Genomic DNA, 72,089 nt, shown 5'->3' with positions numbered 1-72,089 from the left:
CATGACGTCACTTATTGAACGCGCAATCACATTGCATGTTTACATTATAACCGTTGCATTACAAGCACTTCAACCTAACTTATACACACATGTACAGTAATTAATCATTGTGACACCTTGTAAACTCATTCTATAGCAACTATCCTCATTACAGAAATGCATGCATATGCACACGACTATTCATTGTTGTCAACATGTGACAATAACATGGCTAATTACACATGTTACAGCAAACTTTTCCCACGTCAATCTCAGCCTTTTTGTCTAATTACATGACTGACTGTTGCGTTCAGAAGTTTTACATGCATTGCACATTACACTATTTATTTTCAAGCAATGTTTGTACAAAGCTTCACGTCACATCATTGGCAAATATCATCATTCCCTGCAGAATACACACAACAAATACTTCTAAGAACAACTGCACACAGCTTGGCACAGAAGTACTTTATTATGTTAATGTAACACCTTGCATTTTACTATGTCACCTGACATCATCACATACCTATTTAAAGGACGCCCATTACCTGCTCATTCACAGCTACTCATTTCAAAATGTTGCGATTGTTTAGGAGACGGAGGAACATTCTTTTCTATGACATGCTTGCTGATCAAGAGAATGATATAGGGCAAGGGAGGGACAGACCGAGGGACAGTGACAGGGACAGGCACGCTGATACGACAGGGACAGGGAGAGGGACAGGCCGAGGGACAGGTAGAGGGACAGGAGATCAGAGGAGAAGACAGAGGAGACAAGTTGTGCCTCGTCCGCGTGTGTACAGGGAGAGAACCCTGTTAGATGGGATGAGTGAGGAGGTGATAGTAAGTCGCTATCGTTTGAGTTCAGCAGCAATCTTATCTCTTTATGAGGAGATAAGGGGAGATTTAGATTTTTTCACAGCCCGAGGTCGTGCAGTCCCTGGGCTTGTTAAAATGCTGTGCTCATTACATTATCTTGCTTCCGCGTCATTCCAGACAACTGTGGGCATAGTGGGCGGGGTCTCGCAATCTACATTCTCGCGGGCCTTTACCCAGTTTCTCTATGCACTCAATAGACGCGCTAGGAATTATATTAATTTTCCTACAGAGGCGACAGAGTGGCTGGAAGTCAGGAATGGCTTTTATAATATAGCAGGGATACCATGTGTGCTGGGTGCAATCGATTGCACACATGTTGCTTTGATTGCACCTAGTCAGAGTGAGCATGTGTACCGCAATCGTAAGCACTACCTTTCACTCAATGTACAGGTGGTATGTGATGCCACGATGAGGATAATGCATGTGGTACCCAAATTCCCTGGTTCCAGTCACGATTCCTCTATCCTGAGGAACTCTTCAGTCTTCCATGCGTTCGAAGAGGGACATTTTGAACATGGTTGGCTGCTGCGTGAGTACAGATTTAGATGTTCTAACACAAAACACATTTTTCTTTAGGAATGTTGGCATTGTAGAATTTGATCACTAATGTCAGCTTATGTGTGCTCCATTCATTATAGGTGACTCAGGATACGGAATTAGGCCGTGGCTCTTGACTCCGGTGCTAAACCCTCAAACTGAAGCAGAGGAGAGGTACAATGCAGCCCATATATCTACAAGATCTGTTATAGAGAGGACATTTGGCCTACTCAAGACCAGATTTAGGTGTCTGGACAGAACTGGTGGGGCTCTTCTATACAAGCCTCAAAAAGTGTCTGATATTATCCTTGCCTGTTGCATTTTGCACAATGTTGCACTCAGGCACAATGTACAATCAGACCTAGCTGAGCCTTTGGTAGACGAGCATCCCACCCATGTAGCTGCTGAAAATGAACAAACAGCCAGTGGTGGCCAGACACGCCAGAATCTCATCAATTCATTTTTTTCTTGTAAGTAAAAACATATATGTTCCTAGTACTACTTTTATAGTTTAATTATGTTATATTAACAATAATCTTTTTTTATATAACCTTCTGTTAGGACACAGATGAATATGGGTTGCACACCTTTCTTTTCTCTGCTGTGTGCACAACGGGATGTGGCACCGGTATGTTATTGTTGCACAGGTTATATAATCCCTCTTCCATTGTACATTAGTTGTGTGTATGTGAATACAACTGGGGTAACAAAGCAGTAATATTTTAGCATTGTGTTGTTCCTTATGCAAACACAAAACACATATTATGCCCATACTCATTCATGCTTCTAGTATGCTTACATACAATGTTATTGGTGCAGTGTAACATGTACATCCATATGATGTGTACACCAGGCTGCTTTACATTTTTAATGTCATTAAATATACATGGTGTTGCACATTGAACAGCAAATACACACTTTGCTGTGTTGCTTACGGTACTGAAGATGGCATGTCAATGTTTGCAATTTATATATTGTTCCATTGCATTATAGGTATATCTCCAGTATGACTGATCATGGTATGTATATTTGCTGACATCTGGCATAAGATGTGCCTACCTCAATATTCGTATAAGTATTTGAAGTGAAAACCCAACATATTGGTTTAAAGAAAATGTAACATACATGTACTTTCTGTATCATGTACATGCATTTAGCTACTATTGAGGTTTCATGTGCATTGTATTAGAAAATGATTACTCCCATTTCATCACATTTTATGTATGTTCCCTTATAAATTCCATTAATGTAATATAGAGGTGTTTGGAGAAAAGGGGATAACTGTACTTATTTGTTTACTTACGGGAGATCATTCATCACGGATGCAATTGACTGATCATAACACTCCATGCATGAATGCCTGTAATCACAACAATGCGTAGTACATCTTATATTTAGCAATGTAGGTGTATATTAATGCTAGGAATTAATAGTCAACATTAATTAAAATTTGTGACATGTGTATGTATAAGTCACACGTGTGTGGATGTGACCTACATGTAACAAGTGGCAAAGTGTAAACAAAACCACAATTTTGTCCCAAATGTTACTGTAATGTAGCATTTATAATTTCCCACAATTAGAATGTTGGTAATATTTTTGGAATGTAATTCACGTCACTTCATCATTATCATGATGATAATTATCAAGTATTCTCTAAATATAAACGTCAATCACGTGCACATTAGCATAGGCACACTTTTTAAGACAACTGTTTGTGTCTGTATCAATTTGTGTAGGATCCATGTATAACATCGACAAATGAGAACAGCAGGTTTATTATGGTAGCTTATATCATCATATTCACTGTACTATTTATTTATATAACGTTTAATAAACACAGTAAACTATAGTTAGTTATGTAAATGAAATATACACAGAAACGTACTTCATTACATGATGTTGATGTAATATTCAGAACATCATGCATTGTAGGGGACCACAACATCTAGCCAATAACATTATTTGCTACAGTCCCAAACCATTTTATCAACATACCCATGTAGCAAGAGATTTTTAACAAGAAATGGCTAGTTGGTTGTAAGTGTCCTTTACATTGGGAGAAGGAGTGGCTCAGTGAGTAAAGACACACACTGGCACTGAGAGTTTGAAGCAGGGGAGTCTGGTTCAATTCCCGGTGTCGGCTCCTTGTGACCTTGGGCAAGTCACTTTATCTCCCTGTGCCTCAGGCGGCAAAAAATAAATTGTAAGCTCCACGGGCCAGGGACCTCAGCCTGAAAAATGTGTCTGTAAAGCGCTGTGTACAACTAGCAGCGCTATACATGAACATGCTCATATTATTATTATTATTATTATTGTTACATAGTTTCGACAGACATACGTTCCATTACACAATAGAATACACAAATGTGTTAGCAGAGTGGGAATGGTTGTTATATATAAAACACACCATGCCATAAAATGTTAGTAGTAATTAAAGAACACTCAAGAAATTTTCATGAGGCACTGTTTTGCAACATCATTATGTTAATTAAGTGCTTATGCAATATAGGCATAAGGGTATCACATTTTTAATTGTTTGTTAATAAGCACTGCAAGCAATATAAAATTAGTTCCATATGTAGTATAGTAGTCGGTGGCTCCTCCTCACAATCATCTCATATAAAGGTAGACTCTTCTGAAATCATACATTGATCCGATTGTATCTTCCCCGACATCTCTGAAATACAGCAAACACATGATGGTCAAAGATGGCACCTTACTATATATGTATCCGTGACAACGCGTTACGCAGCTCTATATGATTGTGTACATACACACGTCAGTCACTTATATGTTAGAAGTACAAGTGTACATCAGTATGTAATTTTTCATTAAATTAGTAGCAGGCATAACTATGTATATGAAGTGAACGTTGCCTGTATACTGACAAATGTGCGCGCACATCTTAGTGTGCGCACGCACTTCACGCTTGGGTCGACTAACTGTTAGCGCATGCGCAAAACAATGCGTACGTTGTGCGTTCAATACATGTTGAAAATACCATTAAACATAAAATCTTTATTTCAAATACAATGAAGACGAAACTACATTCGTTCTAAACGAGTACATCTGTATTCTTTTTAAACAGACGTGTTTGGACAGAAAGCACGGCCGATAACACAATGCGCAAATGCAATACGTGTGACGTCATGTTAAGCCAGCGTGAAACGCACGCTAACACTCCTCCCACTCAATTAACATTCGGCTAACGCCCAGTGTACGCCCACAGTGTATGACACAGTGCAGTTACCGTAACTATAACAAAACAACACAGCCAATAGGCTTTGACGCGCGCACGTCGCTTGGGGGCGGGACTTACATCCGTAATCCTTTTTAAGGACGCCTTGGCCCATGACAAGGGTCCCACGTCATACGTGGTGGACCCGGTTTTTTATTTTGTAGATGTTGCATTATAACAAAACAGGTATGTGTTAGAGTTATGGTAAAATGTTGCTAATATGTTTAAAGGGATAGGAAAGTACGTATATTTATTCCGTCAGCAATGTGTACTACTCTTTCAGGTTCTACTATATTGTAATAGGAAACAATTTGTTTGTGATCGCTACATGTTATGCAGTCTGCAATGTTACGCTGTATCCACGCATTGAAAGTGAAAATGGTGGTTACAAAAAAAAAAAAAAATTTTAAACGCAGAGTCAACGCATAACGATTGTTATATTTACCATTCTTGTAGAATTAACACTTCGTCTGCCTGCAACTGGTCGCTCCAGAAAAGCAAGGCATTTGCATCCACGCTTGACCCAAACGCTGAATCCAGTATGACACACATCTCCTCCATGAAGCGCTCATAGGAATCGCCACTGCTTTCTTCAAACAATTGGTCCGGAGGTAGGTTCATTTCTTCGGGTACCCATTCCAATGCATTTTCAGCTGAAAGGCTTGGTACATAATCATAGTAGTTATGTTCTTGTACAATGTGGGTTTCAGGAATGGAGGGTGCAGATATTGCAGCAGGTATCGATTCACACGGAACAGTAGTAGCGAATCCATTGCTATTGGCATTAGGAATAAATATGCCATTAAGCACAATATGTGTGCCCTCTTTCACGGTGAAATGTTTTTCCTTGGCAATCTTCCAGAAACCATACCTGTCTTCTAGCTTATCCTGCACACGTTCAAAACAGTCATTAGTTGATAAATTGAATCTTACTGAGGATTTAAAATTGCGCGCATGCCCAGGTTCTTGGTAATAAGGATACTTGGCTCTAATCAAATCATAGATTTGACCCGTGTTCGCTTTGTGTCCGGAAGTGGACAAAATCGCTTCTGCTATCATGAATTTATACCCTCTGTGCGGATTCATATTCTTTAAGAATTCATCAGCCATTGCAGATTAACAGAAAAGATGTCTGCAGGTCTCTGTTCTTTGCTCATAAGAATGAAACTGGTCAATGGCTAACAATTTGCTGTGTTTCCTTTTCAAGGTCATAAAAAGTATCAACTTGTACTCCTTGTTTGAAGCACCAATTGGATATGTAGAAATAATTGGTTTAACGTTTGTGGTTTGTGATAGCCGTTTGTCTGACAAACATGTATCATTTTTTATCTCCTTTCTCACAACATTGCTAGACTTTTAATTAAGTAACATTGTGGGTTCAGGAAAAATAAAATAGAGCACTGTCTGAAAATAGTGCTTACACAGCCATATAATGAAATACACACACACCTGCAAAAGGAAATGTTTTTTTTCCTCATAAATTTCTGTGTGTATTTGAAAGTCTGGTTAACTCCCTGTCTGCATCAGTTTAAGTACGTGTGTATATATATATATATATATATATATATATATATATATCTCATAAATATATATATATATATATAAAGTGTATATTGTACTATATGTATATTGTAGTATATATATATAGTTATATATATATAGTTATATATATTACAATATGTCTGTAAAACCAAACTTTACATGTCTGTGTGTGTATATTACAACTTTTAAGGGCTTATATGTAAAGAGGGATTTTTATATTGGTGTGATTTATTTAAAGGTTAACATAATGAGGCTTAAACTTTTATGGCCTATTGCATTAACCTGTCTGGTAAATGTGATTTACCATCAAAAAATGTTTGTTTTAAATTTAGAAGGGCTGTAGTGTTAAAACCAATAATATATATATATATATATATATATATATATATATATATATATAGTTATTTTTTTTATATTGCAGGAGTACACACAACATATTGATGGCAGTAAGTAGGCCTTGTATGAAACCTATTTAAATGGTGATAAACATGAGTGAATTAAGTAATAAACATTTGTTTGAGCCCAATACTGTTAGAGGCTCACAGTTAGTATAGTTCTCAAACATTAGGCCTGTATTATTAAAATAGTGTGTTTTCACAAGGAAGCATGAAGTGTATGTTTTTTGTAAATACATCTATACCAGTTTAGATAGTACTATATATACATACATACATACACACACTGTGTGTGTGTACATATATCCATACATACTACATATTTATTAGTATACATTCAGAGATGTTCTTGAAACAAGAACACATAAATGATTAAAGGACAACATTACAATGGCCAAGCAAGGCGAAGGTAAGTAATATTTTACACATAATCCTGCTGTACACGGACAAGAAAGATGTTTGCAGTTAAATAGATGTGTGTTTTTAATTGCATGTGAATAATATGCACATGCAATGATTACATCAAGTAACACACCCAAATACAATGTTTTGCAGGTAAGTCAATGGCAGCTTCTCTAAACATAGCAACTGGCTCCTGCTGGACCATTACTGAACAGACGATTAATACATCAATATTTATAACACTATTCATTAATTAGGACTGTTAACATTTCCAAAACTTCACGTGTACAAGAACATACTTGAAAGTTTGGAAACAACACAGTCTTGAGCATACATACAATATTAATTAGATAATCTGAAGTCAACAAAACAAGGCCAAAGACATATTTAGTGAATTATAACATTTATTTTTTTTGTTCCTTTTGAGAGCGAGTAACAGGCCTGCTTGTTGTCTCTTGGATTTTCCTTTTTCGTTTTGCAACAACTTTAGCCACAACAGAGCCACTTTGAGTGGCCTCTGGCACTTCACGGGCAGGGCTTGTGGCCAGTGACTCAACTACAGGGCTTTTGGGCAGTGACTCACCTACAGGGCTTTTGGGCAGTGACTGTTCACCGACAGGGCTTTTGGCCAGTGATTCACCTACAGGGCTTTTGGGCAGTGACTCACCTATAGGGCTTTTGGGCAGTGACTGTTCACCGACAGGGCTTTTGGCCAGTGACTCACCTACAGGGCTTTTGGCCAGTGTCTCACCTACAGGGCTTTTGGGCAGTGACTGTTCACCGACAGGGCTTTTGGCCAGTGACTGTTCACGGACAGGGCTTGTGCCCACTGACACATGTGAGCAAGTTGGTAGACACTGCACAAGTGATGGTTGGTCTGTTTCATGTGTGTCTTTTTTTGTTTGTGTCCAAAAACTGGTCAGTAGTAACTGCTTGTGCTGTTTTGTTTTTGTCGCCTCCTTTGTAGGTGTCAGCTGCTGATTTTGTACAGATGGCAGCGGTAGGATGTCGTCAGGAACCTGCACAGCAATGTCTGCTACTTGACCGGTAACATTCGGACCTGGGGAATGAAGATCAGATGCATGTGGTGAAAACTGACCAGCATGTACAGATCCTGCCTGTGAGGTGTTCAAGTTGAATTGTGGTACATTAGTCATTCTCAAGTAATTTGCTTGGGTTTGCTGAACAACTAATGCTTCGAATGAGGTGTTGATTTTTTGCAACTGTTTAGGCACTTCAATGAAGACTCTGTGGAGATGTGCCAATTGTGATACTGTTTCTTCCTGCAGTGCAATCATCCTTTCCAGCACTGTCATCAGGTCAGAATGGCGACGATTTTCTGCTTCCACAATTTTTCCCTCAGAAGCTACAATTGCATCGTATGTGGTAGTTGCTGGACGATTTGGCGGTAAAACAGTTTCAATTGGAACCTCTTCATGGTCACTTGCTGGTATTTCTGTCTCTATGGCGGCATCATCATCATCATCATCATCATAATCCTCATCATCATGTTCTACAAATAAATGTACACATTATTAAATGGCATGTTAATCTCTGCTGTGTTACTATGTAATTCTACTGTGTCATAAGTAACACCTAACATGTTTCCATACGTTTTATAACCTCACATTAAAAACTACCTTGACTTACGAATAATGTTTGGACTCAGTATGAAATATGAATGAATGAAAACTTGCTCTAAACTCACAACTCCTACATGATAGTTAACATCACTAACACAATACATGTTGCCTTACACTTCATTTTCACTGACACTAAGTAATCCTATTTAAAGAACATGTGCAAAACAAATAATGAACATGACAACATAACATATAGAAGTGCACATATTATATGGCCACCAACTGATACACTCACCTTCTAGGTGTGTTGAGCTGCATGACCCAGGTGAAGACACTTTTTCCGTCTCAGGTGACACATGTCCTCCAGGGGCAACTATATATAACAATAACATTAGTTTTACATTTACATGTGTAAATATTGAACAAACACTTATTGTATGTTCTGTATTTATGAGTACCTAACAGCATCAGTTCCTTAACAGAAAATGTGTGTGTGAAAGTGAACATAAATAGTTGTAATAACAATGTACATGCCTGTGTACTTAGAACTTTTGAGTTCCCTAACATACAACATACTATGTTTCTGCAGTAATGCGTGAGGATAAATAGATTACATTTGTACATAAAAATCATATGTTGTGTAGTCATATCAGTATCATAATGTACATAACTATCATGAGATGAACATTCACAATGGTTATCATGAAGGTGGTCATATTGCAAAAAGTTTTGTTTTTGGTACAGGATATGTGTGGTACATTAATAGAAGATGTGGCACACCTGAATGTGGCTGTCACTCAACAAGACAACACATGCAGTGTGTGATAATGTGTCGTTGATAGTAGTTCAACTATAGATATGAGTGAACTAATGTGTGACGACGGTTTGATAACTAATGACTTGTTGGGGCATTTAGTAGCTAGAGTTACGCTTTCAAATGAGTGTGATTAACTTCAGTTGTGCTAGTCAGGTTGTAAGAACGGTATTCCCTTCCCCAAAAAGCCTAATCAGCCAGACCTTTCAATTACTTCAAACAGGTGAAAATGGTGTGAACTAAGTTGACCCTAAGATGAGCCTGTAATTTGTGTGTGTGCTGAACCCCACCCCCTCTGTTGACGTGTATGCTGTGATGAGATATTCATTGCAGCTGCTTTAACACAATGGTAGAGGAGCTAAATAGTCGTCTGCAGTGTTTAAGTTATGAACACAATGACATAACATATGCTACGTGTGCCTCATTATGCTGTCTGTATATGACATAAAGCAAAAATGGACCTTTTCATAAACAACTATAGATGTGTTAGTGCAAGTGATGTTTGTAGGCCGTTGCATGCAATATATTTGATGCATGTTTAAAATAGGCAGTAATGTCGTGTTTGTAGGAGTAAAATAAATAAAATACACAATAATATTATACATATTTATGTTCTGTACCTGTAGCTAGTAATAATTTCTCATTAGCATGTGTTACACATGTGTACTACCCTGTTGTTCCCCATCTTCGCCCACCATCAATTGCTTCCACTGCAGCAATGCATTTTGGGAATTCACATGTAAATGACCACGCAATGGCACGTGCTATAGTAGTTACTGCTTTTAGTAGGACTACAACATATATGTCTATTTTGAGATATATATATATATACAGAATCAGATATATACATATATAGATGCAGGCATGCTTATATTGTGAAGACAGTATAAAAAGCAGCGGAAATATGCAAAATAACTGTAAGCAACGACACGCCTAGTACAGTAATATTTCTCACCTGGTGGAAATTGTGAGGGATAAATTCCAATATCACGGTCACCGGCCAAGCCCTCAACGACGACGGGAAGTAATTTTGCCCGAAGCAGCTCCTCCAATGGAGTTAATATCAGACGTTGTGGTGTCGGCCCACCTCCAGTGCCAGTAGCATGCACGCGTTGGTCTTGTATTTTCCTTTTTAATTTTGACCTAATATCGTCAAATCTCTTGTGACAATTCCGCTTGTCCCTGACATGATTCCCACATGCATTGACACCAATGACTATTGTGTCCCACATTTCTTTTCTGCTTGATAAACTTGTCCGCCCTTGAAAAACATAGAAAATATATGAGGTAAATTAATAATAATACAAGCACCAGTTTCCTACACTGCTAGCTGTTCCAAGAGATAGCAAACATGCTGTTTTAGGTGTAATATGTGAAGCACATGAGCATTCACTACTAAACCTAGACATGTAAGCAAGGTTGCATTCATATTGTATGCAGTTATGGCAAATTGAACGCCTGTGTTTAGTTGTCCTTGTAACGCATGATAAAAAGCTGTGTTTCCACACTAATTAACATAGAAAGATATTCTGTACCCATATTTGCATATGAACAAAACTCAGATGACCTAGGATCACATGTATTTGAAGAATAAATGGAAAGGTACACTTACCTACTAAATGTCCATAGATACTGTCATAGTGCTCCAGAATCCCAGTGACAAGAGCTCTATTTTCCTGGTCATTGAAGCGAGGATTACGTGGCTTCTCCACACGTTTCTTCCGAGCAGGTTTAGGCTCAGAGCTTGGCTGGTGCTGACTGGACTCTCCTTCTTCCAATGGAAGAGACTCCAAAAGCTGGCCACCAGCAAGCACGCCACCACCAGACACCCCATCAGCAACTGCGCCACCAGCAGCACTCCCAGCACCAGCACTCCCACTCCCAGCAACAGCACTCGCACTCCTAGCACCAGCACTCCCACTCCCAGCAACAGCACTCCCACTCCCAGCAACAGCACTCACACTCCCAGCAACAGCACTCACACTCCCAGCAACACCACTCGCAGCAACAGCACTCCCACTCCCAGCAACAGCACTCGCACTCCCAGCAACATCACTCCCCTGAACAGAACGTTCACTCCGACGCGTACTCGCACGAGTAGCACTCCCACTCCCACCAGCATCACTCTTCCCACGCTTTGCGGGCATACTTATAGCACTCACAAAAAACAGACAACAAATGTACAGCCAATCACACGAAACACTTCCACATATAAAACAAGACAAAGATGTAAACAAAACAACAAAGGACAAAGCTCTCACAATACACAACAAGTCTCTCAGTCAATATGCAAATCTTAAATCACCCAGCTCTGTGCGTCTCTCTCTCTCTCACTCCCAACAACACAGAGAATGATTAACAGTACACGTTGCCTTTAAATATGGCGCGCTATCCAATACATGCTTGGTTCGCCTGATTCAGCAAGATTTTTGATTGGCGAACGTAACAGCACCCCGCCACGCACGCCGATACACCTGTGTGTGATCGGCAAATCATCGTGAGAGTGGGCGGATTTGTTTTCGGCTTGATTTTGAATGTATTCGGCACTTACTGCATACGGAGAGGAAAAATCGCCAATAACATGACTAATCGGTAAGCTTGCCGATTTCACATATTCGTCGCTTACTGCATGAGGCCCAATATGATGTTAAGTTCTAACAAATCTAAAGTGCGCTCATTCAATAATATACAATGTATTACAATGCATATACCCAAAATAAAGAATAAAAAATAAAAATAATGAATAATAATATAAAAAACACAATAAATGTTTAAAAATGTTTAAAAATCAAGTGAATGAAATATGTCCATGTAAAATAATCAGATACCAAACCAGTAATGTGATCTGGAAAGGTCTGACAATGATTTGTCCAGATGCTGGCAGCCTTCTTCTTGGGCACAACAACCTCCCTTAACAGACCTAACAGAAAAAAAGAAGAAGAAAAAGCGCCCGATCTTCGTGTATTAACGTAAATAAAATTTAATAAAACATGGACATCACGATTCAAAACTCACAAGATTCCAAATAATAAAAGCATTGTATGAGTGATATTCATGCTCCGACCCGTCGTGTGTAGCCGCCGCGGCTCCTCTGCTCCACTGGAGGTGCTCCGGATTGACGTCACGCCTCTCTAACTGGTGTTACACCTAAGAGGTTCCTCCGGCAACTCCCGTCTCTTGGGCATACGTTCCCTTCGTAGTAAAGAGCCCCAATACACCGGAACAGGGTCTGGCTTCACTCTCCCAACTGGCACTGATTGCGTGCACTCATAGAATGACAGTAGTAACACGTCCCTGCGCATTTCTTCAGGCTAAGCTGATTTCTTCAGGGAATCTTGTGAGTTTTGAATCGTGATGTCCATGTTTTATTAAATTTTATTTACGTTAATACACGAAGATCGGACGCGTTTTCTTCTTTTTTTATATATATATAAAACACACTGAAAAGCCTGCAACAGACCTGTATGAATAAACTGTGCTAAAACCAGTTAAACAAGGTGTAAATAATAATACTACTGGTGGTGCTGGGGATGGGAATAATATGAAGACCAACACAGAAAAAAGAATCCCCCAATAGCACTCTAGCATACAAAAGAGTATCAACATTTATTAATCACACATAGACATACATAAATTAAAAAATCAACGGTGGTGTCCTACCTGCTGTAAAATGGTGCTTAAACCCCTTAAAGAGAGAAATAACATGCTGACATAGGCTGTTAATAACAATCAACAGTGTTGATTGCTGTTTGGATTTTGTCAATCCAATGGGTGCCGGTGCCCGCAGAAAGTATGTGACCGTGTTTACTGTCAATCATCTCGATTTCTTCCTTGACCCTGGTGTACACCTTGATAAAGCACTTTTATAGTGTGAAACGCGTAGGTGGTGCACATTTTATCTTGTTGTCCATGAGACTTCAATAAACTACATTTTTTATTGGAGTCACCTTGTGATTTTTCGTGTTGGGTAGGGCTCCGTTTTTTAATCTTTACCTCTGGATTTTCGGCACCACGGATTAGCACACCAGGGACTGGCTGGGATTTATGCAGGACGGAAGGCTTAATCAAGGAGGAAAAAAAGGCACTGGCTTTGTGCACTTTTAATTGTGTCGTCCTGCACTATGCCAACTCTTGAATTGCCATAGAAATGTCATAATTTTGAGTACTGTGGATGTCTTACTAGGCTAAAAACTCCTAATATTGTGCTAATATACAAAAAATCCATACAGATAAGCCTTACAATTTAATAAGAAGCCGTCCAGATTATACACACAAACTACGTCTTTGTATTTTTGCTTATGAGTACTCCACAGCTGAGCACCATATGACCTTGGACTTTCAATTTTTAGATTAGCAATGGAATTTAGTATTACAATGTAATGTACATTTTATGTAAGTTTTGCGGTCACCTTTTTGTTATATCTATGTATTATGTTTGTTTACTCTGGATTGTGTCTGAACCATGTTTTTTTTCCAAAATCAAAACAAATATTATACATTGTGTGAGAGGAGAGGTTTCTTTAACATGTTTATAATACTTAATTGTTGTAAATGCATTTCTTATATATATATATGGTTTAAATAATGGTTTAAATAATGAACATTATGGTAGTTTATCATATCTTTCTAACTGCATCTTATTACTCTATTTCCCCTCCTAGTACTATTGTAACATGTTTCTTAATCCAAATTTTATATTTGATAATAGCAGTTTACCTTCTAATTCTTTGAGTACTATAACGTCCATTTTTTCCGTTATTCAATTTACTTTTAAACTTGTAACTTCTAAACACAACTTCAACTTAAGTATCAGTCTCTATATTTGGGTGGGGGGGGGTGTATTTTTTAATATGCGATGGGGGGTGTATTTTTTAATATGTATTGGGGGTGAGGGGTGTATTTTTATAATGTATTGGGGGTGGGGTTATATGTATTTAGGGTTTTTGGGGGGGATTGAGTGAGAGTGGGGTAATTGACGGAAGGTGGGGGCGAGTGAGAGGAGAGGGGGTGAGGGAGTGAGTGAGGAAAAGAGGGAGTAAGAGTGAGATGCAGGTGAGAGAAAAACATGCGAGGTGAGAGGGGTGAGTGAGGAAGGGGGACTGAGATGGAGGTGAGAGAAATACATGGGAAGAGGGTGGGAAATAGAGGGGACTCGTGAGGTGTGAAATAGGGGGGGGAGCTCGCAATACCGCAGACACGTGGGGGGACGTAACTCTAGTCCTGGGCCCCGGGAAATCTGCTGGGGTGGAATCTATAGTTATCCTGTATTGGTAAGTATCTTGATGCAGAATAGGACAGGCCACATTTTTTCCTCACTACATTCTCATACGAGAGCGTTTGTTTTAAGTTCTGGTATTTCACTCCACTCATGATGTTTCAGGTCTTTTAGTGAGAATTGTTTGGTAAATTGCGAATCTAACTCTGGTGAGGAGTAATAATCTTTATCCATGATCCAGTCCCCAACCTCAACCATTTTTAACGTTTCTTTTTTACATTATAAACTTGTCATTTTTTTTTATAGTTTGTCTTTATGATATATCATAAAGACAAACTATAAAAAAATGATAAGTTTAGACACCCCTGAAGAAGTCCGAATACCTGGATGAAACGCGTAGGGTTATTTGAAACTGCGCAGAGACTTGTGGGCTGTGTGGAGCTTCTTGCCGTTCCCTGTGAAACAGCTGTCCTCCCGCTGTAAAAGATCACCACATTGCCGCTGACGCTGACTCCGTAGCCTGCCACCTCCCTTACCATTGGAGGAGAGCCGAGGAAGTCCGGTGACGTCAGACGCTGTTTGGATGCGGCAGATCCTACCCAGAGGACTTGTGTGCAGCTGTACTTGCTGTACTATCGGTGTCGCTCCTAACTCTGAGTTGGTTACACTGCTTTTTATGATCATGGAGCATGTGAGTGAACTGGAGCTCACTGCTCTAAGGATTTTTTGTTTATTAAACTGTATTGTACTATGATCTTTTCTCTCTTCTTTTAATACATGTTGATCTGATTCCTGTGAACAACCATTCATCCACGAGAGGATTTCTTGCGCTTTGTGTACTCCTCCTGTTGCCTATTGAGGGATTGAGAAATTCCTCCCACCAGCAGCATCTCCTCTTGGTGATATTAATTACTTTTTTGTTTTAATCTACTTGTGATATATTATTGGGTTTGCGCTCACTTTTTCTTGCACCTCTGCACATCCGAAGCCTCCCCTCCCGGACTCCGTCATAGGGGAGCAAGCAGGCAAGGTGACAGGAAACACAAGGTTCCTGCCGAGATGAACAAAGAACAGAGGGGCACCCAGGGGACGGCCAATGAGAATGTAATATTCAACATCTCTATGCATGCACTAACAACTACGGAAATGAGTGTCCTCAACAAGGGACTCTCGTACGTACCAACGCATTAACAGGATACCTTTGATTGGGAAGTAGACTTGTAGACTACTCAACCGGCAATAACGGCTGAAGAACTTCTTCAGCAAGATCCATGAAAACACATCTAATACTGCTGGACAGGAGAACTCAACACACACTTTCAGAAAAAAAAGCTAATTTGAACCCAGGTGCATAATCACAATTTTCCACCTGCATGAGCCTAGTTGAAAATGACACCCGGAAGCGCATTGGTCACTACAAGACTAGCTATTCCAATTTCACTAAAGAAAAGCACCGGGCACTCAAATCACTCAAGGATAATAAAGACATTATTATCCAGGCTGCAGATAAAGGAGGTGGCATTGTCATCATGCCATATACATACTAAAGAGATGAAATCATCAGGTAACTTGGTGTCGCCGAACACTACAAACAACTTAGTGGGGACCTGACAGAAACATTTAAATGAAAAATTGACTCAGCCACCCAGATGGGCATAAATAATAGATGGATCTCAGAGGAGACAGGCAAGTTCCTGACCCAGGAATACCCCCATTATGCCAGTCATGTATACGTTGCCCAGGATACACATGTCAGCTACGGCACCACCTGGCAGACCCATCATTTCGGCCAGGGGCTCGCTTTGTCATCCTATATCACAGTATAGAGATTTTTTTCCTACAGCCCATGGTGATCAACATGGAAGCCTATATCAGGGATACCACAGACTTTATCAACAGGCTTGTGATCTGTCTCTCAATTTGGAGAATGTAATTCTGGTCACACTTGACGTGGCAAGTTTATATACTAACATCACCCATACTGAAGGGACAGAGGCTATCCGGAACCAGCTGAGCAGGTTCTGTGAGCACACAGGCCCACCAGCTGATTTCATATTACTGCTGACTGAGATTATGTTACACAAGAATTTCTTAAGTTCAAGAGGAATTTCTACTTACAATTGATGAGTACCGCCATGGGGTCGAACATGGCCCCCTCCTATGCGAACCTATACATGGATCAGTACGAGCAAACGCACATCCTCAATGACTCACCCTTTGCACACTACATCATCCAATACATGGAAATCGGAGTTGGCACTGTTCTTGGAGTACCTCAACAACATCCTGTCCAGCATCCGTTTTACGGAGTGCCACGGTATGACAGAAGTCACGTTCCTAGACATAGTTGTCTATACGGTTCATGATTCACTACAGGCCAGGCTATTCCATAAACCAACGGATAAAAACACTCTTTTTGGCTACCAGCAACCATCCATTCCGCTCAAAATGGGTCTACCATACTGGCAACTCCGGAGAGTCACCAGCGATTCGGGTGAGGTTGAGGAAGCACTGTAAAGAATGACCAAGCGTTTCCAGGATAGAGGCTATGACAGCCAGAAAATCCATTCGGCCCTTACTAAAGCCAGGGCCTCCACGAGAGGTGAGCTTCTTGCACCAAGCACCAAACCTAAAAACAGAAACAATGACCGCTTCATCCTCAGCAGCATATACAGCACGGCATCCGGATTCATTAAGGTGAGCATCTTAAAGCATTGGCACATACTAGCCAATGATAGAGAAATTGGAAAACACCACCACTTTTCTGCTACCGGAGGGGCCGGAACCTGGGAGACTCTCTCACACAGGCTGATCCAGTATCTAAGTATGCGCCTACCACCACTTGGCTTACCAGGACCCCAGGAGTGCACAAGTGCCATGGATGCTCAACTGTCAACATATGTTATTGTGCAAGACATTTGCCCACACACAGAATGGGAATCCTGTCAAAATAAGGATCTTGTTAAACTGCGTGTTGAGGTTTGTTGTATACTTCATCCGCTGCCCCTGTGGTCTATACTACATAGGAATAACCACACGTATGCTCAAAGAGGCAATGTGCCTACACAGATCCACCATCAGGAAGGTATTACTGGACAACAGCGAGGACTTAAAATCCCAGCCTGTGGCCATGCATTTCAGGAGCCACAAGCATAGCTTGGCATCACTCTGCTGCATGCCCATACTACAGGCACCCCCCACCCTGGGGGAACAGGAACAAATTTATTCTACAACTAGAGGCAAAAATCATTTTTGTTCTCAGTACAATGACACCTAAAGGACTCAAGCTCGGATGTTTTCTTTGATGTCTGGGCCACCCGACACATCATGATATGACATCATGATATGACATCTACCTTGGAAAATGCCATGCTAAGACAGGACAGTACTGTACCCTAGGGACAGTGCCCTGCAGAAAACACAGAAGGCTTCACTACATATAGGACCCTTGCACAACTATGTATTACTCACTTGCTGTACCGGAATCTGATACCGGACCAGCAATTCCTGAGTCACTCACCACTTCACTTGGCACCAACAGTCCTCACCAATCGGATCCTCGGCTGTCAAGTCCATGACACCTCTGCCTCTTTTCATTAATCACAAATGCGCAGTACGACCTCTACACCCACCGGTGGTTACCTAGCAACAGAGGATGCACTGCAGACAGGAATCATGGAGACTGACTTTCTCACCACGCCTGCGTGAGAATTACTTAAAGATGGCCACTCAACGTCATTCAAAATGGCTATCAGACGGCACTGGAGACCCCTGCACACTGCTAGTATCTGATGTCTCTCCGGTGTGAGGTTAAGATGAACCGGTGGGGAGAGATGTCACCATGCCAGCCCACATGAGACGGGAGGAGACTCGAGTGCCGGGATTGATCGACGGTGCACCAGCTCATCGGCGGCGGTAGGGTGAGATTGGGCTCATGGGTAGGGATTACCTGCCTCCGCTATCACTATATTAAGCATACTGCCTAAAATAATGACACAAATGGGAGTTTGAATTTGTGGAGTTTAAGCCATAAACAAATATTGTGTTCAGTACGATCTACACTATCTTGTTGCTCCCTTTTTTGGGGGGGGGAGGGGGTTTGGGGGAACAAGCACTACATCTCTTCAACATCTAATAGACCAGACATTATACACCTAGTTAAAGAAGACTTAATCCAGGTCTATATGTTTGATGTGCCCATTATCTTTTGATACTTGGTGAGTGCGCATTTTGGAGATTCTCTATATATATTTATCACACTTAGATACAGTATTGCACTATTTTGTATATTTTGTTTGGTCTTTTTCTATTTTTTGCGCTCCCCTTATTTCCAAGATCTGGGCTAGGATGAAGACAGTTTTAACTAACAGCTTAGGGACCAAGATTTGGCTGGTGATCTCCCGTTTGTGTATGCTTGTTCACAGAATATCATTCAACAGTTCAAAATGAGGGCACACCATTACACCTTGTGCATTCAATACATTGTCATTGATTTGTACCACCTTCTCATACTGTCTGGCAAGGAATGGGTCATCCCTCTTTCCAGTAAATCTCCAGGCTCCATGTCTCCATCCTTCTGGCCATTCCCAGTCATTAGCTGTGACTTATGCATATTAGTATTGATACCTTGAGTCCCAGATTTTTTAACCAGTCCTGTTTGTCACAGCATCTTTGCTTACAAGATTTCGGAACCCGGTATCTACTGTGGAATATCTAAGCAGAGAAGGGGAAGGGTTCCCCGGGTGTCTCCTGTATCGGAGGAGGCTCCTCCTGGGGGATCCAATAAACTGGAGAAATAAGGCCAGTCTCGGCCAAGCAAAACTCTTCGGATGCAGGGGCCACTCAGTATCCCACTTGTAACATCATATGTTGCAGTGAGTAGGCAACGACACATGGGGGTTCCGAGTATAAGCTTTTTATTTAGCTTTAAAACGTGGAACACAAAAAGAGCTTACATTCAGTATATTTACAAACATAACAAAGCAGCTTACTTTCAGCAGGGTTTAGAATAGTCCATTCAAACAGTCCCTAATATGGCTGAGCCCTTGGTCCGCAAGGCTCAGTGTTTAAGCAAGAAAAGGGGTCTGTGATTCCAGTAACAGCATGGTCCTTCAGGGACAGAACCAGACTGCAGCAAGTCCCTGGCCTTTTAAAACCCTCATCATGCAACAGAGAGCTGGCTAATTACTTCAGCCTGAGATTTAACCAGCTCCGCACTGGACCCAGAAGCTACACATGCAAATTAGGCAGTGAAACTAGCCTGTCACAAACCAGATGAAAGAAAAATAAGAAAAACAATAAACAGTCAAATACATTACAAAAATGAAATACAAATATAAATAAATAATTGTGGCATCATACTGTACATTGGTACATTTACACACATAGTATATTATTTCAATTGACAAGATTTCAGCCCAAACTGCTGTGTATCCCTCTCTCTGGAGACGATCATTCCCCCAGATCCGTATAGACGGGCTGAGTATTCAGAGTTTCTCACCCCAAACCTCTTCCTTTACACCTTTCTGAACTATTTAATCTTTCTTTTATCCATGTCTTTCTGAGAGTTGTCTCAGGAGGCTCCAACTGTTCCCATCGTTTAAATCATTTCTGTGTTTTCAGCTCTTTATTGGTCTCTGCCTCTATTTTGTCTAACATCATTAATCTTATCATATAATTCTTAACATTGTCTAAAATGGATGGCTCAGGTTTAATCCGTTTCAACATTGCAGATTTTCTTGCCAAGAGCAAAATTATTTCAGCTACCCTTGGAAAGTTTTTCCCCCCATTAACCTCTTTCCGTCCTGCCGTATTCCCGAATATCAAAGACACAGGCTCTTTTATTGTATTTACCCTTGTTATATCTTGTGTGTATTACAGAACTCTGTCCCAGAAATCGGAGCTGGCCTCACAATCCAAAAGGCAATGTTTCAAATCGGCCTTCTCCTGAGAGTATTTTCGGCACTTATTTTTTAGATTTCTCTATCCCTTTGTATGTAACATCAAAAGCATAGTAGGCCCTATGCATAATCTTATACTGCATCTAGTATACATTGGTTGTATGTATGAAAAATAGTGTGCTTGGGATAGGCCCCTTTTTTCCTTCACCTCCTGAAAGGTTAGACATCTTCCAACCTCTCTTTCTACCATCTGACCAAGGTCTTTTGTTCCTTTAGCCTGTGCTGCGCCCGCCAGGAATTTTAAGTTTTATAGGTATGAAATTTGAGCATGTGTAAAATACAAATTTGTTTCTTAAGTATTTCCATGTGGCCCATGTGTGTATTATCAAGCGATTATCTTTGGCCGCTATAGGTACATCCTCCTAGATCTGATGTAACACCCCTGGAGGTTCCAAGGGGACAACATCTGTTACTCTAGTTCAGTGCATAAGTATTGATTATACCCAATAAACCAGTCTCCTATATGTCTCGCTATACAGGCTAGATTGTATTTCCTTAAATCCGAAAGGTTTAGACCTCCTTGACAGCAGTCAAAAGTTCTCCCTTATCCAGACACACAAACTGGACCGCTATAGAGAGCAGGCTGCTGTGAAGATAAACCCTGCAGAAGGACTTTCAGACCCCTACCCCAGCCGAAGGTAAATGTACTCCACCCTATTTTGTTGTTGGTAGGGGCCTTAGTCCCCCAACCCCTAGACAGGTGGTATGCTGTTTGTTAATGCTCCATGAGGGAATTAGGTCAGTTTGTTTTCCTTTATTCATTTTGCTGATCCCAGACTGTTTATGTTTTGAAGGTTTTGGCTAATAAAAACCTTTTTTGATTTGCCGTTAAAAACGCTTCCTGTTTTAAACACCTTTGTACATATCTCCTACACAAGGGATCACCACCTCTTGGGTCACTATTCATATTTCATGCTGGTCTCTTGCCACTGAAACCAACCAGGAGTGACTAGAAAATCTCTTGACACTGAGACTATCCAAGGATAACTATGGAGCGCTGATCGGCATCAACTTACATAGACCCCCGGCTTCAATCCAGAAACATGGAAGTCCAGGTGCCTACCAATCAGGACAGATATTGTCCATGTGACACCAATCAGAGCTCGAGGGCTCGCCGGAGGGCTAGTATGAGTTGACCATACTCTAGGACAGCGCCATGGGACATGCTTGGGAGTGTGGGAAATTGGAACGGATCAATGGGAATCGGACCGACAGAGCTAGGACCCAGGCACCTATTCCTCTTATCAGCTCCATACCTCCTACAGGATTAGCTCCAAGATGCTTAGGTGAAACACCTCCCCTTGTGAAGCGTATGTCCTTGCAGCAGGCGGCTGGCCCTTCCTCAGCTCCCCATTACTCCCTGTGCACAGCACCTGGCCCCAGACAAAGGATGGTAGTTAGTCTCATTATGGGCTGGCCTTGCTAATCTAATCAAGGGCCCAGCACACAATAAATCCCATAGAAGATACACAGTGAGTCACAAACACTAAATAAACTGGTTCTACAGATGGCTACAGATGGCTAAGTGAGGAAATACATAGTAACAGTGCTTCATAAATTTTTTAAACGACGCAAACTGTTTAAACTCAAGAACGACGGCCTTATACATCTTGATCAGTTGCATATTGATAATATGAGGGACCTTACTGCACTCCTTGAAGAATCAAATAGGACAGAAGGAGAAGGACCATTCTCTGACTTAAGACCTAAGTCCAAATTCACTCCACGTCTGGTGACCAGTCCCAATGTTGAAATGTTTGTGAGACTGGTCACTAAAGATCTGGAAAGTCTGACCCCCTATAACAAATGTGATAATCTGTCTCCCTCTGAACGTCAAGGGTTAAAAGACTTACAAAATGATGTCATGGTCACTGTAAAACCTTCTGATAAAGGAGGCAATACAGTGATCATGAACACCGTCGACTATATTAAAGTGTGTACCCGACTCCTGTCTGACCCAAAATGTTATAAGATACTGAAGAAAAGTCCCACCATACAATTCCAAAAAGAATTGAAAGATATCTTAGCTATGGGTTTACAGTCCAGGATTATTTTCAAAAAAGAATATGATCACCTGTTAACACCAGCACCAGTTTTGTCAACTTTCTACTGCCTGCCGAAGGTACATAAGGGCACCTTGCCCCCTCCTGGCAGGCCCATTGTGTCCGGTATTTCCAATTTAACCGAACAGAGCAGTAAATATATTGACCAAATACTATGACCTTTCGTCAATACTTTACCATCGTTTTTGAGGGATACCAAAGATGCCTTAAATCGACTCAATGATATTGTTCTAGATGAAGACACCTTGTTAATTAGCCTCGATGTGGAATCTCTCTATACCTCTATTGTACACGAAATAGGAATAGAAGCTGTATCCTACTTTCTCAAAAGCAGGAGCTGCGAATTTGTTAAACATAACCAACTTGTACTAGACCTTCTGAGGTTTATATTGACCCACAACTACTTTACCTTTAATGGTATTATTTATCACCAACTCAGAGGTTCGGCAATGGGGACCACCTGCGCCCCCACCTACGCAAATCTCTATCTCGGATGGTGGGAGGCGGAGGTGATTTTCCACGAAGCCAATGGGATATTCACCACACATATCTCATTATGGGTCCGCTACATCCACAATGTCTTGATCCTGTGGCAGGGGACTAAGGCATTGTTTATTGAATTTGTAAAGGTACTCAACACTAATGAATTTAACCTTCATCTGACCTATGAAATTGGCACACAGGAGATTACCTTCCTAGATCTTAGAATTTCGAGAGGACATGATGACAAAGTGGAAACGACTGTTCACCGCAAAAAGACAGCTACTAACAGTCTTCTGCGTTACGAAAGCCACCATCCCAAAAGATTAAAAGAGGGTATCCCTGTTGGCCAATTTCTCAGGATCCGCAGAAATTGCTCCACACTACCTGCTTTTGAGAATGAGGCAGTGAAAATGAGACACAGATTCAGGGAGAGAGGCTATAGCCACAGATCTATTACCAAAGCCTATCAGAGAGCTAAGTTCACTGATAGGAATTATCTACTGAGCGATAATTGGGCACAGGTTCAGGACTCTAAACTTATTAGGTTTGTAGGAACTTTCAACAACCAGTGGTGCGAAATTAATACTATACTGAAATCTACACCTACCTCGGTCAGCAGAAGGGCACTGAACTTAAAAGATAAACTAGTTCATAGCCATCTCAGACCAACTGTGCTCAACACCTGGTTATCAAATAGATCAACTGGCAACTTTAAATGCATGGGCTGCAAAGCCTGTACTCATATATCCCTATCCAATATCTTCCACAACTGGAACAACACGGAATCTTTCACGGTGAGGCAGTTCATCAATTGCAGAACCAAAGGCGTGATCTACCAAGCCATATGTCAGTGCAATAAAAAATACGTTGGCAAAACAATTAGAGAATTTCGCCAGCGTATTTTGGAACATCTAGGAGCTATACGTAACCATCTAGACACCCCCCCTAGCCAACCATATACACCATGTGCATGATGGCGACATTACCAACCTTCGCTTTATGGGGATAGAAAGTGTCCCCCCTAGTCCGAGAGGGGGAGATTGGAATCGTCTCATACTGCAAAAAGAATCCAAATGGATTTATGTCTTGGGTACTCTCGCACCCAGAGGGATTAACGAAGGTTTTTTATTTTCTCCCTTTATTTAGAAAATCACTGTTTACCCTCTTCCTACTGACAAGCCTCTACTGATTTTTTCATTTAGACCTATCATTGTTACTTACCTTGTTTCCATCTGGGTCAATCATCTCACATATATATATATATATATATATATATATATATATATATATATATATATATATATATATATATATATATATATATATTAGCATCATGTAACCTCTATAGTTCTCAGATATTACCATTACACAATGTTTGTATGAGATTTTTATTTTCATCACTCCCTCATCTATTCATTTAGTCACGTCTCTCTCCATCGTTGTCTATTACCTGCGAAAGAAACATGTGGTTATACTCAGCTGCTTTCACTGCATCATTGGTGATTGACTCTAAAAACCTCCTCCGTAGCACTCTACGTCACCACCTTTGAAAAAGCGCCTCAGCGAAACGTGCGTCAGGTGGGAGGCGGCTACAGGACTGACGTCATGACGTTATGACGATCACACGCAGGGCAGAGGGTGAGAGGCACTGTTGAGTGCCGGTTTGTTCGCGAGCCACAATTATGCTGATCTAACTGCCACACACCGCACTAATGGCTACTATTAATGTATTGTAACTCTTTATTGAGTCAGCCTTAGTATTTACCGCTTCTCAAGCCATGACGATGGTGTTGGAAGCATAGCAGCCATCGTTGTAATAGGAGACTGTTATAGCGCGATTATAACTATTCTTCCCTGTGTGCTACATTATACCTAAGTAGCAGCTGCCTGCTACATTTAAAGCTGCAGTTCAGTCTTTTTTTTTTTTTTTACATTTATTTTTTTACTTTAATAGTTTTATGTGTGCAATCTCTAATTACCTAAAGAACTGTATAGCTGCAGGTCAATTCGTTCTCCATGTATTGATAGGTCGAAATTTGGTGACATATTAAAAGCTGGGATTTGTTTATATTCTGCTTGTCAGTCAGTGGAAGCTCATGAATATTCATGAGCACTCCTGCACTGACATGTGCTAGAGGGAGGGCAGGGCTGACAAAGGGGTGTGCCAGGGCTTGTGACAGGACATGAAGGGGCAGTGCCTTAGCAAATGGCTGTTAAAATAGAATACAAGAAAATTGGTCTTTCAAAGTTGTTTTTTTAAAAACAGAAAATGCTAAAAGTATTTTTTCTTACTACAGAACTGATTTATTAAAAAAAACGCACATGCAGGATATTGACTGAACTGCAGCTTTAAGTGTGTGTGATACACTTGCGACTACACCCCTGTGTTCATATGTTTGTTTCCTCACCACAGATTCTTTATTGCCAGTAGCTACCTTGTGGATGTTTATATTGCATTTTGATCTTTTATTAACTAGGAGGCTATAACTTGATACGGGCTAGATCCGTGCCTCAGAGCCATCTAACACATTTTGTGGGCTCTAATGCATTCCATTCATTACCTTTTGGAGTATCACTGTATTTGTATCAACTAGGTGATTTATTCCCCCTGTTGCTATTTTATCTCTAGCATGTAAGGTGCTCCTATACGAGCTGTTATATCTTGGCAATATTGATTGCATTATTTGACATAATATCTATTGATTTGTCTTCATTATCTGTGTATTTGTGTGTGAACTTCCATATGTTATACATTAGTAATTAACCCTATGGTCAGTCCTCTGTTACCTGTTCAGAATAGACAGGCTTTTAACCATTTTTATTGCTGGACTAGGGTTTTTTTTCCTCACCATCTGTGAGTCACTTCATTGCTAATCAGCAATTGGGTGTAACGAATCTCCCCTATGTCTCAGTTTTTGTATAGAGCACTTTAGTTTGTTTTATATGTTTTGTCACCAATGTTAGTTGTTTATTGTTTGACTATTCAACCATTTATTTTATATATTAATAATAAAGTATCGTATATTAACTTAATTCATCATTACATTTCTCTACAATGAGTGCTGTCAAAAGGGTGTTCTTGTCTCCTAGTTCTAATCTAATCAAGGGCCCAGCACACAATGAATCCCATAGAAGATACACAGTGAGTCACAAACACTAAATAAACTGGTTCTACAGATGGCTAAGTGAGGAAATACATAGTAACAGTGCTGGCAGTCATTCTGACCCAATACCTGGGTCGCAATCTTGACAAGTAGGGATAACAAGTGTGCTTAACCTTTAATTTACTGAGCTTGGCTGCCCTTACCATCACAATAGGATATAAACATTTAAACAAAAATATGAAATATAAAATAATGTTCATACATATAAATACATCAAAGTGCATAGACAGAAATCTCAATTAATTAGTATACAAAGCTCTCAATTAATATAGATATTAAAACTACATATGTTTAATTACTTAAACCAAGTAGATACTAGTATAATTAACATCTTCATACAGATAACATACATATATAAAAAGTACCACTATATTACTAATATGATCACATTGAATGGCTTAGGCTGAGGCCCCAGTACCTCCGCTGCACGCGCCACAGCGGGCGCTGCAGTAGCCAGCGGGGACCAGGCCTACCTCATAGCAAAGTCTCAGGGTTATGTATGCTCCTGGATCTTTGATTCCCTTGACACTGTTGATCACCCCCACTCTCCTGAAACCTGTAGTAGTCAAGAAAAAAGAAATTGTTTATTGTCCAAAAAATGTATTACAGAGTATTTCTACTATCTTTGTGTACACCGCTCTGTATAAATCGTTTCACATTGTTGGTTAATAACCATTTGCTTTTTTTCTTGAGTGCTACAGGTTTCTTTATACTGTATGTATAAAATGAAAAGAGCAATGTTGAGCACAGCGGTACGTAAAGAGAACTGGAGGCAGGATCAAAAGTAAAAAAAAAATGAAAGTTTAATTAACACATAGTGCCCGTACAAAAACTGAGGCTCAACTCTGACGCGTTTCCCGCCGTAACTAGCGCTTTATCAAAGAGTGTCATCTCCAGGTGAGTCACAGCCTTATATAGAGGGAAGCCCCAGCGGAAGCACCGCAATCAGTGTCCCACCAGGTAAACTGACTGCCGACACACAATATGTGTCATAGACCAGACCACAAAAAAGATGGCTACCCCTCCGTCGGAACATCCCATATACAAGGAGTAATGGTACATTTCACCCATCACATTATACAAATAAACAAATGAAATAAATCTACAACCACATTAAAAAACGGAGAATACTAAAAAAAATTGATGTCAAAGCAACTGAGCTAATTATACAATTTAAATAGAAACCGGAGAACAAAGGCTATACGCTAACTTCTACTTGGAGCAGCGGGGCTGGAACGCAGCGTGACATAGTGCAGGCAAAACCTCGGATGAACAGAGAACTATCTCAATGGAACGCAAGCCAAAGCAGTGTAGCCAAAAAAAGACTAACAGATATACGTTCAATCAATCAAAAACAGTTTATAATAAAACATATATTATACATGTAGCCGTCGTGCTCTCCGGCTCCCAGAGACCCCCCTCCTTTGGGTCAGCGCGGTTGCGGGTGCCGCTGGAGGCAGCGACGGACCCGCCGGCTGTTCCCACAGGTGGGGGCCGGTGCAGGGAGTGAGCCGAGCTGCAGGAGGCTTGGCGGCGTACCCGGTTAGCGGGGGCCGCCATTGCGGGTGCGCGCGCATGCGCGGAGCAGAGTAGGGAAGAGGCTAGTGAGAGCCAGGCGCCGGGAGGAACCCAAACAGCTCGCGCATGCGCAGGTATGAGCCCGCGAAACCCTAGCCAACCGGGGAAGGCTCTAAGCAGGGACTACGAGTCCCATGAGCATCTGCGCACCCCTCGTGACGCCAGGAAGCCAATAGGGCTAGAGTATCTCCCTGTGGAGGGAGATAGATACATTTCGCGCGCTGAAGAACGGCAGTTGGAGCTGGGAGCAAGAAGGGGGAGGAAGGGTGCAGTGAGCAAGTGGCTCCTGCACCAGGTAAGGTCCCCCAGGTCCCAGACAGACCCCAACTCCCCACCAGATTAGTGGGTAAGTGATAAGGGACTGCCCCTATGTTAGGGACTCTGCCCTTAGGTTCGTGGGTGCATTCTTGTCAGGTCACAGCGGTCAGTGCTGTGAGGGCTGACAAGAGAACATCGTGTGAGGTTGCAGTGCGTTGCTGCCGGGGTTGGAAGGGTTAGGTAGGAGTGAGTAAGAGGGGACGCGGGGGGTACGGGAAAGGTAGTGTGGGTGCAGGGGGTCAGGGACCCACCTGCATAGGACAGGCTACCCTGTAGGCCCCTAGGAGTTTTACCCTGAAGCCATTCAAGGTTGCTGTGCTGTAGGGACGGCCTATAGTACAGCGAGCATCACCGTAGTTCATAGAGTCAGTTAGGGACTCAGCAGACGCTGCGCATCCGTTCAGAAGGTTGGGCGCAGATCTTCGTTGTGGCTGCAGAGGCCATCCTGGTGGGATCACCCCGGACGGTGGATCCTGGATATCGTGCAGGAACTCGTCTGATCCTTTGTGAAGCCCGTTGCAGGCCCGAGCACTGGAGTGCTCGGCAGGTAACCCCCTTATCAACAAGTGCACCAACGCTCCTATTAGCCATCAGTGACTGCGCAGTCACACATATCCTCTCTCTGAAAGAGTGCGGGACATTGTGTGGGGATTATTGGACACGGGGTGGGATCACCCGGTGGGGGGGGGGGGGAGCGTCCTGCGAGACGCCGTAGTCAGTGTCTCCTCTAGAGAGGGACACCCGTTATTCTGTTGACTGTTATGCAAAGAAAGTATTATTGAAGTTGCCGTCTATGGTCAGTAAAGCCCTTTGCTATTTCCCATCCAGTGTATGTGGTTATTCGTATGTGTCCTGCGAGGAACAATTCCCGCTTTGCTGGGAACCATCGCAGGTGGAGGCGCTGCACCGAGTACAGGGTTACTCATAATACACATACCCCAGGTTCCCCGTGGCGGAAGCTCAGCCCTCCTGGTTGCCAAACAGGTACCGCACCACAAAGATGAGTAGTCAGAAACACCTACCCACCCCAATCTCACTTAGGGGAGGGGGGTAAGAGGGCTACATACAGTAAAATAAAGTGACAATAGTCAATACTGACTTTGTACCCCCAGATGAGAAATGCCTTAGTGGGATTTTAAAGCTATTTGCGGGTTGGATAACTACGTCTCCATTACAATTCCCACATTGTCATACATATGATCATTCTGTAGGATTGACTAGTACTTCAACATAATATATCTCCAGTATCATACGTAGAGTTAAAATACATTTTCCTAATATTTGGATTTTAGTACAGACTCACAAGGAATCTTTCCTATTTCATCTTTTCATTTCAATAGATTTTTCCTCATATTCCCTCATGGCAAATGTATTAACCATCTCACACCTGCTCTCTGCTCAAACAGTATGTCATCTAAGACCATTCTTTTTACTCTCATGAGTTGGCTCCTTGGTAGACTTTATGGTACAGGGATGATGGAAACTCTAGGACAATAATATTGTTCCTATCAGTTTTTTTTTTTATACATATCTACCCCTTTTTTTTACTCCAACATCTAAGAAATTGATGTATTCTGAGTCAAATTCCATGGTATACCGTATTGTTGTTGGTATATTATATTAGATATTTAGCAATATCTGGGGCCTGTATGAGTTCTCCCTCTGTCCCAGTCCACACCATGAATAAATCATCCACATATATCTTAGCCATCAGTGTGTAAAAAAAAAAGTTTCTCTCAATGGCAGCCATAAAGATGTTAGCTTATGTGGGGGCCATATTGGCCCGTATTGCCATCCCGTCTTTGAAGGTAATTAAAAAAATTACTATATATATATAATAATCTAAAGAAATTCCTCTAGTACAAACCTCAAAAGTTCAATAACAAAATATACAAAAGTATTACTGTATTTCTCTTTCAGCAACACCTCTTCCACATACATCAATCCCTCATTATGTGAGATTGACATGTAAACTTTGCACGTCGATCGTACACAATGTTCTCTATAGATGCCAGTGTTCCAAAAAAAATCTGTAGTGTCTTTTCGGCAGGTAGATCACCCTTTGACGATTGGCTGTAAATAATAGTCTAAGTATTTGGCCAATGGATTTAGGAAAGAACCCCTTCCTAAGACTATTGGCCTCCTTGGGGGTGGTTTCTGAGCCTTCTGTATCTTACGTAGGCGATGTAGAATCAGAGTAATGCGGTGTGCTGTAATGAGAAACAAGTTACATAGTTACATAGTAGATGTACTACCCTCACCCCGAAATAGAAAACTCTATTGGCTAACACCAAACTGTTCCAACTGAAGTTATGCACTCATGTGCCGATGACTATACTGTACCCATATCTGTAAGTGTTGATGCCAATAAAAAAGTTTGATACAGAAAAAAGACATACTTCCATCAAGTTCAACCTATGCTAAATTTAGACAACAGATACTTTATCCTATATCTATACATGTTTATTGATCCAGAGGAAGGCAAACAAAAAACCCAGTTTCAAATAATCCAATGATATCTCATAAGGGGAAAAATAATTCCTTCCCGACTCCAAGAATTGGCAATCGGATTACTCCCTGGATCAACATCCTTCCCATGTTTACTTATTTGGTATATCCCTGTATACTTTTCCTTTCTAAAAAGATGTATAACTTTTTTTTGGAACAAATCTATTGTATCTGCCTTCACAGTCTCCATGGGTAATGAATTCCATATTTTAACTGCCCTTAATGTAAAGAACCATTTCCTTTGTTGCTGGTGAAATCTCCTTTCCTCCAACCTAAAGGGATGCCCCCGAGTCCTTTGTACTGCCCATGGAATGAAGTTATTTTGAAAGCTCCTTGTACTGTCCCCGAATATATTTGTATATAGTTATCATATCCCCTCTTAGATGCCTCTCTTCTAATGTAAATAAATCTAATTTAGCTAGCCTCTTCTCATAAATTAGATTGTCAATCCCCTTTATTAATTTGGTGGCTCTTCTCTGCACTCTCTCTAGTTCCATAATGTATTTTCTAAGGAGTGGTGCCCAAAATTGTACTCCATATTCAAGGTGTGGTCTTACTAATGCTTTGTTAAGGGGCATAATTATGTTTTCTTCCCTTCCATCCATTGCCCGTTTAATGCAAGATAAGATCTTGTTTAGCCTTTGCAGCTACTGCATGACTTTGGGCACTATTGCTAAGCCTGCTGTCTACAAGCACTCCTAAATCCTTCTCCATCAAGGATTCCCCCAATTTATCCCCATTTAATTTGTAAGTCGCCTGTTTATTCTTGCATCCCAATGCATAGCCTTCCATATATCTGTATTAAACATCATCTGCCATTTACCTGCCCATGTTTCCAGTCTCTCAAAGTCCTTCTGGAGAGAATTTACATCCTGCTCTGATTCTCCTACCTTACACAATTTAGTATCATCAGCAAAGATGGAGACTTTGCTCTCGATGCCAAGCTCAAGGTCATTAATAAACAAGTTAAAAAGCATGGGTCCCAGTACTGATCCCTGAGGTACTACACTCACGACTTTAGCCCAACCTGAAAAAGTTCCATTTATGACAACCCTCTGTTGTCTATCCTTCAACCAGTTTTCAATCCAGGTGCATATATTAATACAGAGTTCAATTTGCTTTATTTTGTACACCAACCTAGTGTGGAACCGTATCAAAAGCCTTTGCAAAATCTAAGTAGACCACATCAACTTGCATTACCCTGGTCTAAATTCCTACTTAACTCCATGCTGACTATTACTAATAATCTTGTTTTCCATTAGGTATTCCTGAATATTATCCCATATTAAACCTTCAAGTAGTTGCCCCACTATTGAAGTTAGGCTTACAGGTCTGTAATTCCACGATTGTGATCTAGCTCCCTTTTTAAATATAGGCACCACATCTGCTTTGCGCCAATCTTGTGGTACTGAACCTGTGGAAATTGAGTCCTTGAATATTAAATATAATGATTCAGCTATTACTGAACTTAACTCCTTGAGAACTCTTGGATGTATGCCACCTGGGCCAGGTGCCTTATTTACGTTAATTTTTTCCAGCCGCTTATGAACTTCTTCAGTTAACCAATTGTTCATTAATATGGAGGTTGTGGCTTCCTCCTGTGGCACTACTATTGAAATTGATTCTTCCCTGGTAAACTCACTCAGAGGCAAAGAATTTGTTTAATGCCTCTGCTTTTTCCTTATCTCCAATAATCTGCCTGCCCATCTCGCACTGAAAGGGTCCTATATTTTCTTTTCTCATTTTTTTTTATTAAGGTATTTAAAGAACTTTTTAGGGTTGACCTTACTTTCTATGACAATCCTTTTTTCATTATCCATTTTTGATAATTTGATTGCCCTTTTGCAATTTTTGTTACATTCCTTATAATTCTGATACGATGTCTCTGTCCCTTCTGACTTAAAGAATCTAAACGCCTTCCTCTTCATGTCCATTTCATCCCCTACCTGTTTATTTAGCCACATTGGTTTTGACTTTTCTTTTACACTTATTACCCAAGGGTATACACTGATAAGTGTGCTTTTCTAACAATGTTTTAAAGACTGCCCATTTATCTTCTACATTTTTCCATGCAAAAACATCATCCCCGTGTATTACTTGTCGATTAAATCTCAGTTTATTAAAATCTGCCTTTCTAAAGTTTAAGGTCTTTGTTGAAACCAAGTACAGTAATCTGTTTTTTGATCATTTATTTAAAACCATTGTTACATGGAGCCCATATAAGCTAATGCTCGCTGTTAACACAGCTTTAAAGCACAGCATGGGAATCAGATGCACCCACAGTGAAGTAAAAAATAAATCCATGACAAGGTATCAAGTAAAAACAGATAAACCTTGAAAGTAAATATGAATCTGCTGCTTGTCAAAATAGATGACTCGTCATCAAGGGGAGGATCATGTAAAGAAAAGGTAACACACAACTCACATTTTACACTAACTACACTACAGTATATTACAATTATAGTAAAGGGTGATAAATGCACGTGCAGAATGTATCAATCAAATATGCAGGGCATGTTCAGGTTACATGTTACCCCTCGAGTAGCTGCTAGTTCACCGCTCCGTGGATAGCTGTCGTCGTTACATGCCTCCGAGCAGCTGGTTTGGGGATATGCTCCTACAGATATCAATATATATGCTTAAGCATATGAATTTGGCACCATATATAAAGCGGATAGGGAGTATAAGTTATATATTATAGTAATGATTGACACCATAGTAATCGAATACATATGTTGTTCAAGGAGAATCCTTGCCAAATGGTTAATATGGAATTACTATATGTATTGTTTTTCCAATGTTTGAAAACCGGCTTGTTTTCCCCCACCCCAAAAAAAGAGGGGGGGGGGGGGAGGGGGAAGAGAAATAGTGATTTAGCTTCCTTTTTTTTTTTCATTGTGATGCCTTTAAACCTGTGAATGGGTACATGGTATTTTTTTGTATGTACAATTAATGGACATGGATTTGTTTTTTTTTATTGCAATTTTCTTATGCTGACACTTATTTATTATACCATGAGACAATACACATGTTAAATTACCATCATGTTTGGAAATAGAGCTAATCCTGATGAAGGGATAGGAATGCAGGATGCTTTTATAAGAGCTGCATGGATTAACTACCTGGGTATGATGCAATAAAGGTGAAAGTTTTTTAAACTTTTCAACCCGCCCCTAATTTGGGAGGAATACTAAATAAGTAACAGTCTCACGATGGGAGATGTGACCCCCCCCCAAAACTGTCAGTTTCTGCACCCTGCATTAAAGCGTAACAAAGATATTTGGAATGGAGTAAGAAGCTATATTGTGATTGTCTGGTTGCAGTTGTTACAAATTTGTTTTCATGTACACAACAAAAATAGTTGGAATCGGAGGGTGTCCACGCTTGGAAACCGTTATTGCTGTTGCACAAAAAGTACAATATGCAGTGCAATTGATGCAATATTTGTTGGTCAAAAAAGTATTTTTGTGAATGCCTGTTCTAGTTCACCCACGGGATGATTAAGCTCAGCCCAGTTGGGGGTAGCAAACTTTAAACTAAATCAGATTCCATCAGCCACTCTACAGCCACATACAGCAGTTAGTCTTGCAAAGAAACAAAACAAAAATAGTAGGAAAAATTTTCTGGCAAGGAAAGACTAGACAAGGAATTGGCAGTAGGAAATTGTATCCTTCCTATGCCAGTTCAAACTAATGGTGACACACACACACACACACCAGCAGATGAGAAAACAAAGCCCTGAGCAGGGGCCGTGCAAACCGTGGGACTTGGTAATTTTATCTTCTATTCCATAAAATTAAATGTTACAAGGAAAAATATAAAGGTGTCTAGTTTCCAAATGTGTATCAGTGCAGTACAGAAATTAGTATACAGATGACCAATAATTCCACATTTAAAGCTCACATAAAAAAAAAAAAAAAAAAAGTGGGGCAAAGAAAGATAGAAAAGAGGGGCAGCCAGTTTGTAATTCACTCATCCACACACTCCATTTTAACATTTCTTATGTATACCATATGGTTAGCTCAATTCCACAGGTTGACACCACATTTTTTGCCAATGCCACTATTTTTAGAGATTGTTTACTTACGTGCAAGTCGTACATCTTACTCAGGCTACAATCTGTCACCGCAGAGACTGGCACCCTATCCTGCTTTACTAGCATTGTCAGCAAAGCATTGGGGCACGGTGTTGTCAGTCAGTGCTGCTTAGTCTGCTGGGGTGTGAGGGGGGGGAGAAAGGGAGAAGGGGTTATGGGAGAGCATTTAAGACTTGGGTTGCGTCCCCCGTGCCGCTGACTGTGCTCATGCTTGAGTGGGGACTTCACCAACTCTCCAAGCATGAGCACAATGTGTCTGGCAACTTTCTATATGTGGGAGGGGGCGTGGCCTAAAAGTGACTGGCGCTGATTGGCTGAGGAGGTCATGGACCCCTCAAACGCCATTTTAAAATCGGTCTCAGCAAGCGCCCACCATGTGAGTGTGACCAGACAGATTTAAATGGATTGTGCTGAAAACACTTGGCGCGGTCAGCAGCAGTGTGGACAGGGAGCGAGGCAGAGCACTCCAGGACTGCTTTGACCATCTTCTGACTTGAGTTTTGCTTGCAGGCAGAGGGAGAGGCAGGAGGCAGGTAGTAGTGGTAGTAGTCCATCTCATGCCTAGTTAAATGCTCATATTTCAATTTTGTACGGTTCTGACTTTTATACACACACGTCACGCAAAAAAAATAAAAAGAAATGATCTATACATATACACACACGTAATGCAGCGTTACTTTTAAAACATTGAATAAAGTGAGAATGCCCCATTTCCGGCTTTTTGTGTGTGCAAATTATATACCGAGAAAATTGCCCGAGGGGACCCATCCTAGAGATAAAATGTTTCTAAAGTTTCACATGCAATGACTTGTTGGTGAAACTAGCTACATGTCACTGGTGTAATTTCCAAAGGGGAAAATTAGGTAAATATACAGGGTGAAGATTGTGATGAATGTATTACAATAAGCCACACTCCAAAAAATTAAAACCACACAAAGATGACACTTTCCAGATTTCTACCTCTTACCACAGAGACTCATTTAATGTTTTTACAAAATCATAAGAAAAACTCTATTGACAAACTATTTACAATGCTTCTGGCTCCCTTCATTTAAAGGGATCTACATTCTCCGAGATTGCCAATTAGTTACACCCTTGTCACCACTACAAATCTTTTGTGCCCTGCACCTTTTCTCCATCTAGATGGTGCTCCAACACCATTGTAAATGTTGGTTTAACATGTGAGCAGAAAGGACAACTCTTAACACCATCAAGGTCTTTACTTATATTTTAAATTGTTACATCCACCAGTACTGATGTGATTTAGGACACTATACAAATTTGGCATGGCAACTATTAATGGTTAAACATTTGTATAGGGTCATTTTCCCCCCAGATATCTGTGTATATGTTAAATACTACAAATTAAACACCAACAAATATGGTAAAAATCAAGGTACTACTTTTATTGAACAAATTATACACATTATGGACATCAAATCAATATAATTACAGTTGTAAAAATTTGAGAGAATTGCCCGACTTAAGATTTACAAATTAGTAAATAACTGTACATTTAGAGGTCTGTGAATGAATCCCATTAATGGGACTGCATAGAAATATGGATGTTTCTGAAGCTCCATTTCAGATGAATCTTTTGTATGGTAACAGTCGATACATTTGAAGAAATTCCCTGAAAAAAAAAAAAAAAAAAAATTCCAGTATCAAAGTTAAGTTGTTCAAGCTCATGTCGCACATTGTGTCTACAAGTCACAATATTTATAGGACTGCTGCCAGGGTGTTTCCTATAAGGCTTTAAATATACTGTATAACAGACTAATGAACATTTTGATGCATTAAAAAAAAAAAACATACTGCAAGATCATTTACCATTAAAAAAATTTTTTTTAAATCTACATTTATCATATGAACGTTTATCCTAAAAAGTTAAGCTTCTACTAATCTACTATTGCTTTATTATGGTTATTGGTTTAATTTTTTTTTTTTTTAAGCTAGTACAAGATCAGCGCCACAAAACAGTTTGTGAAGGACGGTTGTTCCAGCGCGATTGCCTCACAAGACGGGAAAGCTCAAACGTGAAGTAGCAAGTTTATAAAATGCCACTCCCCCCCAATCACTAAAAGTAAAGATGGTATTATGCTAACCAACATGCATATTACAGGCACTAAAAAGGAAAATACCCGATGCAAAGAAATTTGCAATTGGATATTATGCGTGTTTAACTCAAGCACAGGATTACACACACTTTCATTATTGTCTCCGAACTCACCTCTTGATCTATGCCTCAACCCCAACCAATTCTGCAGGAAGAGGGACCTTCGGATGCTTGCTCTCAAAGTGTTGCTTGAATGTTTTGGGGTCTGGCATCTGAGTCTTCAAAGAAAAAAAAAAAAAAGAGAAAGAAAAAAAACCCAGTCAAAGTTGCATCCCTAAAAACAAACAGTTCATAAAAGATCAAATGTAAAGGGAAAAAAAAAAAAAAAAAAAGAATCACTTGTCTCAATGAGTTTGTCTTAAAATATTCTTTAAAAAAAAAAAAAAAAAAAATGAATATGTAAACATGAATTTCCCCTAATGCCTAGAGTGGCAGTGGGTGCTGTGTGCCGAGTTGATATAGATATATTTCTTATCCGTGGGAAGGTCCATCATTTGCGTCATTACAAACAAGTCACGGTATTCCCTCCTCTGAATTCTTCAGATTTCTGCAAATCTCTCCAATCTACTTACAAACCAATCACATGAGCTGACTCCATACGAGGACTGGTGCATACACCAGCCCTTCACAAAAAGGTATTACCTCCAAGATATACATAATCTAACCCCCTATTAAATGAAGCCAAACCCCTGACAAGTATATAATCTCTTGGGAGCGAGATTTCAATACCAGCATGGAGCTCGATATATGGAAAGATATTTGGGCGGCTGCCTCCAAAAACTCATCTTGTGTTGTGATCAAGGCGAATATCTACAAACTAATATTTATTTAGATGGTATATGACTACTAGGTTACACTCTTCTCCCAGGTGCCTCCCCATTGTGTTGGCATTGTGAAATGGGAGAATATACTGCATATATATTTTGGTCATGCCCCAAGATCCAATCAATATGGGGGGGGGGGGGGGTGTACATACATACCTTAGGGATCACAGTACCACAGGATCCAATATACATATTGCTAGGAAAACCAATGGCTAACCAAAAACGCCAAAATTATCTCAAACGTTGAATGCCACTAGGTGCACAATTGCCAAGAATTGGAAACAACCCAACCCTCCATCTCTGAACCAAATAAACAAAACCTTGCATATAGTTTATATGGGGGGGGGGGGGGGGGAAACTCAGCTTACCTGAATGGCTCTACCTCACAATTTTCGGAGACTTGGGCCCCTTGGTTTCAACACGCAGGTATATCCCCATATTTAGACTAAAATAATCTCTGAACAGTGTGTTTCACAATGTATTTAAATTGTTGCCCACTATACTATATATTTACAAATGCTGCCCCCCTTCCCTCACCCACCCCCAAACTGTTATTACCAGATTGATACATACAATGTACCCCTCTTCTCTCTCTTTTTTTTTTTTTTTTTTTTTTTTTTTTTTTTAAGGTATCCCTTCTCTAAGGAAAAAAAAAAAAAAAAAAAAAAAGATACACAGCAAGACAATATACAACAAACCCATAACTACAGTAAAACATAACAGGCTTCACTACTGGAAAAAGGGGGGGAAGTTATAAAATTAATACTGAAAACAAAAATTGTATGAGATACAAAAGTGACCTAGTTAGAAAAGGTATAGTGAACAAAAAGCAAAGAAAAGTGCACCTGGGAACCCACGTGTAATCTTTACAAGGGGATAGATAAATACTGTACAACACGTAAATGAGATGCAGCAATTCGTATACAAACTTTTCTATCCATTCTTGATAACAGCCCTCTATTTGCGCTTTATAATCTCTCCAGAGTATATATGAAAAACCAAAACACTATAATACTGTATAAATAAAATTGTGTCTTGTGATATTTATATGCACTCGCATGTACAATGTGATAGTCAGGCTAATCAAATATGGATTGGATTATTCCTGGTTCAATCTTCAAAAAAAAGGTTAAACGATAGAAAATATGGCATACCATTTACAATACTTCAATAATAAAGATCAAAGAGCAAAATACACTCACGAGCAGTTTAAAATTAGCCTTCTATGGTCTCTGGGTCAATCGCACTGTGCCGCTGTCCAAAATAAGATCTACACCACTGATGGATAACCTGTGACTGCCCATCGCCTCCAAACGCCATTTCCAGGATCAGATGGCTTCTACCGGCGTCACTCCAAATACCGTGTCCTCAAAATCACAATTAGCTCCCATTGCCCTATGCTTTTGGATTTAGGGAGTGCGAGTGCCCCAGAGAAAATTGAAGGCTCATTTTAAATTCTGTTAGTATTTTACCTTTCTGATTACCAGTGGTCGACAAATCACCAAAAAATCTACTCGCCACCTAGTACCACGTGTGCTGCTTGGGCCAATAGGAGCTCGCCACGATGTTAAATCCACTCGCCCAGGGCGTGCAAATGTATAGGTTTGTCGAACACGGATTATTACTATTGAGAAACAGGCTTATGCTAGGTTCTCGTTTACATTTTTGAACCAGAAATCAATCCATGTTTGACAAGCCAGAATATCACATTGTACTTGTGAATACATCACAAGACACATACTATACAGTATTACATAGTGTTCTAATTTTCTTATATTCAATAAACACCCTACAGAGATTGCACTTTAAGAGGTCAAGAGCTCTTTGTAAGCTACAAATGTAAAACATACAGAACACCTACAAGCTCATATTGAACCCCCAAAATACCCACAACATTTATATATAAGCATATAAGTTTCAGAGGTGCTACTGAGCATGGCTCTATCTATATCTATATCTATATCTATATATTTAAAACCAGAGACATAACATAAAACACAGACAAAGCTCAGTGCACATCCAGAAAAACTTATATACGGTACAGTGCCTAAATATACATGTATAAATAACAAATAAATAAAATGGTCTTTTAGTTTAACATTTTGGCCAAATTGTTGTAAGCCCTTGAGCCAACTGCACGGCAGACCACATATCAAAGTGTCCCTAACACTAATATAGATTCTTAATAACCTGTGCATTGCCAGGAAGAATGATTTATAGTAAATCTGTCAATATTAGTTGCAAAAGTTCTAAGTCTGATTGAAGCTTTTATTAACCTGTACATTACCAGGAAAAGCACTCTGTATTAGATTTGTCACAATCACACTGTAAGCAGGCAAGTTCCCCTGAGAGACTTAAAACTTTTGCAACTAATATTGACAGATTTACTATAAATCATTCTTTCTGGCAATGCACAGGTTATTAATAATCTATAGTAAGAATCTATATTAGTGTTAGGGACCCTTGAAATGTGGTCTGCCGTGCAGTTGGCTCAGGGGCTTACAACAATTTGACCAAAATGTTAAACTAAAAGACCATTTTATTTATACATGTATATGTATATGTAGGCACTGTACCACTGAGCTGTGTCTGTGTTTTATGTTATGTCTCTGGTTTTAAGCTGCAAATGTAGCAATACGTTCCTTACATGGAGCCAACCCCCCTCTCTCTCCCTCCCCGAAAGGGAAAAGAGAAAAAAAAAAAAATCACCAACACACCCCATGCATGCAAAAAACTGGTCGTACCTCTCCGCCCTACCTACACCCTTTTAAACTTTGCTGCATTCCCACAGCTTTCTGACAACCGATAATTAAAAAAAAGTCTGGCTACATTTGTACCTACTGAAAATATCACAACTTTGGAGTGCCAGACCCCATGAACACTGCTGCCTGTACTTTACCTTTTTTTTTTTTTTTTAGTAGGGACAGGGGAGAACGTGAGGATGAAATTACAAGTTGAATTACTAAGTGGCCCCTGATTCAGGAAGTGTTTGTCAAGCCAACTTTTTCTTTACTCTTATCCCAACCTGTACGTACTGTATTAGAGAACCAATAAAAACCAAAGGGAGAGAGCAGCTCTGGCTATGCAAGCACTTGGAGATTTGTGAAACTATCAAATCATTTACCTTTTTAAATTAGATTCCATATGAACAGTTTTGCCAAGCCTTAAAAAAGGGCCAATAAACACACTAAATTAGCAAGCTTTCAGCAAGATATTGCCAGACAGCCAGCAAAACTGCAACATAAGTTTTGCAGAACCAGGAAAGCAAAGTGTTCTGTAACTGGAAGTATACAACATTTAGCGAAAACAGGCAAATTTAAGGGGTCATGCGAGCTACTACATTTGCTTTAGTCTTGATTGTTAGCATGTGCAAAAGCAGAGGGTCAAGAGTCAGAAGTAATGTGATTCTACTTGCAGTGTTATAAGACTGGCATTCAGAGTGTTGGAAGTTAGAGTGATTGTATTAGTTTTGATGTGTGTTAGCGAGAGAATTTGACCCAGTTTAAAAAGTTAAGCTATCTTGAGACACAAACCACCATTAGTAGCACCAGTGCCACCACATCAGCAGCAGTATGGGAAAGAGTGGACGTGGAAAGCACATTGCCACTATCCCAAGCACCTTCAGTTTTAGGAGTATGTTATCCAAGGAGGCAGAGGTGCTGCAGAAACTAGTGAAGGTGTACCCTTCAACCTCATTGTTTGAGCCAGTGTCAGGCATGGGGAGTGAGGCAGTGTACACAACGTTGGCAGTCAGTACGGTGGCACTCGTTACTACTTACAATATTGTGCTAGTTGAGGAACGCAGCACACAAAGGGGCAATTGAGGGACTGTCTAAGACATTTGATCGCTGCAAGTGTTTAGCCGACACTCACTGTGCTGATTTTTCACCGCCAATGTAAGCCCCTAACCTTACCCTAAAAACTCTAATACTAGCCTAAAAAAAAACACACCATCCTTAACCTCCTACCCTAACCGCTAAAACCCCTTATGTTAACTTGGCTCCCGGACGTTTCACCAAGAAGGTAAGTGACCAGCAGCGGAGCGGTGAATGGTCCCTCAGCAGCGCTCACTTAGTCATGGCAAAACGGCAAGATTAAATGTCCGATTAAGATTGAGGGTCAAGGTTAAGCCACTACTGAGGGAGTAGTGGTGCGGTTGCTCATTGGTGATGACTGAAGATGGGAGACAGGAAGACTGTCTTTTGGGGGAAACCACTTTCACCCTCTGTAAGAGGGTCCCCATCATCCAGGGTATGGACATTTTAGCCTACCACACCAAAGAATGGTGTATGGTTCGCTGCACTATGTACTGCCATAATTTGTATGGGGAAGGAGTCTACAACTCTGCAGTCATCATTGGGAGATCAGAAAATGCCACCACCAGCAGTCTTCCTAGACTGGCCACAGGCTCAACCCCACCAGAATTATGAACTGTAGGCCTAGGGTCGCTCAGATAGGCTGTTGTCATAGTCCTGTTCCAGTGCAGTCTCCACATTCACCATCATACCCAGCCAATACAAAACATTTAATTTTCACTTGGAAACAAATGTATATAATAAAAATAAGAAGCAATTGTACATAATATGTATGTTGTCATTTAATCTGCTTCCACCTCAGGAGATTGTAACATGGGACCGGCGTAACAATTTTATGAAATGAAAAATCATTGAGCATAAACCTTCCCACACTACTACAACTACTTAGGTTGCTTCTACGTCGAGTTATGATAAACCCAGCTGTGCTGAACACGCGTTCAGATAGCACTCTGCCTGGTGGACAGCGGATGCAGTTTCACGTGCAAACTCAGGATAAATGTTAGAGGGTCATACACGGGAGCAAAATGGTCATGTATACCTCCACCATGAAAGTCATCCATGCTCCCTCCCACCTGTACCAAGAAATAAATGCAGCAACATGTTCCAGTCTTGTACGACTGACAATACTATCACCAGTACAATTACGTTGTTCCCCCAGGCCTTGGCTCTGTTGGGTAACACTTTAGATAGATCCATTACTGCATTTGATACCATCAGTGATTGTTGTGCTTCTAGTGGTCACTGGTGTATGCTCGTGTCGGTCACCCACTGCCTGTAATGAGTGACAATAGACCTCCACTTTCCTTCTCTATCAAAAACTTGCACTAGACATTTATCCCTGCACTGTGCTTTGGTCTGGTTCCCCCTGGGGGAAGGGGTGGGGGAAAAAAAAAAAAAAAAAAAAAAACCCCACACAAACCACACCACACCTTAAAAGCAGTGACCGACAGGGATTCCAGCAGCAGATTGTCTGCGAGGTGAATCACCGGTGGCCATTTAGTCACAGTAAAATGGCTGCAGACAAACGTCCCGTTTCAAAGCACGGAACGTGAACCAGGCTGCCCTGATTGAATACAGGCATCAGGTTGCTTTAATCTCCTGTCCTCATAGAAAGCCACTATGCCATTCAAAAGAACAAGATCAGCTGCTTTATGGGCCTTTGGATCAAAACCCTGCTTGCCTCCTGTAAGTGCTGCCACTTCCCCCTTAAACTACTGCCACCACACCATCCCCTCTGGCAAGAGGGAGGAAAGCACACCCAATGGGCGGTATGAATTATGTAGTCTCATCTGCCATGCCCACTAATCCATGTGTTGGGAGTGCACCCTCCTACTGTAAAGTATCAAAAGCCTGGCTAATAACCTCCAAGTACAGGTGTACAACAGCCTTTTGGAAAATGGCCATTAGGGCATATTTTTTGTATGAGGCTGAACATATAGGGTGATATTACTCTGACAAACCCCACTGACATTGCAAATGCATTCAATGATTACTTTGTGGGGTGTGCCACTAACTTATTAGCAAAACGCAGCCCAAACCGCGGAGTACCCACATAGCCCCACCCCCTCCCAACACTGCCCACAATTTTCAATTTGGCCCAGTATCTGAAGAGGAGATAACACAAGCGCAACTCAAATTAACTAAGCAGCCAATGTGGACCTGACTTACTACAATCTAGGTTCCTACGACTTGGTGCCCCAGCCATTGCCAGTCTAATTGCTTCCATACTCAACTCTATCCTGTCTGCAGGCCATATCCAAGACCTGGAAAACTGCCAGAGTTGTCCCAATCTTCAAAAGTGGGACAAAAACCTGTCTCAAACTACAGGCCAATCTCTTCTCCCAATACTATCAAAAGTCATGGAAAAACTGTGTCCACTCCCAATTAAGCGATTACTATACCAAGACAAATTTCCCTAGCCAATTCCAATCTGGCTTTCATCCCAAACACTCCACCGTAACTACCCTGCTAAAAGTTTGCAATGAAATCCAGTGTGGAATGGAACGGGGACAACTCACTGGTTCAGTATTCCTAGATTTTGCAAAGGCTTTTGACACAGTTGATCATGCTATCCTGCTTAACAAACTCCAGAGCTCTGGAATAGGGAAGCATGCTTTAAACTGGTTTCAGTCCTACCTATCAGGTAGATCCCAACATGTGTCCATCTTAGGCTTCAACGCCAACCCCCTGGATATCACCTGTGGTGTCCCGCAAGGCTCTGTTCTGGGGCCCCTACTCTTCTCAGTGTTCATTAATGATCTTCCCACAGCTTGTAAGGAATCCTCAATTACACATGTATGCAGATGACACAATCCTATATGCACACAGCCATAGCCTCTCTGACCTTCAACACATACTTCAGTCTGACTTTTTTAGACTCGAAAACTGGATTTCCCAAAACAAACTGTTTTTAAACACGGACAAGACTAACAATGGCATTTGGGGTGAAGACTAAATTTTTAAAGCTGCCAGCGACTGAGCTCCAGATTAGACCCAACGCTAACACCACCCTAACCCATGTCACTAGTTTTAAATACCTGGGCATATGGTTTGACTCCCACTTAACATTCGGGATACACATTGATACCCTGACAACCAAGACCTATGCCAAACTAGGGGTACTTTACAGGAACAAATCCTCCCCAAGTCTCCTGGTCAGAAAGCGTATCGCACAGCAGATGCTAATGCCAATTATTGACTATGGAGACATGGTATATGGCTCAGCACCTAAAACCCACCTTAGCAAACTTGACACCCTCTACAATTCAATTTGTCGTTTTGTTCTCCAATGCAACTACAACACACATTACTGCGAAATGCTCAAAGAACTAGATTGGTCATCACTAGAGTCTAGGCGCAAAGTTCACCTTTCCTGTCTTGCCTTTAAATTCTTTATGGGCAAGCTACCTGCCTATCTGAACAAGCTCCTCACCCCTACCACATGCAGCACTTATCTGAGACCAGACTCCAAGAGACTGTTCATGGTCCCAAGGCTCAACAAAGTATCCAGCCGTTCCTCCTCCTTCTCTTTCCGTGCACCCCAAACTGGAACAACCTACCAGAGACTCACATCCACCACCAGTTTAAGTTCTTTCAAATCTAAGGCTGTCTCACATTTTAATCTGGACTGTAACTGTTTCATACGCCCATAATATATATTTTCTTCAACTGTGCACGCAATGTCTTGTATATAATGTATACCCTATTCATTTATGTAACTATTTGTAACCATGTATTATTTGTTTTAACTCTGTGCCCAGGACATACTTGAAAACGAGAGGTAACTCAATGTATTACTTCCTGGTAAAATACTTTATAAATAAATATTTTAGGAGGTACCTGAAGCCCTTGCCTCTACAAAGCTAAGGGGCAGCTTATCAACGTCAAGCATTTCAGCCAAAGGGCCTTACTGAGTGAGCGATAAATGCACACCCCATCAAAAGCATTGCTACCAGTAAGTTGATGTACTGCATTATTAGAACATGGTCCACCACCGTGTTTATCTAATCATGCCAGAGGGTCCTTTTCCCTTGTGCCTATGTTGCCCACTGCAGGTAGCAGCTAAGAGCCTCACAATAACCAAATACACCATCAGGAATATGACTGATCACCACCACTAAATAACTCGTCTACAAAGAATGGAGTTATCCCTCAACTGTGCTACTGCGTGTGCCCTTCTCACTTCTTTGCCATGTAGCCCTATTATGACAGGTTGTGTCCTATAAATGCAGAGGTGCCCAGATGAGTTCCATCCCCACCTCAAAATGGCACAGCACAAACATGTGACTGTACCTTCAGTTTAAGTATGCATCATCTGATGGACAACTAGGCTGTTTGTGGTGTAATGTTTTTGTACTTTCAGAGTATACAGGAAAGTCAGTCACTTGTTTTTTTAATGTACTAGGAGCACTAGTGCAAATAGTTGTGGTGATGGCCAATGAGATGGCTGCCTGCTGCTCACAGAGTGATTGAATATCATCAATGATCATCCTAACATTTGCCACCACCAAAACCACTAACAGTTGTTGCAACACACCACACACCAATTCGCCCTCCACATTCTCAGTCCGCGTCCATACTGCACAGCGTGAACAGGCCAGACCTCTGAGGCAGGCCATAGAAAACGCAACTGTGTTTTCAGGCAAAAAATAAATAAAAATATATATGATTTTGGCGTGCAACGGCCAGGTCACAAGCATTCAGCCAATGAGGGCTAATCACTCACGTGACATCACGGCAACGCCTCTGCCACCCTGTCGCTGTGGATTTTAGGCTATAGATCGCTCGGCCGACATGTGCACCCACTATATCCGAGGCCTTAAAAGAGAAGAGCTAATCCATAGCATCCATCTGCCCCCTCCCAGTCCATGCAGTTGTACGTTTTGTTGAGGAATAGGATGCAGACTGACAGCATGTGACTGACCATTTCCTCACATGTAGTTCTGCCAAAGCTCTTGAACACCCAAAAGCCAATGCTTATTCCCATTCATAAACACTCAAACGCTTCATTCTCCCATGAGTAAGAATAAATATGCTTAATTTGGCATGGGTGGCTACTTCTAATCTTGCCAACATTTCTTTTTCTTGATACACTGGTGGTGGCAATTTTTCCTAATCACTGCCAGTACAGATTATTAGGAAAACACACCTTTGCGTTTTCTTTTCATACTAGAAGGATACTGCTCGAGATCAAGTACAATTGCTGTAGTTTTCATAGGAGCAGCTTCTATTCTTCTCTAGTAGACCTATGCAGTCTTTTTCCCAGGCATGATAACCAACTCTACGCCAAGGCCATCTAGCCAATATTTAAGTAGTACAATGTGATTCATTAGCAGAGTGTCTACTACTCTGTGCATACACTCCCTCTCCCACCTAGAGCTCCCTCCCAAATGCATCATCACATGACGTTTGTACCATAGACACTGCCTCAGCATTAAGCACATTGAGATTAGAGAATTTATCAAAATAGCAATGCACAGCGACCAAACCTATCGACTAATGGCTCGATGAATTGCTTACAAATTTTCACTCTGCCCTTTAGTGAAAAAAAGGAAACAAAAATGCTGCCAAGTTTTGCAAATCTCTATATGTTAACCCTAAGTGAAAGACAAAGAGCAGCCAGAGGAAAATCAAACTCCTTCCACGTCTCAGCTCACCATGCTTGTATACCAACCTTCAAAAATGCTCAGATGTCATTTTCGTATACATTGCATAAATTACCTAGATGTAACCCTTTAAAAAGGGGCAGTCACCACTGGGACCAACATGAACCAATAATACCCGTGACATTTAATCTTCAGATAGTGATAATAGTACACTTTAAAGGGGCTTAGCATCCATATTATTTTATGGTATGGACAACTTTTTAGGAATAAAAATGGAAGAAAAAAACCATCAGGGAAAATGCTATAGGTAAACAGATACTATTCTTAATAAAACTAGGCGGAAATAAACTTAAATTATGTCTAGAAAAAAACAGTATTTCATCAAAACAAAAAAACCCAGCCATGACTCAAATACTGAGCAAGTTGTAGTCAGACAACCAATCAAAATTTCAGATCTTTTCAAAGTTTTGGTATACAATTAAACACTTTGCAGAATAAAATGGTGGCATTCATTGACTGATTGTAAGCAAGAAAAGCAAAACAGCCACACAGATAATTAAATTGCCTTAATAGGACTATTAACCATAATTAACAGGTTTCAACTACAGTCCTCAAGACCCCCCTCTCCAACAGGTCAGGTTTTCAGAATACCCCAGCTCCAGTACAGGTGGCTCAAAGAGCTAGCTGTGCTCTGAAGCAGGGATATCCTTAACCTGACCTGTTGGAGGCAGGTGGTTGGAAAGGTCTGCAGTTGAGAACCTCTATATTAAAGGAATGAAATCTCCTCTCCCTGCACAAAACAATTATCCTGAGACTTGAAATTTATAGTGTATACAGTAGTAGTTATATTTACAAAAATAAAAAATGCACATCAAAAGCATGGATATTTGACAACTAAATGTCCTTCTAGATCGACATGCCATGTGAAGTAATTGGAAATAAGTCTTCAATCCAGTATGTGTCTGTAAAGTGTTTGTTACAGCATGTGAAAAAATAGTCTACATCTGCATTGCCCCAAAAGGCAGCCTTTGGTGCAGCCAAAGGGTGTGAGCCATTTGCTGATGTTACAGCTTCTCTATTTCAATCTGAAACTCACCAGCCCTTTTATCCCCCGTACACCATTTTCCAACTCTGTCCAAGGACTTGATAGGGGATTACGGCAAACTTGTCCTATTTTTCCTCCTTACCACTTACATTGTTGCGTGGCCTCTGAACTGAACTATGTCCCCTATTACCATTTCTTGCTTGTGTCTTGGCTTTTACTCTTATTTTGCTTTTCTATCAACCTTCAAACCAAATACAGACGCCTGAAAGTGGCCATCCTTGAACTATTATAATAGCTTTGACAACCATTTCATTTGCTAGTACACCATTTTCTCCCCTTTATAGCTTAAACCACCCCTTCAAATGTAGTTTACCGTGGCGGTCTTAAAAATCCCCCTCCAAAGAATGCGCTATATTGAAAGACTAACACGAGTTATTGATCTTCACACTTCTCTTACCCTACAAACAAGGCAGGTATATACTAGGGCAACTTTGGCTGCGGCCTTCTGGTCATGTCCTTGTTTCTTTTTCTGTTCAGCCTGTTTCTTTGCATTTTTCTGTTGCGACTGGAGCTTCTGATGTCCTCGAGCCATATCTGCAACACAAGTTAAAAATTAGACTGGAGGAGGTAAATGGAAAAAAAAAAATTCCTATTTGCTTACCGCAAATGTATTTTGAAGGATTGCAAAGTGTACAGCTTGGAATAAAACACATCTGTTAGAATTTCACGTGGAACAAACATTTACACTGGCAGTTTATTTATCCAAAATGAACCACCACCAAGTAACTCTCACAACAAACAAGACAGACCATCTCTCCTGCTAAAAACACTAAATTAAGTCCTCACTAGCAAGAGATTAGTACTGTCCCTTTGTTGGACTACAACATTAATGGCAGTGATGTGTAATTTACTTTAATCTTTTGGCCAAGACATGATGCCTGCCACCACATCAAGGAAGATCATTATTTTACTTCATCTATTTCCCCATGTAGTGGAGGAAATTCAAATGACCTTATAGAATTGGTAGTGTATGAACCTGCTATATAATATAAATAAAAAAGGTCTACCTTGATGTAATGGCTGGCGCATAGCATGTTTGGCCAACAGATTCAACTAAAAAACAAATTTGTCGAGTTAGATGTGCAGTATGGCTTTTATTAGTTCAGTTTAGTCCGAGAGAGAAACTTGTGGCCAGACAACCATTAATAAAGACAACAAGCCTCAATAGGTTTGTTCTTCAGTCAGAAACAGCTATAGGAAAGGCAGACCCTACTAGCTAGAAAAAGGTTTACAATATTACATCTAGAATAAACTAATCTACATAGCATTACACCTATAAAGCCACTCACCCAAAGATGATTAAAAATACCAAAAGTAACTTACGGTTCTCAACAAAAAAAAACCCACAAAAAAAAAAAAAAAAAAAAAAAAAAAAGCCTGCAATACTGGATAAAAATACAACTGCAATAATGTACAAGAATGTTCAGTTTCCTCTGGAATAGGGTCTGTTAAATGGCTGCAGCTGCTTACCCAATCCTTTCAATGTATGTGTCTTGAAGATACCAGCTGCTTAGCGATCAGCAGCTAAGCAGCTTCTAGAAAGAAAGACTGTCTGCAACCCAGATGGACACAAAGAGGCAAACAATACAGAATCCCAATAAATAATGACCAGCTGAACAAAGAAATAAGCTTATTTTCCAGAGACATGCCTTTTAATTACTCTAGATCAGTGTTTTTCAATCTTTTTTGGTTAAGGAACCCTATAATTAAATTGTGAGATTCTGCAGAACTCCTAACCCTCCCTAATAGGGTGTTCAGGATCAGATGCATTGTTAGTTTCTGTTTTTGGTACAATTTTCAAATGACCTGAAAATTGCAGGGAACCTTTTAGAAAAGCCCACAGAAACCCTGTTGACAAACACTGTACTAGATCAGGGGTGCATAAAATAAAAATAAAAAAAAAATAAAAAAAAATGGGAGAGATCCTCTTTAAGATTTCACAGCTTTCAGTTAAGCATCAGGGAAAACCTGTCAGCTTGGGTAAAGTTGAGGAAACAACTTTCCTACAGATGAAATGAAACAATTCAGGTGAATAAAATGTTTACACCCTGGGATACAGTGTAGGGTGTATAAGAAACATGTGAAGTGTCAAAAGCCATGTATACTACTTTATGGGAAAATAAATAAAATAAAAAAAAACACAAGTTTGTTCCTTAAATGCATCCAAACCTACAACAAGTCTAGTTCAACGAAAACACTAAGGCTACTAGATCTTTGCACTATAACACTGCACGCTCACATTTTACTTTAAACTCTGATTCCTTTAGAAACAAAATAGCATTAATTCGGTGAACTACAAACCTGCAAAAAGAATGGCAACAAAAATCTGATAACTGCAGGAGGAATGTATCCAAAGTGTTAGATATTTAGCTGAAAAATGCAACTTAACAAAAAAAAAACAAAAAAAAAAAAAACGCACTGATATATTTGCAACAAAAAAAATAAATATTAAATAAAGAGAAGGTACTTTATGCACATTCAGTATATTTCAGGTCTTGTATGCGGTGTGTACATGGTCGCCAATTTAGAAGTATACACAAAATAACGAACCCAGTGCTTTCTCTCTACCAAAAAAACCCTGCGCATTCTGGCTTTCCATTATCTTGCATTGCTACAGCAGAGTAAAGCAAATACATGTGCACCTCTAGTGACTCCAGATCACTACAGGCGAGTATCACTGTACGATCGTGTCCTGGAATCCAAGTATCTGACATGCCGTTGATCCTTGGAAGTGGCTCCCTCCCTGCGCTATGATACATATGGATGAGATAGGTGACAGACTGGCTATGATCTGGTCTTCCTTGCACACACGTAAAGACATACCAGCTCCTATCAGACGGCACTGGTATGGGGCATAATGTTCTCAGCTGCATGCAATGAAAGACTATTAAGAAGGAGCAACTTGAGAAAAGGAACATTTAGTGGCCAGACATCAGTCTCACTCAGAGGGGGCGACTGAATAATGGGCGCCAGGCAGCGCATGGTGGTGGTGGGGAGGAGGAGGAGGAAGTGATGGTCCCACCATATGCTTGCCTGGCACAGCAGTAGCACCAGCCTCGCTTCCCGCTGTTTCCCCCGACACCGACCTTCCCTGCGAGCGTCCCCGTCACCCTCCTTACCGTGCGCCTCGCTGGTTTGATTACAGATTTAGGTCTGCAGTCGCCTGGCTGCGCCGAGGAAGAGGTGGGGAGTGAAGCGAGTGAATGTATCCGGCCTGCGCCGCCGCCACTGCCTCCTACACCGGCCCACAGGACGCGCAGGCGCACTACACGCAACACTCGCCAGGTGGTTACCAAGGCGACGGAAGGGTGGAAAGAGAAGGATTGCGTAACCATTTTTCGGCGGTGCTGACCAATGAGAGACTTAGGTGGTTACGTAAGGCACACAGGGAGTGGCAACGGAAAGCGGGCGGGGACAAGTGAGGTCGGAACCGGTGCGCGAGCAGGAGTAGTTTTATTGAGCTGCATTGGAATTTGGAATTCTGTCCTAGAGCCCATGTGCAGCCTCATGTTAATAGGTGTCCTCACATGCACCCCTAATGACGTCAACTGGTCATTTACTAGGCAAGGAGTGATTTATCGAAAAACAAAATAAACACTCCACAGGAAATATTAACAATAGAGCACAATGAAATTAGATCTCGGAGTACACACACACACATACCTTTTTTATTTGGACTAACAATTTATGTCATAGGACAAGCTTTCGAGAGTTTTCCTCATTTCCTTGGGTCAGCGATACTGATATATAAAGGTTTCTATGACTTAGACAGGGATCGGAAAAGAAGAAAAAAAGGAAGAAAAAAGAACAGATGTATATGAGGTGGGGTGGGGGAGGCCCTGGAAGGGTGTTAATGGGGTACCCCCTGGTTACTAAATCTACCCTGTGGACTGGCAGTAAACCCTGGTATTCACAGGTCTGCCAGTAGTTATTATGGGTATTCCCCCTTCATCCTTTGGTGCTGCACTTGAGTGACAGCAGGGGGTGGCATATCTTGTTGTGGCTGGGCCAACGGATGCCCGCCCTCTGGCTGTACTTAAGGGCAGGACCGCCCTAAAGTTAGGTGTTGTTCCTTCCCCATGAGGAAGGCAGGTCACGACTGGGAGCCTGAGATTGAGGCCTACCCATGTGCTCTTCCCTCCGCTAAGGAGGTGGGGAAGAGCTAGGACGGCTGTGGGTGCCGTAGACCCGTAGTGACGGTCCAGGGACTATCTCCGGTGATACCTGAGCTGAAATATGAGACTGATCCGGCAGGTGACTGCTGAGTACCTGTACCTTATTGTAGTAATAAACCTGTTCCTGTTTTGCAATATACCTCCTGCCTGGTGTGTGATCTAACTGGGGGAAGACTTACGATTAAACCATGGGAGATCGCCTCTATATCCCTGGAGCCTACGGCAGATGGAGGCGCTATCATGTCATATTGGTAGGACTGCAACACAGGTAGGATTGACATCCACAATCTATCAATTAATATAGTACCTTTGATTTTAAAACAATGATTGAAATTGGATTATTTTCATTCAAAATATATATTTTTTAAATATCCCTAAAGAAAACTTACTTCGTGCACAAAGAATATGTGACCAGGACACAGCGTTTGAACAGGAAACACAACTATTCATTGAGAAATTTGTAGCTAGGAAATACCTGAAACAAGTTATGGAACTTAGCATATGATGTTAGTCAAAGGTAGTTAAAGATCTTGTTACAACAAAAGACTCCTAAATCCAAGGTACATAGAATAATGTTCCGTACAGGTCCAAGCTCTGTGCGATGTGCCCAGCCCCTCCTCACCTGTGACATACTGCAGGATGGGGCCTGCATGACGCGCAGGTCTCCTGGACTGGTTGAGGAGCTGCTCTCCCCAGAGTCCCCCTGACCTCCCTGCCCAGCCCCAGCAGCTGGTACTGCAGCTCTCCCACTGTCCATCACAAACTGTATCAAGTACTGTGACTAGGGGCCTATCTTCGGGCTGTGTTCAGCGAGTCATGTCCTGGAGTCAGAGAGGATTGTCCTGGGAATTGAAGCTTGGGTGTCCCCCTCGTTACTTCCCGTAGGCGTAGTCTGTTGTCCCCACGCTCTCTCAATCTACTAATAGTGAGTTAGGCTGCGTCATCGCTGCCGCTGAGCGCGCTTGGCACGTTTATTACAGTGAATGTGGATCTGCACCACCACGCTCACGCGGAGTGCTTGTGCACGGGCATGTACGCTCTCCCAATCTCGGCGCTTGGGGAGACAAAGAACATTGATTTTGAAGCGCGATCAGCAGCAGTCAATGCACACAGCACACAGCCACACACACATTACACACAGAAATAGCCCCGATCCACGCACCCCTCCTCCCCTCCCACCCCCACACCCTGCTTGCGCTTGCAAAATGATGCAGGACAGCCTGTGCTCATGCTTGGAGAGTTGGTGACGTCACCGCTCTCAAACATGAGCGCGCTCAGCGGCAGCGTGGCCGCAGGCTTATGGCTCCACTCTTTACCTCCATAAAAGCTCTTAGGCTGATGATAGTATACCTAGTCCCTCACAATTCTGTGCAGTGTGCCGTCCCTCAGTCCTTCCATGAAGCGGCTGCTCAGCAGTGTGTCTTTATCCTGCAGTGTCTGTATGTTCCCTGCACAAGTCCCTGAGAGCCTCCATCGCTGCTGAACAATATAAATAACCACAGAAAATAAAAATATACACATCTCTAATTCCTAAAACTTCCTACTCTATCACTAACCCTTATTTTATTAGGTAACTCTACCACTAACTAGCAAACTCTATCACTAACTAACCCTGTCTCTGTCTCCCACTCTCTGACTATACCTACTTGAATCCCAACTGCCACTCAACAACATTCTGAGCGTCTCCTCACTAACGTTCATGATGCCATACAGAATATGTTCACCCCTTTTATTATTTTTTATTATTATTATTGTTTCTTTATAAAGCACCAACATATTCCACAGTGCGGTAAAATGGTGGTACAGAGTTATGTATATAAACTTTGGCCCCTTGCAGACGCACTTACCCTCCTACTGTCTCTCTACGTTCTCCCTATCTACCAATTAGATTGTAAGCTCCTCGGAGCAGGGACTCCTCTTCATAAATGTTACTTTTATGTCTGAAGCACTTATTCCCATTATATATTATTTGTATTATTTGTCATTTACAGGCATACCCCGCTTTAAGTACACTCACTTTAAGTACACTCGCGAGTAAGTACATATCGCCCAATAGGCAAACGGCAGCTCACGCATGCGCCTGTCATCACGTCCTGAACAGCAATACCGGCTTCCTACCTGTACCAAAGCTATGCGCAAGCAGGGAGACTATAGAGCCTGTTACAAATACGTTATTTACATCAGTTATGCACGTATATAACTATTGCAGTACAGTACCTGCATCGATAAGTGGGAAAAGGTAGTGCTTCACTTTAAGTACATTTTGGCTTTACATACATGCTCCAGTCCCATTGCGTACGTTAATGCGGGGTATGCCTGTATATGATTGTCACGTGTATTACTGCTTTGAAGCGCTATGTACATTAATGGCGCTATAAAGTATCCGGCCGTTCCTCCTTCTCCTTCCGTGCACCCCAAAAGTGGAACAACCTACCAGAGACTCTCATATCCACCACCAGTTTAAGTTCTTTCAAATCTAAGGCTGTCTCACACTTTAATCTGGTCTGTAACTGTTTCATACGCTCATAATATATATTTTCTTTAACTGTGCACGCAATGTCTTGTATATAATGTATACCTTGTTCATTTATGTAACTGTATTTGTAAACATGTATTATTTTGTTTTACTCTGTGCCCAGGACATACTTGAAAACGAGGGGTAACTCTCAATGTATTACTTCCTGGTAAAATATTTTATAAATAAATAAATATATATATAAAGACATACATACATACATACATACATACATACATACATCCAAATAAGGACAAACAGATGCAGAAGATATTGAGGTCCCTGCTCGTGAGAGCTTAAAATCTAGAGCAGGGGTGCGCAAACTGGGGGGTGCGAGACTGTTTTTACGGGGGCGCGGCGGTTACAGAGGCCCCGCACTCTTCACCGCGAGGCCTCTGTAACTCACCTAAATTCAGCCGGCTTCTGGAGATGCGTCTCCATGGCAACACTGGATCATTTGATGCCAGATTAAAGGTAAGGGGGGGGGGGGGGCGCGATACTGGTGGAGAGCAGGCTAGGGGGCACAGCGCAGAAAGTTTGCACACCCCTGATCTAGAGAGAATAAGGGGCATGTTAGAACAAAAGGTAAAGGGGCTACTCATTCTGGGACAGAGTATGCCTCAGGGTGGATGGAGTATGGTCCATCTGCACAGTTCATCCCATTTGGTTTGGTGGTGGGATGTTAGGAGGCGTCAGCGTGGAGTTTGGTCCAGCCGCACAACAGGTCCCAATAGGGTTAGAGGGGGAAGGGATGAGTAGATGTTAGAGATATGCTTCTAGAAATAGTTCTGCTGCTTTTTTTTTTTAAGCTCTCACAAATGTTGCATTCCATTTTTATTAAAATCATGGAAACATGGCCATTTGCAAATAGCCCCACAGCAGAAGCAGTGAGAATCAGCAAGTACAAACAAGTGTCATTCTTTGAACTTGGCAGTAAATTCAAAGTCATTGCAAAACCAGTCTCTAAAATAATTAAGTAATGTTATTAAATGACAGTAGCATAGGATCACATTTTCTCCGGGTGTTACCACATAACATAAATCTACAAAACTGATTACTTATTCAGCTTATCTTTATACTAGGTTTTTGTTTATCAGTATTCTTTAAGACTTTAAGTAGACAAATGTTCTAAGTTTGCCTTTTGATCTGCCTCATGGAAGACAATTTATTATAAACCATTTTTTTTAAACAACTACACCTCTTCTGCCGCCCTCTGTCCTCTTCTCCTGCCGCTGCCCTCCTCTGCCACTGCCCTACTCCACTCCCGCGGTCTCTTCCCCCCAAAGCCAGGTAGGCTATGTTTAGGGGGTGAGAGGAGGAGGACAGGGTGAGAAGAGGAGAATGGGGTGAGAGTAGGACAGGAGGAGATGAGGGGTGAAAGGTGGAAGGAATGAGAGAGCACGAGGAGGGTGGTTGAGAGGATGATGAGGGTGAGAGGAAGAGGATGGGTGAAAGGGAGTGAGAGGAGGAGGACGGGGTGAGAGGAGATGAGAGGGGTGAGAAAGCATGAGGGTGGGTTAGAGAGAGGATGAGGAGGTGGATGAGAGGATGAGGAGAGGTGAGAGAGGAGGGGGTGAGAGAAAAATAATTATAGTCAATATTATCTTATATTACTACACTGATTGAAATAAAAACATAACATTTGTCATGTTTTGCTGTTTTAAAAATGTTTTTCAAGATGCAAGTATTTTTTTTTACATATTTGTATTCACATTTTTATTGTATACCAATAAAGTTTTTTTATTTTTTTTCATGTGATTTGGATTACATCAGGCAGGGGGGGGGGGCAGACTAATATCTGGGATGAAAAAGGGGAAGGGGGGGCTCGACGTAAAAAGTTTGCTCTCCCCTGGCTTAGAGAATAGAAGGGAGAGGGAGGATATGATAGAAACCTTTAAATACATTAAAAGATTCAACAAAGTACAGGATGGAAATGTATTCCAAAGAAAGAGGAGTGCTAGAACAGGGAAAATGCGAGGACGTACTTCTTCACAGAAAGGGTGGTAGATTTGTGTAATTGCCTCCCAACAGATGTGATAGGCAGGGCCGCCCACAAGGGGGGAGAGCCGGGACAGCAGTCACGGGCCCGGTGCACATTGAGGGCCGGCCGGCGCTAGATGTTGAACCTTGCCAGAGGGCAGGCACATCTTCTGCGTCCGGCTGCATCTACTGCTGTCTGATTGCAGCCGGTCCCCAGCTCTGCCCAGCTGCTGCAGGCCTCCTGCCTGGCCTGCCTTTCCCGCAGGTGTGCTTCGGAAGATGGCTCGGCCGTAAGTCGGGCTCAACTTCAATTCCACACCCGGACCAGAGCAGCACCAGAGGCCTGAGAGCACCCCCCCCCCCCCCCACCCCCAGGTAAGTCTGTCTGTGTGTATTGTGTGAGTGGAGTATTATTGTCAGTATTATGGGGGTGTATTAATGTTGGTGTATTATTGTGTTTGTATTGCGGAGAGTACTATTGTGTGTGTATTGCGGGGGGGAGGGGGTATTATTGTATTATACTGAGGGCTCATTAACAGAATGTAGAAATTTCCTTAAGACAATCCAAAATTAAATTTTTATCTGCCTACATTAAACATTGTGTCACATTTCTAGAAGTTGCAGTATGCCATAAACAAGAAACGATAGAAACCAAAATGTATAGAAAAGATACTGACAGAACTACTTTACTTCATGCTACTTCACTCATTAGGTCCTTACCCCTTTCACTATTAAGAGTAAGGAACAAGATCTTATGGCTATGAAAGACTGATTTATTCGAAAGGATTACTCCAATGAGAACCTGAACATTAGAAAGGATGAGTTCCTATGACATGCAACTGCAAAAAGAAAGGTTATCTGGACAGAAAAGGCAGCCTTCCCACTACTTTCTCCAAGTTGTTACATTGGTACACCACCAAGGAAACAAATTGGTACACAGATATTGACACATAGTACAATCAGACCCGACACTGGGCCCTTTATGTAAAACAACACCAGTTATGGCATATTAATGGAGCCCAAACTTGGCACATGGTGTAGTCGTGACTAGAGATGGACTAATCAGCCCTAATCCGTTTCCCGGATTTCCCCCCCAAAATTCGTTTTGCTGTGTAAAATCCGCAAATGGATTTGGTCGATTTGAATCCACGCGGATTCATAAAAAAAAACGCGGTTGGATACAATCCATTAACGGATTTGTAAAATCCAATTTGCGGATTCAGCAATCCGTTGGCGGATTCTTAAAAATCCGCCAACGGATTGCTGAACCTGCGAATTGGATTCTACAAATCCGTCAACAGATTGCGGAATCAGCGGAGTGCATTGGCAATAATAATTGAAAATCCGCAAAGCGCGAATCGCCCTTTTTGAGCATGATCCGTGGACCAAAGGAACCGACCGATCTGCTGCGGATCCAGATCCGCTAAAAAAAATGTGCCCATGTCTAGTCATGACTGATGATATTAAGAAATACGGAAAAACACATTTCCTGTTGACTTTCACGCCACGTTGAATTTGCAATTTTGAATATTCGCGAAATCACTAGAGTTTGAATACAATCGCCACTTATTGTTTTAAATCTGAAAACATTATTATTATTTTTTGTGAATATTAAAAAAAAATTCCATTTGTGAATATCCGAAAATACAGGGAAAAGGAAATAAAATTAGCATATATTTAAAGAATGTTAAAAAAAATATTGAAAATGAAATAAATCTGAAAAGTAAATACATCACTTTGCAGGTTTTGTTGTTTTGCTGATACAGGGAGTCTCGGGCTTCCCTTTTCCCTGGCAAAGGAGAAGACATCCCCAAATGCCATGAGACGCTCATTCGGTAAGTGGGAAATGAGCAGGTGTGGGCTTATCCGTGGTCCTAGCCATTGTGCTGAAAGTATGCCCCCTGCATTGTGGTATTCAGCTGAAATAATACACTTCTGCTTACCTGAAGAGGATTTCACTGCGGGTGGAGGATATCGCTGCGTTCGTTTGATGCTACTCCAATCCGGAGTGTACGGGCCACGGGTATGGAAACAGGTCGTGCTGGTGCCACATATGATTCCAAAAGGCAGGTTATGTCTTCTCTGTCAGATCTACTGCAGAGAGTGCTAATGCTAATAGATGTATGCAGGATTTGTATGATTCCTGTATGATGCAATGTGAACATCAGAAGCAGGTACGTGTTTTTGTTTCAGACCTTGAGTGTGGCTGCCTTCTGTTGCATGAGACTCTCCTCTTTAGGCTAATTGGTAATTATCTATTAAGTGATTATTGGACCTCCTCCCTGCAAATGAGCGAGGCTATGAGCCCTGCATGATTCTGCTGCCTATTAACAGCTTGTGTGTTCTGCTGCCTACCCAGACCGCTTTGGCGCTTTGCAGCCTACTAGGAGGTTGTGTGATCTGCTGACCTATTCAGGGGGGAGAGGGAAAGGGGGGATGGCGGAGGGGGGGGAGGATGGCGGGAGAGGGGGGAGGATGACTGGAGAGGGGGGAGGCTGGCAGGAGGGAGGGGGAGGATGGGGATGCAAGGGAAGGGGGAGGCAGGGGGAGGGAGAGGAGTAGGGGGAGAGAGAAGAGAAGATGGAGGGGGGGAAGGGAGGGGGAAGGTAGGGGAAGGAGGGAGGGGGGGAAAGGACCGAGGAGGGGGATGGAAGGGGTGAAGGAGGGAGGTGCGGCAGGAGGAAGAGGGAGAGGGGGGAGGAGAGGAAGGAAAAGGTGGGAGGGGAAAGTGGAGGAGGAAAAGGAAGGGAAGGGGGGAAGGAGGAGAGGGAGGATGAAAGGATGTGGGAGGAGGAGAGGGGAAAGAAGTGGAAGAGGGGGAAAGAAGGGTCGAGGGGGGAAATAAGGGGGAGGAGGAGAGGGTGAGGAGGGGGAGGGGTGAGTGGAAGGAGGTGAGAGTAGTGAATATTATTCACATATTTACCTGATATAGAAAAGAGAAGTTGCTGATACCGAAAGCTAATGAACGTTTAAAATACATCTTGCCATTTCACAAGCAAAAGATTTTAGAAACACATTTCGCAGATTTTAGCAAAGATAGGATTCTCATCGTAGTTCCTCAGTACTCACCACAACTTCTATTCATAGCCTTGCGATATTTTCTGTCTGGGGAAAAAAAACATAAAAGTTACTTTGTTACTTGCTGCATTGCAATTATTTACTAAATATGTTAGCAATATAATATATAGTAATATATAGTAATATTAGTTGCATAACCATACTAGTTGCATTGCATGGTGTACTGTATATATTTTTCTGCACAGTTCCAGTGCATACTGTTTAAGCACTTACATTACATATCGGTCTGCAAGTCTGCAATCACAAGGTCACTTAGTACATACAACCTATGTAATTCTTCTACTATACCGGTATCTATCCCCTGTACTCTGCTCTGTGTGCTTTCCCTCTTTTTTTTTTTTCTTCTTCATGACCTTCTAACATAACAAAAATATGAATAACATTTTATACCTATGTACATTGTATTCTGACAATGCATAGCAGAATGATACGGGCACAATACATCCATGTAACAGAGATTATAATTTAGTTAATATTGCGTGTGTGTATGTATATTAAAAAAAAAAAATATATATATATATATATATATACACACACACACACACACACAATATTAACTAAATTATACATACACTAGCTATACCCAGCGTAATACATGCCGATCTAGCAGATCTTAAAGGTTATTAATTAAATATTCACACGGTTATTTATTTTTTTAAATTTATATTTTTTAATGAAAGATTTCTCTAAAGACACAATTGTCAATTTCTGGGTTCTTTTCCGACATTACACTAAGTGAATCAAGCGATCTGACTCTTGATAGAGCAACATATAATTGTCCATGACTAAAAACAGGCTTAGGTAGGTAAAGGCATATTTTATCAAACGTTCGGCCTTGTGACTTATTTATTGTCATTGAAAAAGCCAATCATAGGGGAAATTGTTTTCGTTTGAAACTGAATGGTAAATTTGTGTTTGATGAAATGAGTGGGATTGTTAAAATAAGTACCGTGTCTGAGTGTGTGACACTGATCAGTTTTGCTTTGATTATGTGTGTTTATATTTGAGTAAAAGTAAGTCGCACCATTACATAGTGCTCTTGATGGCATTAGGTTTGTAAGGAGCATGATAACAGCTCCTACATTAAGTTGCAGTTCAGGAGGAGGCATTCCGGTTGGAGTAAAACTGTTAAAGAATTCTTCCGGGAATGCAAGTTGATCAGCAGTATCATCAATCACAATAGTTTCCACACTTTGCTGTAGCGATCAGTATGATCAGTGTTCGACAAATCCAGTCAACTACAGGTCCGTGGCGACTGGATTTGACCCCGTGGCGACCTCCTCATGGCCGCTCAAGCAGGGCGGGATTGGGGGCGGGACTAGGTGGCGAGTAGATTTTTTTGATTCGGCGAGTAGATTTTTGGGTGATTTGTCAACCACTGAGTATGATGATAACATAAGTTTTATAAGTATCTACCCAATTTATTACTATGGGTAGGAAGGGAAGTGGGGGGGGGGAGGGGGGTAGGGAAAAGAAAGCACTCCTGCATCAGCCTAGTAAAAAAAAATGTGAACTGTGGTGCAATAGGGATAATAGGCATATATAGTGGAAAAAGGCAAGAAATCCTTGTTGAATGCACTCACAGTATTATAAAGTGAGTTTTGATATTAATAAAACCTTTTAATGGTAACAATTAAAAATGGTAGTGAAACTGGGATTGGTAATATTAAATCCATGACCAATCCCTTTAAACAACACTGATAATTAGCATATACAGTATATAAAACTAATATAGCAGTAGATAGTATGCTGACCCTCTTTGAAACAAGTGTATACCTTCAATGGAGTCTCGTTAGAGTAATCTCCTATTCAATGAAGTGTTTAGACCTGATAGTATATACCCGGATTGATCTAAATATAAAAAAGGGGGATTTCTGTTGCACACCATATAATCAATAATGATGCATAATTACCGGTGCTCCTATGTTCAAGGATGGCCTGCTGGAAATCCAAATGATATACTAGAACAAGAATAACATAAGGCACTTCAGATTTTCTAAAGCTGTTTAATGAGCCAAAAAACTGAACGACGTTTCGACCAGAGTTGGTCTTTTTCAAGTGATAAGTGGCTTAAATAATAATAGTGGCCCGTAGAGTCTTATATACCCATATAAACCCCCAATATGCTGTCTCTTGATGGTGAAAAACACCTAAGATTTGCTGAGTTCAATTGATTCCTCTTTGGTTCAGCTGGAATAGATTGCTGCAGTATTCTTATCCAATGAAAAATCACGCTTTGTTCACATGGTCCTGTGCATCTGATGTCATCACGTTGCTGTGTCTTCACGTTATTGCGCCTTCCATCATCCATCATCAAGAGGGGGGATCTTTGTTGCCAGGCGCCATCTCCATGACGTTATCTCGGCTTGCCATAACCTCCCATTGATCCCGCAGTGCAGTCTGGGTGAATCCTGAGTGGCGTCGCTCCTCCGACCGTCTGTTGCTATGCAACCGATGCCGCACATACGCACTCGTGTTCCTTTCAAGTCATCAGTATTTTCTTTGCCAGGCGATGTCGTGATGCTATTATCTTTATAACTCACATCGTTCCGTCGTTCCGTCGTTCCGTCGTTCCTATGGTGCCTCCTGGGAAATCTTCCTGATATGTTACTCTTCGTCTGAGCAAGCTGATACGCACGCTAATGTTCTCAGAATCCAATGCGGCCAAGGTCAAGAATTCATTGTCATGGTCGTGAGAAAAAGCCATTGGAATCCATTCGGAGCATCTTCGTTTTCCAGCATATATACTGTACTGTATGTGAAGAAGTAAACGGCAAATAAGAAGCAGTTTGTATCAACAGTCCTTATGCCTCATGTGACTTAATGTGCATAGTGAAAATAAAATATTTACATTTAAAAACGGAAGTTGCTTGGACATAAATGTCCTAGTCATGTTGGATATAATCTATGGGTAGAGTAATAACATGTTATCATGAGGATGATAATTACGAGTCAACTATACAAAAAGAAACATTAATTGTTGTCCCTGTGTTAGGCTACGCTTATAGTGACGGCGACGGTGACGTCAGGCTGTGGTCGCTGGAAAAATCAAATTGAGGGGACTTCCAGCGATCGTGACCAAGCCATCGTGCCGTCGCGTCGCGCTTACTATAAGCACACGCGACGGCGGCAGTGCATTTGTTTTGACGCAACATTGCGTCGTTGTCGCCGGCACTATAAGCGCAGACTTACACAGCAAGTGCAGCAACAGCAACCTATCACAGGGCAACAGGGTATAAATCAGGTTTGAATCGGGTACTATCTCCCTCTCAGAAAACAACTTAAGGATAAATTATCATTCAGTCCTCTGGGGTGTACTGTATTAAGAGTCAATATCCAGTATGATTCCCTTTGGAGCAAAACTGTGCCCTTTTCTATCCCTGCTCTAGCCTTCGAAACATGTTCTATGCCCATGAGTTTAAGTGAGGAGATAAAATGGTTAAAATCATTACAATGCCTAATGAGGGCAGTTTCCTCTACAGAACGGCTGATTTTGCTTTTAGTGTTCAATATATCTAGTTTTTAACATTCTATTGGTCTTGCCAATATAACAAAGTTCACAGCGACACTTGATCATGTAAATAACATTCGATATAGTACACGTTATTCTACTTTTGATTTTGTATGTTTTGCTATGTTTTAGTATGGTATCAGTATCAGCAGACACATTATCCGGCCGTGAGAGTATATCCATGCTGTCCCTGAGATAAGATGGTAAGGTTTCAACAGATAAACGTAAAAAAGCATCAATGAAACGGCTAATGGGCTCACACAACCCTCCCATACCGGACACAATAGGTCTTCCTGGGGGGTGGGAGAGGTTCTTGTGGATCTTAGGTAAAAGATAGAATGTGGGTGTGACTGGATACTTGGTGATTAAACCGTCATGATGACGTTTGGTGATAATACCCTCTGCCAATGCCTCACGCACCAAGATATCAAGTTCTTCCTTGAACTTACTGGTGGGATCCCCCTGCAACTGTCTATAACAATCTCTATCCTGTAGTTGTTTAAATGCTTCTGCTTCATATAACTTTCTAGGCCAGATGACAATGTTACCCCCCTTATCGGAGGGTTTTATTATAACATCAGGTAAAGATTTTAGTTCTTTAATCGCTGTCCATTCTGACCTAGAAATGTTACTGGGGCCTCCTACATCTGATAATTCAGAAATATCACGGATTACCATATTAGAAAATACCTCCACCTGTGATACCGCCTGAATAGGAGGGCAAAAGATGGATGGATTTTGCCTTGAAGTTTCTCACAGGTTCAAGCTTGTTGATGTCATGAGTTGATCCCTCTTGTTCTTGCATAGCGAGCACGGGATTAGGGACCGGGATTTCAGTCCCAGAGTCTGATGATTCCTCAATAGTAGGAGTTTTAAGGAAATGCTTATGGAGCAGGAGTTTCCTACAAAAAAGTTGAACATCCTTGATCCACTTGAAAGTATCACAGCGATGTGTAGGAGCAAAGGACAGGCCACGTTCTAGTACTTGGATTTGTATGGGACTGAGTATGGTGTCAGATAAATTAACAACAGCAAGAGGTTTTACTTCCGCTGCTGCTTGCCCTTCTGGTACTTGTATCCGAACAGGCCTCTGTCCCTTAGACTTCTTGCTCCCGCGTCTCGTCCGCCTCCTCCTGTGCCCGTTGGTCCCTGATATAAAAAAGGGATTGATCCTGTTGCCTTTGTAGGTGGATTCATTGTATCACAGTCAGAGGAATCCATCTCTGAAGTGGTTGCTCCTGATGACACTGATGTACCTGCTTTGGGGTTCTTCTTCTTTCTACGATAACCCGGTTTAGAGTGGCTCCATTTCTAAACCTTCCCTAGCTTATAATCAGATAAGTCCCGATCAAATTTACCCTTTTTCATCAATTCAATCTCACTTTCATATTTCTCAAGTTCCACTTCAATAGTATCAAAAACATTTTTATCCATAAAATCCATGTCTTTACGTAAAGAATCAATCAAAGATGTAGTTTCTACCAAAGTTGTTTCATCATTAACAATAAGTGTGTTGATAAGTTCAATAGAACAAGTATTCAGGGCACATTCCCAGCGCTCTTTCAGACCAGGATCATTGAAGGCAAAAGATGGAAAAGTCTGTATTCTGAGCCCTCTCGGAATCATTTTAAATTCCAGATAGTTACATAAGGCTATTTTGTTCCACCAGACTCTCAATCTTTTCCTCATAATTAATGTTAGCTCCTTGATTTGATCCTGATCTGAAGTTGCACTGGGATGCTGTGTCAGATCAACACAATCATCATTAATAGAAAAAATCCTTGCAGCATTAGCAAGACGCTTAGACTCATTGCTAGCAAAATCCATTATAAAAATAAATGGCCAAATCGGATGATTGAGCTGGCACCTGGAAATGACTGAAAGACCAGCCTGAAATTTGATTAAAACACAAAATAGGTGCCGCAGTCAAATCACCCCTAAATGGTCGAATTAATGGGATAACCAGTGGTCAAGGTAAAAAATAACCCTCTGGTGGTGCTACCGACCCACAAAATGTATGAAACATGAAAAGAAAAAAGAAGGGTCAAAAAGGTGCACTCAAACAATATCTAATGAAAAATGAAAAAATGTACTTTATTAGCAATGAGAAATAAAAAAACACACAAGACAGACCCAAACAACTACCACATAATAAATTGCTGTGCGTAAATGCGGTTATAAATATAGCACCAAGTCACATGGATTATGCACCAAATCACATGAAGGTCTGTTGAAAACCAATACATAAAGGTTCAAATATGGCATAACAAAACCAGGGGAAAAAATAGTTCCCCCAGTAGTTTCTTTAGTTTCATATTTGCTGTGTTCTTTTTATGCTCCTGATTCTTCATAATGATATTCTTCAATAATCTTCTCCTGTATCCTTTCATTACTTATTAATCATATTTCATATTTATATATAACCTTTTTCATTAGATAACTAGTTCACCAATCTCAATGATTATTATATTATTTTCCCTTTTATCTCACTGTTATTAATTGTTTTTTCTATTTATTTTGTCCTTATTCATTTTCTCTTTACCTTTTAATCTTTTGCTTAGTATTTATTCCTTTGTATTCACATTCTTTTTAAACTCTTTTGGTTTCTCCATGACTGTCTCTTTAAGTAAGATTGTCTCTGAAAGTCTTCCTTGCTCTAACATGGCAACAGATGACGCGTCTCTATCTTTTCAGAATTTCCTACTGGCTAATTGCAGCAGGGTGATTTTTGGCGCGAAAATGGAGCCTTTAAAGAGCGGTCATGGAGGCTGACACTACACGCTCCCGGAAGAAGCCTTTTCCGGCAAAACGGCCGTCGAGCAGAGCTGTGACAGCACCCCTACCTCTTCCTGACCCGTGTGCTGCATTGTTATCCTCCAGATTTTTCTTTGTTCTAATGCTGATGCCCGGGCAAGGGACGCAAGGGACGCTGGTCTGTATTGGGATTCCCCTACTGCCCTGCTTATTCTTCATCTACAGTGTGCTTTGTCCCTGGGTTGCTTTATCCTGACCCCTGCTTATCCTCAGTATTATCTCACCATTGAGGACAAATCTTGAGTGCTACCAGTGCACTATTTGGACTCCCTCCCTTGGCTGTTCAATCCATAGGTGCAGCACCTAGCTGGCATCAGTTTATTCATCTCTTTTGCAGCACTTTGCAGGGTCATTTGTACATATATCTGAGTGGCTTTGTTAACATTATTTATGATCTTTCTCCTAGCCAGTTAGGTATTCATGCTGTGTGTTTTATTATGCTTATTATTATACCCATTAACCGTGCCTTTCATGTTTATGTTACTTCATGCAATATTCTGAGTATATTTCTCATCCTTGCTGCTTGACTAGCAGGCATTTGAGGTATTACTATCTTTCATGTGGTCTGGTTTGTTTAATACCTTTTTTAGATCGGCCGATCTTAGTTTCATTACTGGGGGAACTATTTTTTCCCCTGGTTTTGTTATGCCATATTTGAACCTTTATGTATTGGTTTTCAACAGACCTTCATGTGATTTGGTGCATAATCCATGTGACTTGGTGCTATATTTATAACCGCATTTACGCACAGCAATTTATTATGTGGTAGTTGTTTGGGTCTGTCTTGTGTGTTTTTTTATTTCTCATTGCTAATAAAGTAAATTTTTTCATTTTTCATTAGATATTGTTTGAGTGCACCTTTTTGACCCTTCTTTTTTCTTTTCATGTTTCATACATTTTGTGGGTCGGTAGCACCACCAGAGGGTTATTTTTTACCTTGACCACTGGTTATCCCATTAATTCGACCATTTAGGGGTGATTTGACTGCGGCACCTATTTTGTGTTTTAATATATATATATATATGTATATATATATCTATTTATCAGTTAATATATATATATATATATATATATATACACACACACACTCACACACACTGTGTGTGTGTGTGTATACATATATCCATAGAGATACAGAGAGACTACAGGTCACGCTGTGCAGCCTGCAGACCAGGCCAGTCCCCTGTACTGAGGTGGGATGTTGAATATACACACCGATAGCAGAGGGAGTGGGTCCTGGATGTGGTTGTAGCGTGGCCAGGCCTGGATTAAGATTTGGATTTGTCGTTGTACTTGCCGAGTTCAGGAGTATAGAGATTTCCGTAGTTAAATCCGTTTCTGTGTCCAAGGGTCTGAGAGGTAAGAATCGTGATGGGTAAGCCGAAGTCGGGAGCCAGAGGGGTAAGTCAGACAAGCCGGTTCAAATCTGTAGGAGAAAAGACAAACAGGAGCACAACACAGTTTCCAGGCTACACAGGAAGCAAGGAGCTATGCAGAGCAAGGAAGTGAAGGCAAAGCAGGATATTTAAAGCGACAGTGACCAATCCGGACGAGGGGCATGGCGGAGGCGTGTCGAGGAGCTGCTCGTGAGTGGCTGAGAGACCAGGAAATAGTAGAGCCCAGCTGAGAGTCTGTAACACCAGTGCCAGAATCCAAGATGGCGACGGCAGAGTTCAAGGTATGCACTGGGCGGCGGCATGGGTAGCAACAGGGGGCAGGGGCAGCAGCCGCTGCAGTACTGGTAGTGGGCAAGGAGGGGTCATGCTGCAAGGGACGTGGCCCCCGATTCCTTACAGTACCCCCCCCTTCAGGATCGACCTCAGGAAGATCATCCAAGGCTTCTGTGGAAATTTCTTGTGGAAGCGGTCCAAGAGAACTGGAGCATGGATGTCCTCCTTGGGTACCCAAGAGCGTCCCTCTGGGCCATAACCCATCCAGTGAACAAGGAATTGTAACTTTCCTCTGGATACACGAGAATCCATGATTGTCTGGATTTCGAATTCAGGTTGTCCTTGGACCGTGACTGGTTTGGGTCTAAGGGTCTTAGCAGGGAACCGTGTGCTCGGGACGAATGGCTTGAGCAAGGAAACGTGGAATACGTCTGGAATCCTAATGGAAGACGGAAGTTGCAGACGAAATGCCACAGGATTGATTTGTTCCTGGATCAGAAAAGGCCCTAAGAATCGAGGTGCTAATTTCGGGGTCGGAGACTTCAACTTGATGTTCTTAGACGAAAGCCAAACTCGGTCCCCTGGCTTGTAATTAGGGGCCTGTTGACGACAGTGGTCTGCCTGAGACTTGAATTTCTGAGCGGCGCTAAGAAGCGCGGACTGAATCTTGATCCATGACTTCTGAAGAGTAGTTACCCGTTCATCAGCCGCCGGCACTCCTATCGGAATGTTTGAGATTGGCAGTCGACTTGGGTGGAAACCATAATTCACGAAGAACAGGGTTTCGTGCGTGGATTCATTACGAAGTGAATTGGTTGCAAATTCTGCCCAAGGTAGCAGGTCAACCCAATTATCCTGGGAATCGGAAATAAAACACCGCAGGTATTGTTCCAGCGTTTGATTTAGTCTTTCTGTTTGCCCATTAGTCTGGGGGTGATAGCCTGACGAGAAGGATAGCGCCATGCCAAGCCTCTTGTAGAAAGCCCGCCAAAATTTCGATATTAATTGCGTGCCTCGGTCCGAGACTATGGATGTAGGTATCCCATGGATGCGAAACACCTCCTTGGTGAAGATATCAGCTAGGGTGGGCGAGGAGGGAAGTTCTTTGAGTGGAACAAAGTGGGCCTGTTTTGAAAAACGGTCAATGATGACCAAAATGGTATTCATCCCTCTGGAAGGGGGTAGATCCACAATGAAATCCATTGAAATATGTGACCATAGACGTTAAGGTACTGGCAAGGGAATGAGCAAGCCTGATCGTCTTTGATGAAGAGTCTTGTTTTGTGCACATACTGGACAAGCACTAGTAAATTCATGCACCATCTTTGCCATATTAGGCCACCAAAAAGTACGCTTGATAAGATCCAAAGTTCTTTTGAAGCCGGGATGGCCGGCTGAACGGACAGAGTGGCCCCATTGTAATATCTTTTGATGAAACCTGGCTGCGGCATAAAGACTTCCTTCCGGTACCTCTAGACCACTCGGAATTTGTGTTTGAGCTTCAACGATCTTTTCGAGAATGTCAAATGAGTTGGCGGAAATTATAAACTTAGAGGGTACGATAGTTTCAGGGGTATCTTCGGATCTTTCCTCAGGAGAAAATTGTCGGGACAAGGCATCAGCTTTTGTGTTCTTAGAACCGGGAATATAAAACAGAGTATAATTAAATCTTGAGAAAAATAGTGCCCAATGGGCTTGACGAGACCCCAGACGACGTGCATTTTTTATATACAGAAGATTTTTATGGTCGGTCAATATAGAAATAGGTTCGCGGGAACATTCCAGGAGATGTCGCCATTCCTGTAAGGCCATCTTGATAGCCAAGAGTTCTCTATTGCCAACATCATAATTCTTTTCAGCGGGCGAAAACTTCTTTGAAAAAAAACCGCATGGATGAAGGTTATCTTGAGGGAAGAATCTCTGGGACAGAATGGCGCCTGCACCACAATCAGACGCATGAACTTCTAAAGTAAAAGGAAGACTAACATCGGGATGTCGCAGGATGGGTGCCGAGACGAAAGCTTGTTTCAGGTTTTCGAAGGACGAGACGGCCTGCGGAGGCCATAGAGACGGGTCAGCTCCCTTCTTGGTAAGCACTTATATTTTCCATAAAATGTATTTTTAGCTTTTATAGTGCACTACCTGTCACCGTCTTTGAAAACCATATCGGCTTTCTTTTTCTTGTATTTTTACTAACCTGCCTGATACAAAGATATGCAGTATTGCATCTTTTCATTTTTCCCACCACTCTTGCACTCAAGAGATGGGCGCACCAGCGCAAATAGGAGAAGGAGCGGATCAGTGAGTAAAGACACTGACTGGCACTGAGTTTGAAGCAGGGGATCAGGTTCAATTCCCGGCGTCGGCTTCTTGTGACCTTAGGTAGATCACTTTATCTCCCTGTGCCCCAGGCACCAAAAAACAAGCTGTTGTGAGCTTTACAGGGCAGGGAATGTGTCTGCAAAAATTTCTCTGTAAAGCGCTATGTAAAACTAGCAGCGCTATACAAGAACAAACAATTAATTATTGTTATTATTATTATTATTAAATTCTTTTGCCAGATTTTCTAGGCCAAATTTGCTCCCCACCATCAAAATTCATCTGCGGATTGGGCACTAAAAAAATCTGTGCAGATTAATCCAAATCCAAGAGCTAAACCATTGGCTACAATCCAGATGGATTTTAAAGAATCTGATGCAAGGATTCCACAATCCAGGCCAGATTTGTAAAAAATCCACACACAGATTAATCTGCAGAGAGATAGCGATCCAGCCACGGATTTCAAAGGGTTCTGTAAAATAAAATAAAAAATTTGAAACTGCAATTTTACCTTTTTGAGACTGATCTGAGGAATCTCACGAGCCAAAGGAACCAGCCGATCGAAGGCGGATGCAAATCCACCCCAAACAATCGCCCAACTGTACTGCACTCCACTCAAATACCTCCACCCTTGCATTATTCACTGCCTATATGTTAAACCCAGATTTTATGTCACAAACTTTTACAACTTTCGGTGAGACGTCACCATGGTAACGCAGCGTCAAATGATGCCGCGGGGTTCACGTGACGTCACATGACCCTGCAACGTCATTTGACGCTTCAGACCAGGTAAGGGAGGCACGAGCAGGGGGGAGAACCGGCAGGGGGGGGGCGCAAGGCAAGAAGTTTGCGCACCCCTGAGTTAGGATATGGTAATGTTTAATAACAAACGCTGATGATCCGACTAGCAGGGAGATCCAAGTATGGAGCGACTTGTGTGAAAATTATGTAGATCTTTTTGTCTTGTAATGATGTTGGCAGTCATGTCTGTGCTTAGAACGGGACGGCTTTTCCAATTCCTCATACAATGCCACTCCACCAGTTGACCAAGGAAGAGTGAGTTCCTTTCCTCCCAGCTCAGCGGGAAAGCTGCTGAGGCATATAGGGAGATTGATATGGAAGATACTGGCGACTATGAGGTCGTGAAGAGTTCTGCTTACAAGATATGAGATTACCCATAAAACATATAGGATTTATTTTCGGTCCCTACAGCAGACCCCGCGGGGCTCACATGCTGATCTGGTAGCCCGGTTAGCACACTACCTATGCCACTGGGTAGAGGGCTGTGCAGTTAGTACCTTTAAAGAACTGATGGACCTAATTATCAAGGAAAAAATCCTGATCCACTTCCTGTCTGAAATCAGGGAGTGTGTTGTGAATCGCTAGCCAGATAGTACCAAGATAGCTGACCGGAAGGCAGATGAATTTGTAGCAGCCCGGCCACACTATCAAATCCACCCACAAAGCAGTACCCAAACCTAGGCATACAAGGTAAGAACAGAGCAACATGGCTGAATACATTTCAGATGAACCTGCAAATATGATTTGATGATGTTGTTGTCCTCCTTTAAGATGTGGAACAAATACAACAGTGGATTCCCTGGGGCCAAGGACAAGACTCTCCATCTGGATCCCCCCCCCCCCATGGCTGTGTCCCTGCAAGTACCCTCTCTCTTGCTCCCCCTCAGTTTCCCCCTCATTCTCTCATTCCCCATGCTATCTCACTCCCCTGCACGCTCTCACTCACCCCATCTCTTTCTCTGTTACTTCCATCTCTATCTCACTCCCCTCAACTCTTTCCCAT

The 72,089-nt window shown here is 41.5% G+C and overlaps 1 protein-coding gene across 3 annotated transcripts; it reads right to left on the bottom strand.

The window, feature by feature from the left end:
- Positions 1-36,142: 36,142 nt before the first annotated feature.
- Positions 36,143-51,573, bottom strand: ZNF706 (zinc finger protein 706). Of its 3 annotated transcripts, none has more exons than XM_075582583.1 (4): positions 51,246-51,573; positions 48,621-48,757; positions 36,988-37,091; positions 36,143-36,390 (listed from the first exon to the last, which is right to left on the bottom strand). In XM_075582583.1, exons 1-3 carry the CDS (start codon positions 51,556-51,558, stop codon positions 36,996-36,998), a joined length of 546 nt encoding a protein of 181 aa, XP_075438698.1. In that variant the 5' UTR covers positions 51,559-51,573; the 3' UTR covers positions 36,143-36,390; positions 36,988-36,995. The 3 variants fall into 3 exon arrangements, with proteins under 3 accessions (XP_075438698.1, XP_075438699.1, XP_075438701.1); XM_075582584.1 differs by having other exon boundaries at positions 51,343-51,481; XM_075582586.1 differs by having other exon boundaries at positions 51,257-51,278.
- Positions 51,574-72,089: the final 20,516 nt, after the last annotated feature.

Source organism: Ascaphus truei, chromosome 2 (assembly GCF_040206685.1).
Source record: "Ascaphus truei isolate aAscTru1 chromosome 2, aAscTru1.hap1, whole genome shotgun sequence".
In the NCBI taxonomy this organism is placed as follows: domain Eukaryota; kingdom Metazoa; phylum Chordata; class Amphibia; order Anura; family Ascaphidae; genus Ascaphus; species Ascaphus truei.
The sequence above is the reverse complement of the archived record's forward strand: the minus strand, read 5'-3'. Positions and strand labels throughout refer to the sequence as shown.

Bases quoted from the DNA above. Each gene is read 5' to 3' on its own strand.
- ZNF706 (XM_075582583.1), bottom strand. From the start codon at position 51,558: ATGGTTACGCAATCCTTCTCTTTCCACCCTTCCGTCGCCTTGGTAACC. The intron at 48,758-51,245 runs GTGGGACCATCA...CTTGTGTTGCAG, and splicing joins CTGTGCCAGGCAAGCATATG to ATATGGCTCGAGGACATCAG. The intron at 37,092-48,620 runs GTAAGAGAAGTG...TTTTCTTTGAAG, and splicing joins ATACCTGCCTTGTTTGTAGG to ACTCAGATGCCAGACCCCAA.